This window comes from Larimichthys crocea, chromosome XXII (genome assembly GCF_000972845.2).
Source record: "Larimichthys crocea isolate SSNF chromosome XXII, L_crocea_2.0, whole genome shotgun sequence".
NCBI classification, from domain to species: Eukaryota; Metazoa; Chordata; class Actinopteri; family Sciaenidae; genus Larimichthys; species Larimichthys crocea.
The window spans coordinates 11709279-11781367 of NC_040032.1; the positions used below are offsets into that span (position 1 = coordinate 11709279).

At 41.9% G+C, this 72089-nt stretch overlaps 2 protein-coding genes across 5 annotated transcripts; one reads left to right on the forward strand and one right to left on the reverse strand.

Moving 5' to 3' along the window:
* Nucleotides 1-1132: 1132 nt before the first annotated feature.
* sptbn4a (spectrin, beta, non-erythrocytic 4a) lies at nucleotides 1133-47544 on the reverse strand. Of its 4 annotated transcripts, XM_027273831.1 has the most exons (23): nucleotides 47440-47544; nucleotides 45053-45210; nucleotides 38775-38869; nucleotides 37824-38041; nucleotides 22444-22598; nucleotides 13288-13551; nucleotides 11777-12010; nucleotides 11545-11634; nucleotides 11174-11452; nucleotides 10945-11075; nucleotides 10649-10853; nucleotides 9066-9311; nucleotides 8793-8927; nucleotides 8465-8706; nucleotides 7138-7276; nucleotides 6949-7033; nucleotides 6459-6670; nucleotides 4662-6082; nucleotides 4433-4493; nucleotides 4078-4346; nucleotides 3240-3410; nucleotides 3086-3128; nucleotides 1133-1929 (listed from the first exon to the last, which is right to left on the reverse strand). In XM_027273831.1, exons 5-23 carry the CDS (start codon nucleotides 22564-22566, stop codon nucleotides 1630-1632), a joined length of 4650 nt encoding a protein of 1549 aa, XP_027129632.1. In that variant the 5' UTR covers nucleotides 22567-22598; nucleotides 37824-38041; nucleotides 38775-38869; nucleotides 45053-45210; nucleotides 47440-47544; the 3' UTR covers nucleotides 1133-1629. The 4 variants fall into 4 exon arrangements, with proteins under 4 accessions (XP_027129632.1, XP_027129633.1, XP_027129634.1 ...); XM_027273832.1 differs by lacking the exons at nucleotides 45053-45210; nucleotides 47440-47544 and adding an exon at nucleotides 39167-39240; XM_027273833.1 differs by lacking the exons at nucleotides 45053-45210; nucleotides 47440-47544 and having other exon boundaries at nucleotides 38775-38933.
* bhlha9 (basic helix-loop-helix family, member a9) lies at nucleotides 34921-36723 on the forward strand. Its single transcript, XM_010746964.3, has one exon. It carries the CDS (start codon nucleotides 35309-35311, stop codon nucleotides 36179-36181), a length of 873 nt encoding a protein of 290 aa, XP_010745266.1. The 5' UTR covers nucleotides 34921-35308; the 3' UTR covers nucleotides 36182-36723.
* Nucleotides 47545-72089: the final 24545 nt, after the last annotated feature.

A 72089-nucleotide genomic window follows, 5' to 3' on the forward strand; every position in this document is an offset into this window, starting at 1 on the left:
AGCACAGGATTTATTGGTATACATACAAAGATAGGTATATACAATTCATGACTTGGATCATGACAGTTTTACATTTAACTTGTCTTTGATGGAGAGTTTCTTCTAATCGGTTTGAGCTTCAGATGAAAGACACAGGGTACAGAGAGCTTCTGTCTCGCTGAGAACTGCTTCGGGGGTTTGTTTGTTTTCTTTGTTTCCTTTCTTACAATTTTTGGGGGCACCACGAACACGGTGGCGATCGAACATTTCACAGCTGAAATCAGTACATTCAGTGGAAAATAAATCGCAGTAGTACAGTACAAACAGCAGAGGGGCCATTTGGCTTCTTAATTCATGTTACAGATCAAGGAGTAGTCACTTCTCTGGTATACAAAAAAAAAAAATCTTGTTTTTTTTTCTCATGCTTACTGTGGATAGAAGACAACCCTAACTCTGTCAAACTTACCTCTGGATTTTAGAGAAGTGGAGCATGATGGCAAAATCCACCTCCACCTCCACCTCCACCCTCACGCCCGCACTCACATTTAAATTATTGCAATTCCAAATACTGCCCAAATTATTTCAAGAACATAAAAATAAAAGGCAAGTTTAAACAGGTGCACTAATAGACTACTTCATGCAATGTTCTGATTTTTGTCATGTATACAAAGGCATCGTGTCACGTAGGCTTTTAGTGTCACTTTGAGCATCGCCACTTTGAACACACCTCGAGGTTGATGGATTAGAATTTGATGGAGAGCTTCTTTTTTTCTTGACATGGATCACCGTGGACAAATCATAATAATAATAATAATAATAATAAATAACAATAAGAAGAATCATAAAAAAAACAAAAAGAAACCGCAGAAATTGACACCAATGAAGTCAGGTCGGTAACACCAGCATTCCGTTATATTTAAGATGATTCAAAGCTAGCCGTGTGATGGGATTAAATGTCGTTTATGATTAGTATACAGATGTGTCAAGTGTCTAAGGTGCACAACTGCCTGGAGTAAGCTCACGTGGACGTGACAAATCATAGAGTTCACATTTGCAATTATTTCTTGTTTCCTTTTTCCCTTTTTCTCTCTTCGACAAAGAGAAGAAATAAAAAAGTATATTGCTTCAAAAAAACTGTTTTTTTTTTTTCCTCTTTTTTTTTTGTTGTTGTAATATTGTGAAACATTTCATTCACCACTTCTCGGGTTTTTTTGTCTAGCTAGACAGAGCATTACATTATCAGTCAAAGATACATACAGAAAGATGCTGTGAATCCAAGAGATTAAACGATCAACGATGGGACGTGACAGTGGCTAATTCCTGGGACCACTTATTGGAGTCTGTCTGTCTGTCTGTCTGTCTGTCTTGTGTCTGTCTGTCTGTCTGGGCCGACCTCCTATCTACCAAGCAGGTGGCACAATGCAAGCACTGATGTATTGCCTGGGTGAAGGGGAGGGGCTGAGAGATTAGTCTGTCACAGTAACAATAGTCAGTCCAAGGACCGTGACCTCAGTGTGTTCCAGCTCTGTGACTGAGGATCTGCAAACCTAGCTGCACATGCTCTCCATCCATCCCTCCTACCCACCGCCTCCTACGCCTTTAAGTCAGTGAGTAATGTTAAAACACAAAAAAAAGGAGGGGGGGCGCTCCTCATTTGCTCTTTCCAGACGTGCTGGAGCCCCCCGCCCCGCCCTCCATTTTGTCGGCGATTTCTGACGTGTCTAACTTCTCAGAGCCATCGCCTTTCTCTGACCTCTCCTTCTCGGACCTCTCCTCCCCTTCGGGGGGCTCGGACCTCTCTGACCTGGCATCCGCGTCCCCCTCCGACTTCTCCTTCCTCTCCGAGTGGTCGGGGTCCATGGACGAGGTTCCTGGCTTGTCCCACTTGACCATGGCCGCATGCTCAGCTATACAGGTGGTGATGTTTGAAGTCCAAGCCTTCAGGTCCTCCTACAGAGAGCAGGAAGGGAACACAAGGAGTCACTTTCTCTGGTTCTGGTTAGTCCCACTGGGTCCTGTTTAATCTCATCAGACACACACTTAGAGATAAATGGTGTACTCGCCCATCCCTAGGTGTACCTTTCCTTTATTACATCAGCAGTTTGTGTTTTTGGCTGCTCTCTTACTGTCTTAAAACGCCTCCCTTACTGAATGAGACGATTTTTAAACTTTACAGAGCAGCAGAGGTGGAAGAAGTACTCACGTCCTTTACTAAAGTAAAAGTACCAATACAACAAAGTAAAAATACTCCATTAGAATAAAAATCCTACATCCAAAATCCTACAGAAATATTAGAAACTTTTTGAGTTATTTAGATGAAAACATCTGGAATCTGCATCTACGCTGCTGGATGACATTTCAGTTGGACTGAGTTATCTCACACCGCCACATGGGGTCGCTAAAATGTGAAGTAGCTCAGTAGATTTTTTTTTTAAAAAAGCTGGAACTAAATTCAAGTTTTTTCATTTCATTGATTAAAAAGTATTTCATAAGTCTCTAGAACACCGTACAGGATCCATACAGCGATTGTACTGATGTAATTTATAGAAGCATCAAAGAAAAAATGTATATTTCCCTGTAACTGTCCTGATATCTGAAAACACTGACAGTATTCTATATTCTGCTCATACTTTGTGTTATTTTACTGATGCAACAGAGGAATACAAACACCACACCACTGCAGTTTAACAAACGTTAAATGTGTTCAGCATTTGGGGCAGCAGGGCGGTGTGTGTGTGTGTGTGTGTGTGTGTGTGGGATTAAGTCAAAATAAACTACAATGTGTGTTCACGGTTGTTCAGGAACATGTCACCGACATGGCTCACTGAGGAAGCAGCACTGCGCCTCAGAGGAATGAGATATTTCTGGCTTAGTATAAAAAGACAATAGTTCATAGAATAGGCTTTGTGTTGTATTTGTTGACAATGAGAACAGTAACGCAGACTCATCCTTTAATATCACTGATTACATGAACCTGTGGCAGACCTCAGTTATAGAAAGTTAGTGTGATGTGCTCAATAGAAGGTCTTAAAGTAAATGGCAGTGGATTATGTCTTAATATCGGCGAGTTCAAATAAATAAATGATGAATAAATAAATGTTCTCACCTCGTCTCTTGCATGGAATGCAAAGTTGTTTCCATCTTTTAATCTGTTGCAGAGAAAATCAACAGAGTTTGTCAGTTTCTCGAGCACCGCCATGTCTTTTGTACCACATGTCTAATAAATGACAATGATCTGATATATCTGAAATAGCTCATACCTAAGAATGAAGACGTTTTTCTTCTTCTTGTATCCCATTGTAGGATCAAATGTGCAGTTACTAAGGTCAACGGGAGGCTCGTCGTTGTACGTTACGGTCAGGTTCCTTGCATCCTTGTAGAAGGTCAGCATTCCCTCTTTCAGCACACAATATACGCTCACCCAGGACTTACTGTAAAAACATCAGATCCATTATTAGATCTTAACAGATTTAAATTAAACACATTTGTAGACATAACTTGAGCCACTTCACAAATAAGCATTACAGACAACAACCCTCTGGAGCACCTGAATGGGGAAATGTCACCACCTATAGGTCGGCTCTAACACCGTCAGGGGCGGCTGTTGTCTTTTCTGTGTGTTGTGTTTCATCCAGTCGTGTCACCTCAGTGAGCGAGCGGGCTAACTATGTCTATGGACTATGGACATGACACAGTTTTCCATGAGGGGTCAGTAACAGTAAGTGAATGAAACATGAAGAGATGTTTTTTTTAAAAACTGTGAAAAGTGCTGATGTAAATAGGAAAAAAATCCCCAGAGGAGAGCGTTCCCCTGACGCCCTCTAGGTTGGGGCTAAAAGTCTGAATGTTCACACATCTGGCTCCACCCCTGAAGGGCAACCGATGATTTCAAAAATAGCAAAAACTAGCTCCATGACTTGGCTGAAAACAGTGTCACAAGGCTGATCCCTGAAGGGACATTCGAGTATTACAGCAACAGTTACAAACACAAAACAGGCGTGTGGCTTCAGTAAAAAAAGGAACTGACATGAACGCATCATGAGGAAAAAGGTACGACGAGACTGATATTCCCTTCCACACGGTGGATGTGCTTTGTACCTGTTCGGGCTTCTCTGCTGATTTTCAAGGTCAGAGTTGGTGGCCTTTTTGCGGTAAAGGGGGCCTTCGTTTTGGGCAGTGTGTGAAGGTGGCTGAGGTGTTGTTGGGGCACCGGTAGCTGGAGCCGAGCGAGAACGCCGTGACTCCTCGGGCTCTTTCGGACGGGGCCTCCTCCTGGGTTTGGGACGGTCTCGCGCACGAGGGCGTCCATCAAAACGAGTCACGGGTGCTGAGAGGCTGCTAGTAGGCCGGTAAGGTTCTCCTCGTGCCTGAGGAAGCAGAGGAAAAAGAGGATATGACACCAGGACACAAAGAAAGATGAACATGCACACTGTTGTGATGCGAGCTAACTCACAGATGCTGCTTCTCTCTCCTGGACTTGTTCTACAATCTCTGCCATGGTAGATCTCTTGTCCCTGCAACGACAATAACCATGAGTCACCCAGACACAAAGAACACGATCGTTACGTGACTCTAAAAATCATTAGGATCGCGCTGGACAGTGCTGACTAGGCAAACTGTAAAGCCACATTTTGTTAAGATCATTTAAATTTCACCGTCACCAGCACAACTCACTCACATACCCTGAGCGTTTGTCAGAGCCGTCTTTAACAGAGCCCTCGGCGTCACTCGAGTCTTGCCTCTGCAGCCTCTGCTTGCTGCTCCCCTCCTGTTCGCTGGACGACTGCCTCTCCAGGCGCCTCCGATAGCGCTCCTGACGCACAATCAGCGGCAGCTCGTTCAGCCTGGCTTGGATCTCCTGTTCGCTGGAGGTCTGTCTACCCAGCTTGTACTCCCTCTCTCGCCTCAGGTGGTCCATCTGAGGGTCGGAGCGGCTGCCACGCGGATCCCTCTGGAGACGGCCGTGGAGGAGCTCCAGCCCCGACTCCGGCCCCATCATGTCTGCCATTGGGATGTCCCCAAACTGTTCCCGCTGCACTCTACTGGCTTCTAGAAGGGGGTTTACAGCTTTGTGGATGTGATTGATCCTGGGCTGCATGAAGTCAGCTTTCAGGTGCTGCCACGCGTATGCCATTTTAGGGTCCATGATGCCACCGCTCTGCGCGAGATAACCAGAACTACCCAGACTTCCACTGCTGAAGTGATTTTGTGCGAGATAGCCTGAGCTACCCATTCCCCCACTGCCCTGATAATTCTGCGCTAGGTATGCAGAACTCACCATGTTAGGCTGCTGTGCCAAATACCCAGAACTCCCCATATTAGGCTGTTGGGCCAAATACCCAGAACTCCCCATATTAGGCTGTTGTGCCAAATACCCAGAACTCCCCATATTGGTCTGCTGTGCCAAATACCCAGAGCTCCCCATATTAGGCGGTTGTGCCAAATATCCTGTACTCCCTAAATTAGGCTGTTGTGCCAAGTATCCAGAACTTCCCATATTTTGTGTTTGGGCCAAATATCCAGAACTTCCCATATTCTGTTGAGGCAGAAAGCCCGGGTTCCCCATACTTCCACTGCTTGGCTGCTGAGCTAGGTTACCTGAACTTCCTAACCTGCCACTGCTTAGATGGTTTTGCATACTACCCACACACCCGGTCGTCATTCCAAAGTACCCGGAGCTCTCAGCGCTGCCGGCAGTTTGATGGTTCATTCCGAGATAAGTCGAAGTGTCCGCTCCGCCGCTTTGGGTCAGCGCCGAGAAACCGGAGTCGCTTCCGCCTCCGGCCGCCGGGTTGTTCATCCCAAGGTACGGGGTGCTCACCAACTTCCCAGTGCTTTGCTGTTCCAGTCCGTGGTAGCCTGATCCGTTTATGACGGGGTTGTAGCTGGAGAGCGTCGAGGACAATCTCTGGGTCGTAGGGATGGCACCCAGATCCAGACTGGTCTGTAAAGGTTTGGGTTCGATATTCGCCTGTACCGTCTGCCTCAAGAAAGACGAGGTAGCACTGGTTGAGGGAACACTGGGAGTCAGACAAGATAATGGGAACATCCTTCGGCTGGAGAGCGGGGTTGTCTTTTTCTCCTCCTCTTTTTTCTTCTCAGCCTAAAGAGAGAGTTCACTAAATAACTAAGAGCGCTACACAGACCCAATTAAAAACCAGAAATCGCATGCAGGGCGGCTCAATAAAATGGAGGTACAACAAGTTGTCAAAGAATAATTTGCTCAAACCTGTTTGACTGTTTTATTGGCTACTCAACAATGGAGCATGAAAGGCAGATGGTGTGCAGTGAGTGAGGTTACACGGCATGCAGTTAACGTCATGGGACAGATTTAAGTCCATAACGATGCAAACTCATGGCATGCGCACATGCCTGCTAAGCAAACATCCCAAGGTCACTTTTTTTTTTTTTCTCCCTGTAGCAGCATTAAATTGTGACTCCACCAAACTGATTAAACATTTATCTACAGTCAAGCTTACTGCGGAAAGCTGGCGGAGAGAGCTGAAGCGTTCTTTCCAGGTTACAGCAGCCTTGCGGAAGGCCTCATGGCGAAGGATGAGCTGTTCAACCTCGTCTGTTTGGGGCTGGGCCGCTCCTCCCTCCGGCTCCTTGGAGGTGATCAGCGGCTCTTTGGCCTTCAGCCAGGCTTCCGCCTTTACCGTCTCCTGGGCAAATTGGAACCTTTCCTGCTCTGGAGGTGACAGCAGACCAGCAGCACAGTTACAATCGCACCACACTTCGAGGCAGACTCCTGTTTAAACACACGTGTGTGTGTGTGTGTACTATAATGATATTTATGCGTTTATCTCATCGTTTGAGTCGTGCACAGAGCGAGTGTGTAACAGTAGAATTCATACATGATTCATGATAACAGGACAAAGTGGAAAAACCGTTTAGAGTCGGAGCCCATTTGACATTTAACATAGTGATGTGCTAAGAGCTTCTTCTTCTGTCTAATGAGTTACTCACTGCGCTGTAACTTTTCCTGGTGTTTGTCCCATTTCTCAACAAGATCCTTCTGCTTAGCCAGAAGGCTGTCCAGCTTCTCTTTAATCTGTGGTGACAGACAGACGGCACTCATGACCACAACAACATACCGCCACGTCCTAATAATTGTATGGATTTCATGTGTTTTTTTTGTTTTGTTTATAGCCTGACCTCCTCCGATGCGGGGTTGCCTGCAGCTATCAGGATCTTGCCAAGATCTGCACACTGCTGTATGGTCTTGCTGCGGCCGTCTATTTTGGCTTTCAGCTCCTGATGTTGTTTCATCATCACCTCCAGAGCCGTCAAATCCCTGAGATGGGATAGATCAGATTATTTGGATTAGATTAAGCAACAAATGTTATTAGGGCAGTGTAAAATGTTAGCTGCATGAGTCACAAGGATACCAGTGCAGATAATGTAATACAGTACTAGTGCTGAAACAATAAGTCAATCAATGAATCGATCATCAGGATTTCTAGTCACTGGCGTGGCTCTAGGATTGGGCCAAAGTACTGGATGGATGAAATTTATTAAAGATACCCGCGATGCCCAGAGGATGAATAATAATGACTTTGGTGATCCCTTGACTTTTCCTGTAGCGCCAGCAGCAGCAGCAGCTCTTAGTTCTGATTTTTAAAGATTATTTATGGGATCTTTATCTCTGATATTGCACAGCAGAGACATTAAATGTTGGCACGCAACGAAGGCTGGGTTTGAACCAGGAGTGTTACGTGTACATGTGATGTGTCCGTGTCTGTTTTTATCATTTAAGCCATTTAATGAGCAAAAATTTTTAATGTTGACTGATTTCAGCTTCACAAACGTGAGCATTTATCGATTTCTATAGCCCTAAAATCAAAAGGGTTTTAAAATCTGCACAGCATCCAACACTCTCTAACTATTTACTGCTTTTCTCTGTTTTGTATCATCATAAAAATATTTAACTTTTGGATTGTTGATTCAACAAAACAAGACAAATGTCTTTTGTTTAACCATCAGTGCATAACCAGAAGATATTCAGCTTACTAGGACATATTATTATCAAAACATTGGCATTTTTTTGTGATCAGTCTGTCCAATCATCGTCCAACTGTCCTATCATCAGTCCCACAGTGTTGTGTGTTGAAGCGTGTGGACAGCTGCTGAAAGATTTCACGGCTGTATGTGCCGCGAGTTTAATGCGCAGTGGAAGTGGCCGGCTAAAATGACAAATAATGGCAGTGATTACGTTGTAAAATTTATAGCCCTCAGTTACATCACATGAGAAACTGAATAACAGATGTCACGTAGAATTAGGTCAAGGTTGCACAGCAGCCCAAATCGACACTACACGGTAATGAAATTCTGTCTACGGGGACCGCACAGGACCACAGAGACCAATCACTGAACCACAAAATGCAGCTGCTAACCCTGGACCATACACTGTACACAATGTTCAGCTCAGCACAAAAGAATGAAGACGGTGCACAGTTAAACAAGGATGTGGCAGATGTCCTACCTGGGCTCATCCCATCCTATCTGGCCCATGATGCCTTCCATCCACATCAGATTTTCACGCACTACCGAGAAGAACTGCACCTTGTCGGTTACCGAAGTCACCTGGACGCGACTGGCCTCGCAAGAGCTCAGCAGCTCCTTCCACGCCTCCATCACCTCCTGCTCTTTGACCATGATGGCTTCAGCTTTCTCACCAGCGTAGATGGTTCTCAACTGGGCAGCGTTCTCCTGCAGCTGCCTCACCTGGGACACCAGATGCAGGGAGTAAGTAATCAGAGTGGAATATAGTCTGTGTATGAGCGGGCAGGAAAAAAAATCACATCACTCGCCTGTGCGACTAGCAGTTGAAGGGCATGCTCGAAGGAGTGCATGAGTCTCTGCAGGGTAGCTGGATTGGTGATGTTGGCTTGGCACGCCCTCACCTCTGGCAGCTGCTTCATCTTCCCCGCGATCTGAGCCAAGACCTATAACACAGGACAGCACCGTCACGAGCGTTTCAAAAATAGAAGCCGCATGTCACGGCCAGACTGTCTACCTTTTAAGCGGCGATGAAGACGCGCGGTGCACCTGATACCATAGGCTGGTATTTGTTTTGACTGTACCTCTTTGCAGTCGGTGAAGAACTTGTGCAGCTGGTGCGACGCCGTCAGCATCTGCCTGCGGGTCTCCATCAGCTCCAGGAGGTCGGCCCACGACTCGTTCAGTCCGTCCTTCCACTCGGCGATGGTGGCCGCGTCGGAGTGGCCGCAGTCGATCATCTCGTTCACCATTTTGTTCACCTGCTCCATGCGCTGCTGGCCGACGCTGTTGGTTTCCGAGGCAAACTTGGTGAATCTCTCCTGAAGCACCTGGAACACATAAATCACACAACACTACAGGGACTGGACACATTAACATGAACTAATTCATCCTGATGCAACACAGTGACACGGCATTAATTCATGAAATAAATACTACCTCAGTGAGCCTCATAGTATGAACTATTTTTGGGATATTTTTGAGTTAACTGATGAATATGGTTCCAATACCTAAAATGTGTCTCAGTGGAGAGACTTGGAAAGTCTTGTCTTGTTCGGTTTAATGTATCTGTACGGTGATTGGTCAGCTGACCTACTTGGGCAGTAAAAGAAACGACCAGCAGCTGTATCAATTAAAAATAATAATAAATAAATTCAATATTGTATAAATAGTATAGATTTGATAACTACCTGTGGAAACAGGAGTAACAAGTTGACAGAATATTAACTGGCAAATTATTTTGATAATTCATTAATAGTTTGAGTCTCATTTCAAGCAAAATGACATTTAAATGTGAGTATTTTCTGTGTGTCTTTGTTTCTTCATCACAAAAAATGATGAAACATAAAAACAGTTTCAGCTAAAACATTTCTGTCTTCTTAGTTTTCATGACACATTCGTTCACCTCCATTCGTGGGTGATTTATATAATATAGCTGCAGACTTATTATTTAGTCGTGAGCCTTTAACCTTATACAAACAAATTATAAGATTTCATTTAGTTTAGAGACAGGCCTTACATTAGTTATCAAAGAGAGATCACATAAAATATCCTAAATGTGTGTGATCTACAGAAGTATTCGTCGTAATCTGAAGTTATGTCAAACAGCAGTATTTGGCTTGGCACGACTGTTGAGTGTTTACGGGATCAAATGACATAATCATGACCTCATAGGCATCCAGGAATTGAGTAAATTAAGCGAGTAATTAAGGAAGTGAGGGCTCCTTTTTCCAAGCATCGTGTGTGGGGGCACCCCACAGTGTCAGACTTTAAAAACTCCTCTCTATGTCTGCTCTGTTCTCTCAAATATTTGAATTATGAACTGGTTTTCTTTATATCAGCAACGTTCTTTGACGCCACAATCGATCGCTGCTGCTTTATTATTTCCACACATTAGAACAGGTGAGACGGATTTTCTCAAAATGACGCTGGAATGATGATAACGTCCTGCTCGGTAAATACAGAGACGTGAGAGTGGACGTGAGGAGACGAGAGGAACTGGAAAGCACCGACTGTCACAGAGGTTGATATAATTTTTGTGGCTGTAGTTTGTGTGTTTAGCTTCCAAGAGAGATGTCATGCTATTATATGATCATGGTTCATGGTGTTTTCTGTAAAAGTTTTAAATCTCCACACTACTGTAGAGACTGAAACCGCGTGGACTGACCGTGACATCCTCCAGGTCTTGGCCCAGCTCAGTGGAACTGGCCACCGCCTCGCGCTCGGTGATCCACTTCTCTAACTCCTCCACATCCTTGTTGAGCTGATAGAGCCAGTACTGCTGCTCCAGCTTGGTCTTCCTGTGCTCCACCATGTCCTTCAGAGACACATACAGCCGGTCTATGTGGGACTGCTGCTTGGTGATCTGCTCACTGTTGAACATTGAGAGAAAACTAAATATTTAAGCCACCAACAAGGAGAGCATGACACAGAATTGATGCGTGATGGTGGGTCGTGTCACACCTTTCTGGGTGTCCAACTTCCAGTAGATGCTGGCACTGCTGGGAGAGCATGCCTACTGTCTCTGCATATGTTTCCACTGTCTGCTCCAGAGCCAGGTGGGCCTTCAGCAACTGCAGGGTGCTTGCCTCGTCCTGAAAATGATCAGAATAACGTCAGGATGCAGGCTTGAAATGTTCACCCAGGATTCATGCCAACAAAAACCCCGTCTGACTACCGGGCTTGTCCGTACCGTGCCCTTTTCTTCATTGACCAGATGGAGCTTCTGACCAGACAGCCAGGACTCCACTTTAGCCGCCTCGCTGTAGTACTGCTGAGACTGCAGCGCGGCGTCCAGCATCACAGACCTCCTCTCCGTCTCCAGCTGCAAAACCTCCCACAGCTGGCGCACGTGCCCCGCCCCTTCGCGGACAAACTCCACCTCGGGAGTCCTCAGCGAGGCGATAATCCCCGCCCGGTCCAGAACCTCCTCGACACGCGCCCGCCGCCCTGTCAGCTCCCTCTGAAGCGTCTAAAGAACCAATCAGACGTAAGTTACCAGACTGAGCGGCGTCAGATCACACGTCATCTGATTCATGGCTAAACATCAACTTTAACACTCACCTGGTTCTTTTTTACATGCTGCTGTACACTCTGGAGGTTATTCCCATAATCCTTACAGGAGGCCAAGGGAAGCCTCTCCTGAATCCACAGCTAACAAGTAACCACATTTAGGTCATCACACAGTATCAAACATGGAAAGCATTGACATTTGTATGTATAAACTAACTCTGAGGGATGTGGAAATGGATTTTTAAAACAGTACATGAAGAAGATGAAAAGACGGAGAACTCACTATCTCATCCTCCAGGTCTTGGGCGACTTGGTGCATTTCTTTGGAAGCCAATAGGATGCGGCGTCTCTCCTTCAGGGGCTCAATGAGGCGGACGATGCGGGTCTCCACCACGCCCGACTGCTCGCCACCCTCCTTGTCAACTGCCATCAGCCCTCGCTGGGGTAGGCAGACCCCCTGCAAGCTCCCCAGCTCTCCCACATCCTTGTAAAAGTCCCCTATCTGAGACTCCATAGCCTGCAACCCGGAGGGAAGGGGTTAGGTCATGTTACAGCCGTATGAGAGATGGACAAACGCAGCACATCAGCTGTTTTCTAGCAGAACATTTCAGGGTTATGTAATGGGCTGCCTCACTTTAAGGAAAAAGGCTATGGTGCATTTTTTTTTTTTTTTTTAATGCCACTGAACGTCGTTTTTAAGAACATGCTACAGCCGCGGCCTCTGTGGATACATGTCCGAGCTGAGGAAAATTACATAAACAACAATGAGCTGAAGTATGCAGTCTGTCAAAAGCATTAGCTACATCACGGCAGATCAGAGAGTTTCAGTCATACAAACATTTCTCAGGAGCTGAGGGCTAAATGTCGAAGGGTGGAGTCAAAGAATCATGATGGAATGTAACTATAGTATATTTAATCACCTAGAGTAATCAATTACTGTACAGCTTTAAAGGTACTAGTACTTTACTTGAGTATTTTAGTGTCATGCAACTTGATGCTTCTTGTACTTTACTAAAGTTACTGGTCCAGTTTATTAAATATGATGCGTTCATAGATCAAACTACCTCTTAAAAAACAAATAAAGTTGTTGTGGATCTTAGCTTCACTTTCACAGCAATAAAATGTTTCTTACACATTACTGCATTAGAAATAAATTCCTAATCATTTTAAATACATGACTTTTACGTGTAATAAAGTATTTTCAACTGTACAGTGAAGATGCCGTGACTGTGTTATTGCACTGAAGTAAAAGGTGTCAATACTTCCTCCATCACTGCTGAAGCCCAGACAGTGAAAAAGATTTTAAAAAAACAAAAACTAGCTACCTGACCTTCCATATTTATACAAATCATACTTGACAATAAATGCTTAAAATTAAATCTGGGCTGCTATATTCAAAAAACCTCACACATCTGAGGTTTAAGAGTCAAAAGGTTTAAAGGTTTTATTTGACACATGATCACACATTATGTGCCGAAAGAATAAGAATAAGAGTTAAAGTAATAATTAGAAAAATAAAGTATAAATAAATAAATGTAATTTAAGTATTACAGTGGGCTGTCCACTATATAAAATGTGAAATGTATGGATGTCACAGTTTAAAGCAAACTATAGAATAAAAGACTATACAAGGTCGAAGACAAGTCACTTCATGACCAACTGATGGTGTAACTCCACCAATTTAATCATTTGGATTTGGTTGGAGATCAGCTCCATAGATCATTTGGGTCTCAGTAACACTAGATTATCAAGAGACGGTGCCAACATCTTCCCCCGTGGAGCCTTGAGACTTGCCTGGAATTTCTGGAGCTGCTCATTGAAGGTGGGCAGGTGGTGCGCCTGTTCCAGCTGGGGGGGCTGCTGCTCCAGGTGGGAGAGCTGGTTGTCGAGGTCCGAGTAGCTCTTCATGGCCGGCTCGGGCTTGTTGTTCTCGAAGAGCTGGCGGGCCTTGGCCTTGGTCGTGCTCTCCAGGTCGGACCAGCACTCTCTGATCTCCTCCAGCTTCTGCTGAACGACCGAACGCAGCTCTGGCTTCTCCTGGATCAGCTCCTGACCCTCCTGGAGACAGAAAGCGATAACCGTTAACGATTAATTGTCAATTAAGTCTATTTAAATGTTTATTTAAGCCGAGCCTGTTTCCACGTGTTAAACCCGTCCTGTTTGAAAATGACATTATGTGTCAGACTGTCATTTCTTGGATGAGTGACTTTTTGCTTCTCGCTCGCTCTCTGCTTTAATGTCAGCTTTTGCTTCGAGGGTTGGTTCTTATGGGCTGAGATTGTTGCTTCACTTGGTACCAGAAATCGGTGAAGTGCACAGCTGCTGCACAGACCTGTCCACCATTTTAGATATCAAGCACACAGAAAATCTATTTCTAAACAACTTGTAACCATTTAGCAATTGTGTTTACTAAAGGGAAAGGGTACTGTGTGTGTGTAAGCCTATGGATTTTGTTTTAATACACAGTATATGTTACATTATTTCAGAAAGCCACTTTTCACAATACTAAAAGTCTCAATTCTAAATTCACTTTTGTCCCCAAAATAGCTTGGGAAAACACAGCTCCATGCCAAGGCCGGAGCCCCCCGCTTGCAGAGAAGCAGGTGTATGGAGCAAAGTTTGGCCTCGGGCTGACCTAAAAATCATGCATGGCGAGTCTAATAAACCCCTGTTCTGTCCTTCGCCTTGTGCTCCTCCGCTCCTCTTCCCCTCCTCTAAAAATCTCGGGCTTTGTTCATGACGTGATCTGGATGTGGAGATGCGGTGAGATCAAAAAAAGCTTGTGGCCATTTTTTCCCCCCCTTTGTGTCAATGAAGCTCTTCCCTGAGATGCATTATTTGCAGTCTCCTCTCATACCTAAGAGGTGTTTTCCTTCTGTGATGAGATTTGGGATATTTTTTTGCATCTGGATCACAAAAAGCTCAGTTATGATGACTTAAAAGTGTCCGATAATGCTGCAAGATTTCAAGAAGCGAGCGTTTATGCTCTACACGCGACGGCGGGTGATGTATTCATTAGTTAATTAGCTCGTATTGGAAATAACAAGCTTGCATATGATGGATTTTATCTTCCAAATTCTGCTTCTCTCTATCTTTCACAGAGAGCTGGACCTATATCCTATGGCTTTCATAATGCAGTGCTGCATTCCTCCTCTTGGCACATGCTCTCTGCTTAACTGCTGCTAGCGCTCACTCTCTCACATCCCTCTCTCTCTCTCTCTCTCTGTCTCCTATCTTTCCTCAGCCTCGCTCTCCCTCTCATAATGCAGAGCCAGCAGAAAGCAGGTCTCTCTCTCTCTCTCTCTCTCTCTCTCTCTCTCTTGGCTTTACTGACACACAGAGTGAGGCAGAGGGAGAAGAAATCAGAGAGAGAGAGAGAGGGGGTGGAGAGAGGAGAGGAAAAAGGCAAGAGTAAAAGGAAGTAGCGAAGCAAAAGGAGGAAGAATCAAAGGTTTATGGAACAGGAATGAGGCTGCGGGTGTGCCTGTGCCGGGCTCTGCTACAGCCTGGGCACAGTTGGATCCAAAGGGCATCTGTGAAGTGAATTTTTTTTTTTTTGAGGCAATCGTGGCTGACATAGTGCGATATTTTTAATGGCTACCACGTATGAATCATGCTATTGTAGCGGCATTGTGTTGCCAAATTCTGCAGGCTTTCTTGTAACGCTGATGCAGCATAATGAAATAGTGGGTGGGATTAAAAGGGCTTGTTTTATACTACTGGCACAAACAACAATGTATTCACACCTACTGTATGCTCGAGAAGTAACACTAGTCATGCTCTTATCTGCATAACACACACACACACACACACAAGGAATGAAACATCCATATTTACTTAATCAAAGAGTCAGAGTGCTGCATTTTTCCACTACAACGACAATGCCAGCTTCCTTTTTTTTTGATGCCATGTTGTCACAATGCAACACTAACGCTACAGCAACGTCCAACCAGCTGACTGTCGACTCTGGGTGGACGTACTGTTATTTACAAGCCGTGACATACGCTAAAAATATTTCATTTTTATTATAAACTCAGTATATTATATCACATAACTCAGTGAATACTAATTCAGTAAATTTGTATATGACTACATGGAACATGCTTAATAAGATTGCTGTTTAATGTCATGAACCTCTCTGCTATATATCCAGTCCTTGAGGAGGCTTACCAGTAGTGCACGGACAGCATGATCTATCTACAGACATGCATCACGCATTAAAACACAGACATGTTGGGACTATAACAGGCTATAAAACCAAAAGTTATAATGTATTATTTTCATTAAGATTAAGGCAATTTATTTATCTGGACAAAATGTGTAAAGAGCATATGAGACATTAAATATAGAGGAGGATATAAAGATCATCGCAGCAAAGAAAAAGAAGCAGCAACATCTAGACTGAGTAGAAATAGTGTGTACTGCAGGTGAAACCAGCTGGAGAATAAGTTGATGTGTACTTCATTAAATATGTCAGACACTGATGGTTCACCTTTCCTGGAAAAGACTAAACTAAACCACTAAATGTCAGCGTTGTATGTTGTGTATGGTGAAGCCAAACGGTTGTTATTTGATGCATAAGAGGGTTTTTTGAAGGTACGACACTGTTCAAGAGCATGGAAACAATACAATGCTTACTGAAACAAAAAAACAAAACACAGGAGTGCTTTTATCAGTCATTTCCAGAAATCCAAATGTAACATCAAATGTTTTAACACGCCAGAGTTACCTGCAGCTTTGCTCTTTTTTTTTCTAATGCATTGCAAATATATTGAGCAGGGCCGTGACATCATAGAGGTAACGAGATAACTAATTTAAAAAGTGTTTATTTCATTACTCGAACCCAGGAAATGCAGATCTCACACCTACAGCCACATGGACACTAAAGAGACGTCAATACCGTCCAGTTGTCCAACATCAGTTCATAATCCTTTTGCAGGTAGTGATGGCAATGTTGGCAATAAGTTCACATGAGCATGTAGGTCTCAAACATGATGCAACACACTTGGTATTAGCTCATACTAGAACAATGTGTACAGCTTTTATGAATGAGGTATTGTTGTATGAACCGCAATCATGTATCATCATTGCTACTTCGTGTATTACAACTGTAGTCGCAAATACAATTGCAGGACAAAATGTAACATTTCTTATACTGATTGAATAATGCATATTATTATTTTTTATTATATTATTATTATTATTATTATTTTTCTATTTCTATTGCTATTGCTTGTCTTAATATCCAATGTTTTTCCTTGCCTCTGTAAAGCACTATGAATTGCCTTGTGTACGAATTGTGCTAGACAAATAAACTTGCCTTGCCTATTATAAATAACTACCTTCAGATCATATGTTTAATATTTAAATCATGGGACCTTTAGAAGTTCTTGATGTTGTATAGTGGAAGGTAAGCAAACTTGTGAAGTTAAAATTGCTTTCATGAAACAAAACGTGTAAATTGTGAAACAGACTCCAAGCTATGTCGATGTCAAGCTTCAGCAACTCAAGTTAGTTAGTTTTCTTATTGTCAATAAATTGCATGAAAGAGCCAAAATGATCCGACTAACAAGCAGCAGCTTATTCCTCTGTGTCACAGTTAGTTAGGAACTTTATTATAGTGGGAAATAAAACCGGATATTGGGATTGTCTTAAAAAAAAAAGTCACATATACAAACATAACATCAGAAAAACCTGTAAAAAACTGATTATTATTATTATTAGTTAGTTATTAAGAATGATAAAACCATAAAGCTTCATTAATGAGCTACATCATTGCACTAGTGCTCCTTCGTTAATGTGATTACAGGTGTGCGCTGTCCTGCGAAACACTCTCTGGAGTATGAAAAGTGAAGCTACACTGCAAATCTGTGACTCATTCGAAGGTCTGGCTTGTGAAGTTGTGAAAGTACAGCAGACATTTTGACTCGTCATTGTAGGAAAACACAGGTGTTGTTGTTAATGATGGTTACTGTGTGACAGTAAGCCAGCATGCACACAACACCAAAAGACCCTGAAACTAAAGCAGCTAATTTTATCATCCTCACCTGAAAAGAAGAAGGCCCACTGAGAGAAACAGGTGCATAGTTCTGGTTTATTGGGAGATATTATGTGACATATGAATTTAAAGCAACATGTGTAACTTTTCTACCATAAAATAACAGATGTGTCTCCGTCATTTCCACTCTGCGCCCTGCACCATGTAACTTTGTGCTCCGGATACGATCACCTGTGATAAATATGTAATGCTACTACAACTACTTCACTCATTTTCGTAAAAAACTGGATCATATCTTATGGAGAAAATGTTTTCTGGTTTTCTCTCTGTGATTCACAGAGTTTCCTGTTGGACAGTGAATTAATCTTAAACTAGAGATAGTTAGTTAATGTTAGTCAGCTCAGTTTTATTTGCCAGGCCTGTGAGCTCAGAACACCAGGAGAGTGTAAGCAACGTGAAAAACTCTCCTGTCAGTACAAACACTGATGGCTGAGTGTTGTGCCAGAACTGGAGCTGGACAAGCAGGCGATGTGAAAAAACAAACAAAGGGGATGTAAACAGAAGAAGAAGATGTGAAAAGGGTAGAGTGACAGAGCAAGAAGCTGCTGGAGAGTAAATCTAGGACTGACTTTTAGTGGCTGGTGAGAGCTCGGTGAAATAAAAGGCTGAAAGACACCAAGACGCCGAGCTGGACGGACTGCTGTTGGACTGGCTGCTATGTCTTGTGTTGATGTTTGAGCTTTTGATTCTAAGTAATATAATCATAACAAATACACGTGTCCATGATTATGAGTCGTATTGCAGCCTGAAACTGGGGAAGCTAAATCACAAAAATACCAATTTCTAGACAATGTTGCTTAAATAATACTGCAGAATATTGACAAATACGCTGAATGTTAAGCATTTATCCCTTGTCACATATAAAGAAGGAGATGAGGGTGATATGGATGAGGTGTCCGTGTCTAAATACTGTATGTAAGGGGTTCATTAGTGTGTCACTGATCTACTGTATGCGCTCCGGATAGACCGGCTCATAGTTCGTCTGTGTGTTTACCAAGCACTGACCCCTGGGCCCATGGTAAGGCTTGGCACAAGGTCAGCTGTGAGTCCTCTCACTGTAACAGAGAAGCACCCACAGATCCTCCACATACAGGAGCCGGCCTGCTTCATGTGCTGAGTAAGTACCGAGAAAGAACAGAGGTGAGCGCCGAGGCGGGAACCCGTCCAAAAAGAACGCCGAGTTCTGATCATGGCGGGACGTGGCGTCATCTATTCTCTCTGTCTCTCAGGTAACGGCAGAGAGAGTGATGGGGGGGTAGATTAAGTGATGTAAGCACGGCTATGGAGACATGAAGGGTCTCTGTAACCATCCGCACGAGGCTACGTACACGGGAACTTTGGGAAAACATGCCAGTCAGCACAGAGAGAGAGAGAGAGAGAGAGAACCTCTGTGGAGCAGCCATCTTCTGCGCTCAGTGTCAATCCTTTCCGTTGATTTATCTGGTATTTGGCATGAAAGGTTATACAAATACGCTGATGATTCAGAAGTCAAGCCGTATCCTGTTTCAGTCCGTTTTCATTTCAAGCTGAGATGTCATTCCAGGCAGAGGACCTCTCCATGCCTCTCCGAGTAGAGTCACGTGACGACAACCGAACATTAACTGTATTCTTTTTTTAAAATTCTGGAAACTTATTAAAATTTCATTGGGCGTGGATATAAAAAGGGAACTGGTTATGGGTTAGGAGGTGTCACGGTGGTCGAAGACGCATCCCCGTATTAACTGCACAGTCAATGGTTCAATCGATCTGGACCATTGTTGCCTGTTGTACCCTCCCCCCTCTCCCCACGCTTCCTGTCTGTATCTCTGCTGTGAACTATCCTGTGAAGGCAAAATACCGGTGTTGAAGAACACGTATACGATGCTGACATCAGGTCTTCTAACATCTAAGCACCATATGATTTCCTTGATTTGACTGTAGAGCGGTATCATTTTCTGCTAATGCCACCACTCGTCCATTTATAATTCCTCCAACGTTAAATTTCTTTGACCTACAGCGGGAGGGTAATTATACGCACATCACTGAGGTTCAAGGCCATCGGAGAACAGCATCAGTGGAGAAAGGGTAACGCCTGCAGTCCCGTTCCATACCACAAAAGTTTACTCGTGATAATAATGAGATAATGTTTCATCAGCCCACTTAGGTGGGACCATTATTAAATCACTTTAACCTCTAAACAGCAAACTGGACGCACAGCATTCATAAACTGAGACGCACAAACCGGAGATGATCCCAAAAAACGAATATACAACAACAAAGGACGCATCATACCACAGCTGCAACTAACAGATTTCATTATTGATTAATCTGCCATTATTTTCTTGCTTATTGTGATTCACTCCGTCTATAGAAGCAGGGATGATCAAGGTGGAGCTTCAAATTGCCTGAGTCCCAAACAAACCCAAAGATATTTAGTCTTTAACTGTTACGTCCGAGCTCGTGTGGGAAAAGGAAGTAGCATAAAACCAGATGTTCTCGGTTAAACAAACTTATTTATGAACTGAAATATGGGTTAATAAAATGGGTTAAATGATATGAAACAGAGAAATCCAGAGAATTGTTGGAAATTTGTGTGAATGACGACTTAGGCCTTCACGATTAATCGATTATCAAAACAGTTGTAGATTCATTTTCTGTCATTCCATAAGTTGACAGATCATTTCAGGTGTTTAGAAACCAAAACGGAAAAAAGATCTGACAAACCATATTTGGCGCAGGTCTTTTTTGGACGGGACATCCAGTGTTTCATAACTTTCAATTTAAACTTACAGTACGCACTAAAACAAATCGCTATTATTAACTTCAAATAAATAAAACATTAATGCCACAAAGAGTACCACGATGCACTCATAATGGACTATCAACAACATTAAATCTTTTAGTTCAGTTTGAGCTCCGCTGCTACATTTCATTATTAACTTTGCCATCTCAGGTGTTCCCACCATGAATAAACCATGAACCGGGCACCGTTTAACTGACAATATCCAAACAAACATAATATATCCTGCACGACTCCAGCCCATAGGATGCATCAGTGTTGAGGACACGGCTGCACAGATTCACTGACTAAACCTGGAAACTTATATAGCACAGAGAAAATAAATGAAGTCACCTGTGCTATCCGCTCACATTGATTGTCATCTTTGAGCTCTTTTGCATCGTGACTGAACTAAGTTGAGGTGTCTGCTGGCTTGATGGGAGGGTCTAGACTAACATGATGAACCTTAAAATATATTTCACACATCGACAACCAGGATGGCTCATGAGGATTTCCTCGTTAGGTAATATACAGTGTCTTCAAGGACCACGGTTATAATTAGTTACACACTGCTATCTTATGAATATTTAATAATACTGTATATACTACAAAAAAAAATAATGTGTAAAAATCTATACAGTCTAATGAATTTCTTAATGTATTCAATAAAAAATGAATAATTAAAACACTTAGGAATGTCAACAAAACCTCTCAGGATATTATCAGAGATGTAAATACATTTTAGCAAGGTCGAAATCTAATTCACCTCATCAACACTGCTATTCAGGCTTTTTTTTTTTGTGTGTCATTATATCTAAGTCATACCTTTTCTCCTCCTCGTGCAGCTACAGGACCGATACGAGACGCTCGTTCGCTTCGAAATTTCAATATCAAATAATCGAAAGCGCTGCTGACGGATCACAGTTTGCACAATAACCATGGTGCAGTGTTTGACCACTGGAATGGATGAAATGAAATTTCTGCTCATTAAGTCCCTAATCAGAAGTAATATATTTATAAAAAAAAAAAAAAGGAGGAGTTATAGGACTCCAGCTGCAAAAACGGTTTTCCTCGTGACATTTTGCTATAACGTTCATGTGACGCTCGAGGGGAGGAGGGGGGGCTGAATGCAAAAGAGCACTTCCTGGTTTAAACCAATCTGAATGACTTATTATACATCATTACACATTTACAGTGCACACCTAAAGTCAGCAGTTCTGTTTGAACAGTTTAAAAAGGATGCACAGCAGAAACTGAGAGCTAAATGCACCTCGTATTCTCGACATGTCTTCAGCAGCAGCAGCCAGACATGTGACAACATGTTGCGAATATTATTATATATATATATATATATATATATATATATATATAATATATATATATGTATAGGATGTGTTTTATGACTTGAACTGCCCAAATGCAATGTGCCATTAGCAGAAATGGAGACTCAATGACTGATTTGCATGTCAAGAGCCCACCTGAGCTTCGCTGAGGCAGAGGGCATGGAGAGCGAGAACACTGTGTGTGGAATGGGGATGTTGCTCTGTCAGTGTAGCAAAGCATGATGGGAATTCAGGGCACACAAAAAATAAATAAATAAATAAATAAATAAAAGGCGAACCTGAGAATGTTTTCATGATGCGAGCTGAAGCTCATGTCAGCTGTGTGTGCTCCTGACAGACGGAGGATGTTTGGCCTTCACTGCTGCAAAGGTTTACATGTCCTCTAATGATTCACTGTAACCTCCATAACCGAGCAATGAAATTCAGATGGCCTAACCTCAGGGAAAAGATCAAAGAGCCACGGGGATCATGCCACCTGTGAATCTGGAAACAATACAGCCACAACAGCAATATAACCTTGAGAATGTAATTCAGGATGTCCCCAAGCCAAGTGATGAAACGAAAGCTGAGGGATGACATCTCTCCTACTTTCACCTATTCAGTTTTCCTGCCACCACACCCACCATCAACACAGTTTCACAGTCATGTGCTCCCTTTGGCATGGCACCCTCCCTCCCTCCCTCCCCCCACCCCGGACTCACCTGCTCTGCCCATCTGACCTCCCCATCCAACCCTCCCTCCCCTTCCATCATCATCATCATCATCATCATGCCCTGGTCACCTCCACTCACCTGTTCTATCTTGGCCAGCCATTCTTTATTGCGGGCCAGCTCCGCCATAAAGGCCTGGTGCTTCAGCCACTTCCTGTGTAGCTTTTGAGCCTCATCCCGCGCCGTGTCTCGGGCCATAAGCATCTTCTCTTCCACCCGCTGTCCCAATCACTCAGCTAGGGGAGACAAAAATAGCCACCATCAGGAGCCCAACGCTCGAGCCAGCCCTTCTTCCCCCCTTTCCCACAGGACGTCCTGCCTGCCTCGACGCAAGAGCCACCCGCTCTGCTCTGCAGGGGCCTGGGTACCTGTGCTGTCACCACCCACCCCAACCCCCACCAGACACCCTTTTCTGGAGAAAAAAAAATAAAAAAATCAAGATAAGCACCTCAGCAGCAGTGGTAGCAATGGAAGCACTCAAGCCCTTCCTTTGGGTCGCCCCTGGGTCCTCATGCCCTACCGCTTCATGGGTCTTGCGGTCCTGATGCTGCAGTGCCTGCTAGCCAGTCTCAGAGAAGGCAAAAACAACCAGCGAAATAGAGGAAATGCGCCAATGACAACACTGGTAAAGAATGACACACACATCCAAGATTCCTCGCAGGTTGTTGGTTATCTTCAGCCTCCAAGTGTCGATTACAATCCAGCCCTCAGTGAAGGTGTAGATGTAGCATAGCCACAGAAGAATCTTTCAGCCGGGGCAAACCTGACCATCCACCACTCGCCAGTCCCGGTCAATCTGTAGTCCTGTCTAATGATGCTGTAGACAGGAGGAGGAGGAAGAGTTGGAGTGGGAGGAGCAGGGTGAATGGGATGCAGAGGCAGTGCAGAGGAGGCCGGATAACATAAGCTATCCGCTCTTGAAATGCATCGTACCCACCGCTGCAAAGATGCACACACAGGCTGCTGTGAGACAGCTACACTATTTTCTCTCCTCACTTCCCCTTCCTCGTGTCCCCGAACAGCTCAGCCGCGGTTGGTGCATGCTGCTGCTGCTGCAGTCCTTGCCTCTCAGCTACGCTCCTCTGTGTGTGTGTGTGTGTGTGTGTGTGTGCGTGTGTGTGTGCTGGCGTGAGTGTGTGTGAGTGTGTGTGCAATCACAATCAGCACTGCAGTGCCGGAGCAGAGAGGGAGAGAGAGAGAGAGAGAGAGGGAGAGAGGGGGGAGGCAGCGAGAGGAGAGGGAGACAGAAAGAGGAAATGGAGAAAGGGGTAGCGCCAGAGCTAAAAAAAAAAAAAAAAAAAGGGAGAGAGCAAGTCAAAAGAGGGGAAAGATGGTGTTAGTGGGGGGCTAGTGAAACAGAGAAAGGAAGAGGAGAGCCTGCGTCATCCCTCAGTGTCACCAGGGACATTTCTCTGCACTAGAAATGACTGCACTCGGAGCAGGAGCAGGATTTGGGAAAGAAGGAGGAGGAGGAGGAGGAGAGGGGGGGAGGAGGTGTCGTTTTAAAACAGCTGAATGAGAGGGAAGGAGGACGCATGCACACATGGTCCTCAGTGCAGCTGACTGATTCGGATCACTGTTCGCTCGCTCGCTCTCTCTCCCTCTTTAAGGAGACCTGCATGTGATTCTCCTGCTGCAAATGTGTCAGATTTGGGTGCACGCGTTTATTTATTTATTTTTATTATAGATAACGTTTAACGTTTATCAAAAAAATTAGCTCTGGTTGTGATTTTCAGTCTGTGTTTGTGCTGCTGCATCGAAAACATTTTTTATTTATATACTGATCTTTAAAAAAAAAAAAACATTTCTTTATCAAATTTAATTATCACAGCATCCAGAGGTGATTAAAGTTTCATGAGCAGAGGCTGAAGTCGAGCACTAACCTGAACCACCAAGTTTTGTTGTTCAAGCTGTATTTTTTTATTTTTTAGACTGTCTGCACTTTAGAATCAACAAATCCAACCTGTTTGGTTTGTAATTAAAATATATTAGAATACACAGTCAGCACAGCGTTAAACCGAAAGCCAATTCATTATTTTATGTGAATTTGATCATACAGTCACAGCAGGATGTCATTTTCACATGATCTAATAACCATAACTGAAAAACAAATATCATCATAAAATATTAATAATTTAGTTGATTTTATGTGTTTAAGTGCTGCCAATTAATCAAAGAGTGACTGCAGATTTTGTTTGTCTGTTTTAAAAATTCAAACACTCAAAAGATCAGAGTCTCTGAAATCAGATACTACAGTGCTCAGGCTCATATAAACGTACATGATCTGGGTGTAATCAAGAGACGACACACACGTGAGTAAGATAGTGAGAAAAGGTGACAGTCTGCAGCCATAGAAGGATTTCAAATGAGGTGTGAATGCACCCTGATCCAAAAAAATAAATAAATAAATGTTCAGGGTCACATTTCAAAATAATCTCTAAATGCCAAGATCAGGAATCCAGATGCGACTAAACATTTTCACTGGGTGCACCTGAAATTTAAAAGGTCTGATGAAATGACAGCTGCGTGGCCTCTCTCCACGGTGTAAGGCTACACCGAATAGTGCTGTGCAGCTTGTTTTTTTCCTCTTTTTGCATGTGTTTTCATTCTGCAGCGTGCAGGGTGTGAAGTCGGGATCTGAGCCCTAACCCAAGGACCGAGGCTGCAGCTCTATACACACACATATTTAGCAGCACATGCAGTGGACGGGATGAAGCGTGGCTGCATTCACTCACACACAATCCTGTGTTCTATCAATGAATGCTGCTTTGTCAAACATGCTATCATAGAGCGAACTGATAGCAGAGCCCCTACATGTAACCAATGTGCATGCACAGATTTTACTAGGTACCAAATATCGCCAGAACAACGGCAATGTGGCTCCGTCTTGCAGGATTTGGTGTGTTTGTGTTTGATTTGTGCTTTAGTTTGCAAACAACAAATTACAGGACCAGTGTGTAGAATTCAGTGACATCTAGTGGTGTAAGTTGCCGATTGCAACCCCTTTCCCTCACCCTCTCGATCCCAGCGTGAAGAAGAAACTACGCCGGATGCAAAATGTGCTGTGGTAAGATATAATAAAACTATACGTGTGATCCATTTCTCCCCTTAGATCTTACATACTGGATCTTTAACAAAAGAAGACTCAATCACATGAATCATTTGTTAAAATTGAAATCAATACAATAAAACTCAAAGAAGAGAAGATTTAAATATAAATAAAAATATTACATTTGGCATAGCTCTAATATTCTGTGCACCTGTGTTTAATTCATTTAAATTTGTTTGTTAAGAACGTTTTTAGGTTTAACTTTTTAAAATCTGAGGTTAGAAAATTTCTTGTTCAGTATCCTGGGATTTGAAAACTGGAGTACTCAAACCTGTGGCCTGTGAACACCTTTATGTCTCGGATCATTCTCTGCCATGTTTTCTGGTGTGTCATCAACTCAAATTACCTAACGCTAAATCAATAAATCAAAAACATCTCGTGGGTAAATGATGACGCTGTATCATGCTGAAATAAGTCTTCAATCATGCAGATCATAAATTGTAATGTTGACGATCGAACACTGTGGAAATTCACTTGTCACAGCCTCCACAGTCTCATACAGGAGGTGAGAGGAGTTGTTCATGATGGATGTCAGCTTTGTTTTCACCCTCCTCTCCCCCATGTCTATGGGGGGCGGTCCAGGACAGAGTTGGACCTCTTGACCAGTTTGAGTCTTTTTCTGTCTCTCTCAGTGCTTCAAAGCAGAGGGCTGCACAGAATAATGCAGCTACCACCTCAGTGTCATAGAGGGAGTCCCGTACACTCTGTCTCCTCAGTAAGTGGAGACGACTTTGACCCTTCTTGTACAGGATGTCTGTACGAGGGGTACTGTACAAATGGGCTTAGAAATACAAAGTATAGCAGCCTCACCACTAGTTGGCTGGACCTTGGGAACTGTGTCTGTGTTGCTCAGTGTTTGGACGTCTCCTTTCCTCTGTGCAATGTCCTGAAAGCATGGACCTCCAAACTTCCTTCCAATCCTACAAGTGTAAGTCCCAGCAGCAGCCAGTAGAGGTCGCAATTTCCATTACGCCTTACAACAGGAAGTGTCAGACACAACAAACATACTGATGCATGTTTGCCCTGATAACTTATAGTTTCATTTGTTTTGGAGACAACTTGTCAAAGTCAAGCGTTGGTTTGACTCGACACTAGCGCCAGACAAAAGACATGCACTACAGTCCTCAACCCAATGCTCGACAGTGCATATTGATGATCAGCATTTTTCAATATAAAAACAAAAAAACAGAGATATCACACACACACACAAAAAAAAGCAGGGAAATGACTCTGCAAGCCTGATCACCTTTGACAGTTTGTTCCAAAGTGGAGGTGCCCTGACACAAAGGATGACAGTCTGCGTCATGGATCATGGAGCGGGGTAAAAGGTCAGAAGTGTAAGGCTGGGCCGGTCCATGCCTGACCTTAAAGGTAATTAAAATGACGTTTTATTACGTTTGATGATGCAGATATACGCATTTCCGGAATATCCATAAGGTTATATGGATGTGTGTATATATATATAAGTCTGGCACCTTTCATAGATAAGAAACGCAGCTAAGAAATGACATGCAGTGAGTGCTTCAAATGAAATTAGACATGAACATAAACATGGTTCCAGCTTTGTGCAGGTAAAGACTCCTTTAATAATAATAATAATCTGTCTTCAGCTCTTCTTCAACAGAAACCAAACACAGCTTACTTCCACCACCTACAGGTGAGAGTGAGCCACCACACCGGGACAGGATTTTTCAACCTATCTTTAATTTCTATTGAAAATATATCAAAGTAATATAATATATAGTTTATATATATATAAGTATAAGTAAAACCCCCACAATTGATCCTGAACACCTTTTCTTCCAAAATCATTTTGTTGGTTGAATACATGGTGGTTGGTCTTCTGGGCCCCACCCACATTAAGATCAATGATTGATATTATTGATCTAACATGGCTGGACCCACTAATATGTTCAGTTAGCCCCTACTGGCACTGTGTAAAAGAGCGATGTGTGATGATAACCGTTATTAACGGATAAGCGTCTTCTGCACAACATCCGGGATGTCATGAAAACGTTTCTTTGGCCTCTCTTCTGTCATTTACAACATACAGTCAATGTGTTGCTTAACTGGGGCGATCTCAGGGTTTTGTGGCGGTCTGTGCAGAACCGACCGGACAGAATATTTGTATGCTGCTCGATCCTTTTATTTCATTATGTCCGTCAGTGATGACTGTCGAAATATGCTCAACTCTAGAGACACGAGGAGCAAAAAGCGACACAATAAACTACAGTTCAGCATCAAACAATGGTAATCTGTTTTAGAGAAATTACTTCACATTTTGTGGATCTTCTTCTTAAATCAGCTGCATTTATATAACTGTCCAAATGTGTCAGTGAGAGATCTTTTTGCCACTAGAGGGCAACCTTTCTACAAATGTTTCCTCTCCTTGCTACATGACAAATATAAATTAAAGACTTCAGCCGGGGCCAGATAGAGAGTCAACAATCATGTAGAGTTCTGTTGCTTTTATTTCTAAGTGAGTCCTCTACATCTTTTGGAGATGTGGTGGTCTCTCCTGTGTGTTGGGATATTAACTTTAGATCACTTATAACAATGTTTCTAATCAGGATCATGTATCAATGGAGAGATTTTCAGCAGGCTCTTCAAACAATGATATATAAAACTATAAAAGAACAAGTGTTGTCTTCCTAACTGGCACAATAACTGAGATTCTGAGTTTTCTGTAATGTGAAGATGGGAAATGAGATGGAGCCCCTGAGGGAACGTTTTCTGTGTCCACCTGAAAGTTTACCATGACAATGAGAAAGTACTGAGTACATGCAGTGGAGTTTACTTAGTGGAAAGTACTGTACAGGAGTTTGTTGAGCTATATTATGTGATAATGTCTTTTATATCATGACTTATGACGTCTTTAAAAAGTTTATGTGTCATTCGAAGTGTGGGGAATGGAGCTTTGACTGAATACATCTGGATTTTTTGAATCTTTCTAAAGCATGATAGATAAAAGATAAATATGAAATGTAGATTATTGTTTATGAACTGAATCAAGAAGATGGTTTATGTCGGGATGATTCATTTGATACTATCAGATATATTTCACTTTTTCAGGAAAGTGAAAATATCTGCCTCTGCTGCCATTCTTTCAAGTAAGACGAGCTTAATGGTCTTTTGCCAGCTCTAACAGCAGACACTACTGTCACGGTTCACACCGGGCGACTAGAAAGACGAGGAATAGAACCTAAATGTAGACAAAACAATGGTTTAATATAGAAAAAAAAGTTAATGTACAACATCTCACGGATTGTGCTGAAGGCACGATTCAAAAACAGGCTGTCCAAACAAGCCGACAAATCTGGAAAGGAGCAAGCTGAAACAGGCAAGGTTCAAGAAAACAAAAGCAGTAGTCCAAACAACACTGGAAAACAACTATGATTCGCTTGTACATGGGACGAAGACGAACTGGGACTAGAAATGGTTGAAAACTAAATCAGGCTGGAACAGACAATCAAAACTGGCTCGAAACACAACAACGCCAAAGTGATGTGTGATGAATAAAAGCATTACGGCTTCATAAAAGTGTCTTGGTAAACATCTTGACTAATCTGCGATGTGTCATAAACAACTTTCAACAAACTTTCTGTGGAACAAAAGTGAATAAAAAGACTTTAAATGCCTCGTTAGTCTTGTCAAACATCTATTATGGCTGGTAAATTGAAAACTACGGTACACGTCAACAAAACATAAAATACACACAACACTAGAGTTGTCACTTTGTTTCATTGTACCGAGATCACAGCTCATCGGCTGTTCATATAAAAAAAAAGACAACTGGTGATTTTAGTGTCCTCATAAATGATCCCTTAGCAACCAGACAATCAATACTGAAGTTACAGACATGAGGAGATTTACAGAACAAAACAAAAAAAACCATGACAGCTACATACTGTCTCATGCCCACGGGAAAGTTTCTGGTTCGTACCAGATTCTTAATTTTGTCCATGTCCCCTGAGGGGCTCTGTAAAATGTAGCACCATGTTGTAATCTCTCTTCATCGAGCATGGATGTGTACAGCAGAAATAAGCTTCATTTCTTTGATTAACACCTCTTATAGTCATTTATGCAATAATACTTGAAAGCTTACTCAGATGTTGGTCCAATCAGAAAACAATTGAAAGGAATTTAAGTAATTTATTTAAGGAATACCTGCAACGTGTGACAATTTTAATGCACCGCTGCCAACATGGATAGATCCAGTATGTTTTAACGAATGTGCCGTAGATTAATTTAAAGCAGAGGGTCGCATTTTTTAAAATACAATTACCATATGTGTACTGAAATAGATTTTTCTTGCTGTAATCATTCCTCCAGTGATTCTTTTTGGAAGTAAAAAAAATAACGTCAATGTGTTTTTAATGTATTCTTAAGATTTTTTTTTATTACTGAACAGAAGGAAAAAGGTCTTGGTGGAAAGATATCAGTCATCTTAGTCAGCTGGAGGGGGCGTGCCTGTGTTTGATTGATTGCCGCTTGCAGGTTGCCAGAGTGCCGGGTGCCTGTGTCATGATCATACAGCTTGTTGTTGGTGCTGTTGGACACTTACAGGTGACATTTACAGGTTTATATCAAGAACCCAAAAAAATACAATGTCCTTTTTTTTTGGTTCTGAGCACCATTGCTGTACAAAAAGAGACGGATGAAACACTGAAGCCGCATTAGGAAGGGATCGTTTAATGGCCAGGATGAAGAGGAGGAATGATTACAATTGTTCTAAATAACTTAGGATTAAAAAAGAATATTTAAAATATCCCCATGGGCTTCATTTGATGGAATGAGGTCAAAGTCAAATTTGACAGAGCGTATCTATTCTAATTACATCTTCAGACTTGTGGTGCATAGGGCAATCTCTTTCTAAGGAGAGAGAGAGGTTAATGGCCAGAGGCAAGACAAGGTTATGACCTCCAAAGGACTGACCCCGAAGAGCAAAGCTGCAATTATCAATGACCACGTAATGACCAAACTGCTATGTTTGATGGGAACTTTCCTTTGTTCTTAAACAAATACGCTCGTTTTCGTTCGGATTTTTGACGCCAGCGACTTCTTGATTCTGTCAAGTTAACGTCTAACAACGGCTAATTTAAACAGTACAGCCGGGAGCAGACGTTTCGCACACACATCCATTTAAAACAGAGCGTTGTAAACTTATTAGACTCATTTAACCGTAGTATTGCCGCGATGCTTTGATACCGCTCCTGCGGTCAGAGGGTACCACTTTAACTGCTGTGGGTTGTGTGGGAACTAGCCTACAGACAGTTAACCTTGACCACATGTTCCAACACTCCAAATGGACCCTGTAATGATAACCTAGTGTAATGACTGACTGGCTCTTTGGAAGGAATGCACGATGAACATACACCGCTGCTGTTTGTTTCTATATGCATTTTTTGTTTTTTAGTCACGTGCAGAAAATACATTTATCTCAGCGTGAGCACGCCACAGAATGAAATATGGCGTACAGTTTAACGTCCGTCCGCTGCCCGTCGTGATAAATACAGCTCTTTTTTAACAGCGCCTTCCGTTTCCAGCTCATATGATCCCACTACTGCATCCTATAAAAACATGATTCAAATTATGACCCAGGTATTTAGGGCAGAGGAGGAAGCATGTTGACATTCCAATGCGAGGAAACTGTTAGACATGTCGTGACATCAGTACTGACAGATTTGCATGGTTTTGTTACGAGGCATAAATCACCAAGAAGGGAGGTTATAGTAATGTTCTGTTTATGGCTAAATTAGAGAGTGCAGATTTTATTTTTTTCGTGACCCAAACATGAAGCGTGCTATTTACCCGGCGTATCTTTATTAACCGACTGGAACCAGAAAGTCACATCCATCACCCGTAAAGACGGGGTTAACGTTCAGCAAACATGTTGACTTAAGGCTAAATCAAATATGTACGTGACAATAAAAACCAGCTCGATTAATAAATAGCGAAGAGGTCAATGACTTAATCGGTAAAATGTTCAACTGCGTTTGCCTGTCAACTGTTTTTCAGCCAAATATATCCAGTTATGATTAACTGCTTAGTGAAAAAAGGATGACAACATCTATTGGCCTTGATCGCAGTATCCTTTTCTTTATTAGCACCCACCTATTTTACTAGTTCTTCCCCATAAATCACACTTTCAAGTTCTCGGAGTGGTAAACCACTGGAAACATCTCTTAATGTTTGAAAATAAACTCCAACACACCTCTATGATTAATAGCCAACACAGTGACAGATATTCTGTGAATAACACTTTCAACGGCGAGCTGCGCATGCTGAATTACCCGGGGCATTGTTACAACTCGACAACTGAGATTTTATAGCTGGCGTGCACAGTGAAAAAGGAGAACGGCAGCCAACTACACGTAATTGCCAGTAATTTCAGACGGAATGATTCACATTGGCTGTGTCACTGCGCTTGCTTGTTTTGTTTTTTAACATGTTGGACAAGATCTCTGATGCAGACACTCTCTCACCGTGCCACCAAAACTTAAAAGGGGGTGTTTCACTCAAGTATGTCTCTGCGGTACATGTTGACAGATGATAACAACAGCTCATACTAAAAACCCGACTGCGCCTCGGGTTTTCTTGTTTTTTTGTTTTTTTTTGCAAACGTTAAAATGATTCTTAAAGACTTCACGTCTCACTCTGTAGAGGAAAGTGTGACTCAGAGAGGCTGCATCATCTCCTTCGCTGCTGGTGGGTTTCTGATACGACCAGCCGTGACAAGCAGCGTTCGACGCAGACAGCAAAGAGCGTAAATGATAGATGGACAAAGCCAAGGTACAAGCCAAGAGTGCACCAGAGAAATCCTGGATTTCTACAGTCCTCAGTAAGCAGATCTGTACAGAGGTTATGCTGATTTTGCCATTTGATAAGTATGGTTTTGAAATACTTCTTAAACCGTGGAAGCAACACAGTATTTTTGCAATAAAAGAGATTAGAGTTTGGGAAATAAAATAACATGCCATGAAATGACCACAGATTGGTAGTATGCAGTTGATAACATTGATTTTTACACACATTAACTATCCTAAGGGATTGTGGTGTGACAAATAGGGATAACTTTTTTTTTTTTTTTTGGACTAGAAGCTTTTTATTGAGGTGAGAAAATTCCATGGCAGGCACCAAAAACATGCATTAACATACCACTGCAAAGCCAAGGTTAGCGAACCCAGGCCTTACTCACTTATTACCCCTAACTACCCCTTTGGAAATATACATCTATAACGTTTGGCACACAGACCTCTAATAACAAACGGCTAACAACCGGTCATTATGGGGGCTTGAGCAGGAGATTTACAAATCTTAGGTTCAGCGGTGTTGGACAGGTTCCCTTTGCTTGAAAATGGTTATTCCATCAAGGGCATGGCGAGCTGCGTGATAAAATCTTGTGATTTATTCCCGGCGGCTGATAATTACTGGTGTCTTGTCACCTGTCAAAAAATGAATGGACGGGGAGAGTCTGAGGCTGTAGTCTTCATGCTCTTTACGCCGCGGCAGTAAATCTGACATGTTTGTGAAGCCATAAATCGCAGCTCGTGATAAAGCATACACGGTTTGGAGCTGAGCGGCATTGGCCTGAACATTTCAAACAGTTTTTAGCTTTTTTTGGTTTGAGGAGGTATGCTGTAGATCAGCGGGGTTATTCAAAAGGTGTGGTAAATGCGGTCGGTCAAGTGTCTACTTTACAACTTCACAGAGGAAGAAGTATGAAAAGAAAGACAAATATGAGTGAAATGCTTGAACATCATTGTTGTAGTCGAACTGTTTGTCCACTATCTATTAACCAGCAGAAGACAATGCAGTGTTTAGTTTGCAATTTGCACAATGTTTTTTTATTTTTTTAAGCTGGAAAAAAACGTTTTTTTCATATGAAACTAGTAAGACTACTTGTGTCATCAGAGGTTTGTTGTATCAGGGATAAATATTCGATATGCAACACTGGAGTGTTTAAATGTCATATTCAGGTTTAATACTTGCGATTCTGCTTTTTTAACTAATGAAAACAGATATTTGTTGTTTGTAGAAGTGAACTGAGAAAACTTGTATGGAATGCTAAGGTTGACTTATGGATGGCTTTAGGGTCCAGCTCTTCAAGTTTCAAAGAAAAATAAATTAGCATTCTCTCCTTACTTAATTTACAAATGCACAGGGTTTATTGTAAGTGCAATAGAAAAACTCTGCAGATTTCTGAAGCAAAGCGAACACTGGGACTGCTATGTAACAAAAAAAAAAACTCTCAGTCCAGTCCGTGATGATCTCCCGGACACAACAGTAAAAAAACGTTCCCACCTCAGATCAATAGTTGTGCTTTTAAAGCTCAAACTCTGGGCTGTAATTGTTTTAAAAGGTTGGCGTCTCAGAGCCGCAACACGTACAATAAAAACGGAGAGGGGCAGGAAGGAAGCAATGCTTCTCAACGACCCCCAGTTCAGCGTCTGCGGGCCTACCCTTTAGTTACCTGACCCGTTGCACTTGGCCAGAAGCCTAGCTAAAAGGTCAGTGCAATCACCTTTCACTGTCCACCGCGATATCTGACATCTGAGATCTTTCACGCGGATTCACCTTTTTCCACTCTGCAGTTTTGTGTCATGAGGTGTAAATAAAACATAAAGGAGTCTGTATCCAGTAGTTCTTTGTTTAGAAAATGCCACAACCCATCACCTTACAAGGTATCGAATAAAAACTATTTTATCTTAGTCTTAATTCTATCAAAATGTAGCCACATCTTCACTAAGATCCAGAAAGATCGATAGCTTTACCAGCAGCAATTGTAGGTTCTAATTGTAAAATATTTGCCCTTGTTTTTTCCCTCTCTTTGAAGTCTAGGGCTTGCTCTGCTCTTGTCCTCAGGTGCTGCCCAGGCCTGATTTATGGGGATAGGGAAGCTACTCTAAATTACATGGCCCTTAAACCTTAGCAGAGAGAGACAGAGAGAGACAGAGAGAGAGAGGGAGAATCGCCACTCTAGAGACAGCTAATTGCAAGGACATATCTAGCCTACGGTAGATAAGAAGGTTCCTCTCTTCCCAGACCTGAGAAAAGGCGAAAATGTGCCTAACAGATTAGGCCACTTGGATAAATGTGCAATTTGTCACAAATGTCGCCGAGACTCGCAGAACACCTATTTAAATGAACACTTCATTGTGTGGATGGTAGAAAAGTAAAGAGGCACACATGGTCCTGTGCACTGAAAGACATCATCGTGACTCGTGAATCAGACTTGTAATGACAGGAAAGAGTGACTAGTAAACTCATGGAAAGTCTAAACACATTACGGAGCAACAACCAAATCAAATCCCCTATAAAGGTGTTAAAGGAAGTGTAGGGTTAATTGCTATCTCCAAATAATTAGTATGTTTTGCGTACATTTTACACTGACGTGACTGATGTGTTGAAACATTTCTGGAAGATCCTGTAAGGGATGTGAGGGAGAGTCAGAGTAGGAGGAGGAGGAGGTGACAGTGCCATTTGCCTGGAGGGTGCCCATAAACCCAGAGAGGGAGAGAGAGTGCACCATTCCTCACAGGTGACTGTACCATGTGACTTCAACAGCTTTAAAAAGCAGGCCAACCTGTCTTGTTCAGGTACAAGTAATCACAAGGCACCAGAGGAGTAAGAGGAGGAGAATACCTGGGCTGTCGGCACAGCAGTAAATACCGACAGCCCCACAAAACAAGCCGAGGAGCACTCAGGGAGCGTGTTCAGTAGCGGCAGCAGCCTGCAAACACAGCGATCGGCTCAGACAAAATTTGAAAGACTCTTCGGCACAACTACAAAACAAGTACGTACATTTTACTCAGAGTTGTCTTGGCTCTTGACACAATGAGCTGCAGCAGTGTCACGGGATCAGAGTTCTCTGAGGAAGAGCTGGAGCTCGGTGTGCTGGATCACGGGGAGGACGAGGGAAGTCCCAAGGCATCTTTCCAAGACAGCGAGAGCTCAACCAGCAGCCCGAGTGACCCGGAGGAAGGCCAGACCAAGAAGCGCAATCGACCCGTCCGCTCAAAAGCTCGAAGAATGGCCGCCAACGTCCGCGAGCGGAAGCGCATCATGGACTACAACCAGGCGTTCAACGCCCTGCGTGTTGCTCTGAACCACGACCTAAGTGGCAAACGACTCTCCAAGATAGCCACGCTGCAGAGAGCCATCAACCGCATCTCTGCTCTCTCAGTATTCCTGAACTCCAACCCGCCCAGCAAGCCCTGCGCCCACCGGGAGTGCAACAGGTCGTCTATGGGGTCAGTCGCGATGGCAACGTCTCGACTCGAGCAGACCAGGGTAACGGTTCCTCGTCTGGAGCACCAGAGTTACATCCCCTGGCATGCGTCCATCTCTCACCAGATGCAGCCACAGCAAGGGCCTCATGTGCACAGGCTGCCCACGGAGCCACACGTCTACATGGATAACACTGTGACATCTTGTCCTCCATCACCTCACTACCCGTGTTATCCCACTGAGGGACAGCTTTACGCCTCGCATGGACACTGCAGCAGCCCTCACGAGCATTCACCCAGTCCTCTACGGTACCCTCAGGTGGGTGAGGGGTTGGGGTGCCAACCGGGAGTGTGGGCCTCCTGCACTCAGAGATACGTGGACACTTTTGTGGAGCCTTCTCCAGCTCTGGGGCTCCCGTGGCAGGTGAGCTACCTGCAGGAGCCGGAGCACAACCTCCCTCTATGCTCTGACGTACTGTAAACAGGGTGCATCCACCACTGTGAGCCCTGAAGACTGCTGATAACACCAGTGGACCGCTGAATGACCTCAGGGAGAAAACCGTTTTTGTGTTTCTGTCGCTGCAATCAACTCAGTATTACAGTCAGACTTACTTTATAGTAATCTATGAAAACGTGCAATGGCAAATGAGACAACAGAATGTTGTATATACTGAAATATGCATTTTGATCTCACATTTCAAAAGAATGTTTCACTGCCTGCTGTAGATAACTCGCCCACAGAACTGTGTCGTCATCTTTTGGTCTTCTGCAAAAGCTGAATTGTTGGAGATGATGTTGCGTTATTAAATGTGTGATATTAAAAGGAAACACAAACACTTACAGCCGAGTGAGGCGAAGAAGCATTTAGTAAACTAACCGAGAAAGATGGGACAGCTTACACGTGTGCTATACTGTTATGTAACTTACTCTATGTTCTTTTTCAAGCAGTGGGCTTTTTCCATCTAAAGGAAATGTGACTAAAATTTGACCCATGAACATTTGTTCATGTATTTATTTTCTGTACTGCATTAAAAAAAAACATTGCTGTTTGTAAAGTTGTAAAGAATTTGTACATCAATTTTTTTTCAAAATTAAATGTTAAAATGATACGGTTCCTGCATATGCTTCCTTTCCTAGCTTTGGACTTTCATTCAGCACTATCACAACACTTTATTTACAAGTGGTGTAGGTCTGAGTGTGTGCATGTGTGAATGTCTTTAGGGTGTGTGTGTTTGATTATAGCCTAAGGTCGGTAGCCTCTACCACTCTGAGTCTGAGATGACAGAGGTCCTTGACTCAGTTGAAAAATGTCCTTACAAGTCCATTCTTGTCATTTTTCTGGGGGAGAAGAAAAGTCAAGGTGCTTTTTGCACGCTGCAAAATAAAAGCACGGGGCTGACAGGGAGAAGGGCACCGCTGACAGTGTTTCTGCAACACGAGACTAAAATAAGCGATAAAAAGTGCATGTATTATGCCTCATACAATACGTTCTCGCTTTCTGCATAGAAGTACAGTACAGTTCAGTTAAACTCTGCAACAACAGTGAGTGAGATAATTACTAGTAACTAGTAACAGGTCAGTTGTTTTTGCACAGATCAAGAGGAGTAAATTCTAACCACAATTTTGGCCCGAACAGCTCATGTAAGTCAACAACAGCTTTCCCTCCCCTGCTGAGCAGCATGTCATGGAAAACAGCTTTAATATTAGACTATAGGACGAGCCCACCGACAGATTTATGTGGGCTCAGGAAGGAAGACTGTGCCCCGTCATCAACATGGTGAAATCCCCTGTCAGGGCTGCACTGGCCCGCAGGTGGAATTGGGTGTGTGAGAGTTTTTTGAACATCCTGGAGGTCTCCCAACAAGAGCCTCGAGACGCTGCTGAAAAGAGTCGGCCCGGGGAGAACTACTGCAGGCTCGGCGGGGAAATAAATGATGTGGTACAACAACAATTAGTAGGCAGGAAGGAAAGGGAATACGGACAAAGAGATGAATGGAGAGGAGGAGTGAAATAATAGGAAGAGGAGGATATAAGTGGTGAGAACAAGGAGGAGAGTGACTACACTTTGAGCCCCGTAGTTTAGCTTCTTTACAGACGTGAATCACTACAAAATCTTGACTCACCAGTGAGAGACGAATGTGGCTGACAGCACTCAATGACAGCATGTCTCTCCCTCCTCCCTTTCTGGCACAAAAACAGATCCCAGCTCACTATAGTGCCAGTTTACATACTCCACAGGCAGGAGTGCCCTGGCATGGCAAACGGTTGCAGCTCGGTGGCAACTGTCCCTCGAATCTTTGTTATGTCATGCCCTCTTTGCTGTCCGCCTCTTTATCTGTCGCTGTCAAATAAAGGCAAAAAAATCATCTTTAAAATGGATTCGATAGATCGATAGATACTTTATTGATCCCGAGGGAAATTCAAGCATCCAGTAGCAGAATCAGACACAGTAAACAGATAGTAGGCATGCATTAAGATTAACTACATATACTACAATAAACATAGGCTAAAACTAACCTATACTACAGTAAACATGCGTTTAAACCTGTGCAAAGATGTTAAATATGTGTATAGTTATTTGACATGTGCAAAGAGGAAATTAACCGTGCAAACTGAGTCCAAAGTGACAACAACAGAGTGTCCAGTGGTCGGTGCAAGAGAGATTTTGTCATATTTTCACTATTAGCTCAGGGATTTGTTAAGAAAATAGTAAAACACATGGAAAATCTACAAAAACTCGCTCACTGAATACAGAAAATAAATCTGCACGTCTGTGTTCAGACATCTATAAATTAAGTAACTCAGGCTCTGGACATTTTTCACAATGTTTTGACATTTTTCAGACAAAAACACGAATCAATTAATCAAGATAATAACTGGCAGATTAATTGTGAATGACAGTAATCATTAGTTACAGCCCTGCTGTGAGTGTATTGAACAGTACATATGTAAGCTGTTTACTCAAAAAAATCAGTCTGTGAGAAAGTATTTTCTCGTGAGTGATTCAACTTTCTTCGTCTCTGTGCGGGAAAAGTGCTTTACCGGGTCAGATTTCATGCCGGATTGTGACTCACCTGAGGTTTTACCTCACTTCTCTGACATGTGCGCCTGTCAGTGATGCATCTTTCTTTCAGACTGTTCCGCCTCCTTGACACCCTCCGCAGCCGAGCTGATGGAAAAGAAAACAAGCAAACATGAGAGAAATGATGCCAAGGCATTAGGGGTGTGTTCGTGTGATATATGGGGATGAGTCAGCCTTCGAAAGGGAAGATGCATGTTGATGCACTACATACTGTGCCCACCCCCTCGCTCACCCCACACACACACACACACTCGACAACACACGCTGCTATGACATCATAGTTGAAGGTGAAGGAAGTGAAGGTGCCAGAGGACATGATGTGACAGACTTGTTTGTTCGTGTGACACGCACAAACAAATACATCACGCCTGAATAATCACTTACTGGCTGACATTAAATTAAGTCACATGCGTCATCCGGCGAGGTTTATTATGAAAAACGACGCTCACACAAAAGAATATATATTTTTAAAAATAAATACAATTTGAACTGAGGTCCATCCATCCATTTTTGTTGTGAGGGGTTGGAGCCAATCCCAGCTGACATTGGGCAAGAGGCGGGGTACAGTCCGGGCAGGCCTCCAGTTCATCACGGGGCTGATGCACAGAGACAAACAACCATTCACGCTCACACATTTAGACTCACCAGTTAAGCTTTAAACCTACCCGGAGAGAAATACGCAGACACGTGGAGAACGTGCAAACACAGAGCAGAGAGAAGTTTTCAAACCAGGAATCTTCTTGTTCACCGTGCACAATTTAAATCACACATCAGAAACGTTCAAGGCAATCAACTGTGTTCCACTGTCATACATTTCATAAGCCTTTATATGTGTAACACAAATATGTTAACTAAGTTTTAATTACAGCTCACTCAGAATCAATTCTTTAATCAACAGGAACATCTATAATCACCGGTAACACATATCTGTCAAAACCGGTATAGTATAAAGACTCCTCTGAGGATAATGATTTTTTTTAGTCCTAAGTATTAAACCAATCACACAAAGAAAGTTTTTCTCTGCGACTGTCGCCAAGTGTTTGCTCATGGTGGGAATTTTTGGGTCTCTGTAAATAATAAGATTTATAAGAGTAATATGGAGTGTCATGCGATAACTTCTGTTATGATTTGGTGCTATATGAATGAAACTGAGCATATAAATCAGCCAGTATAAGCAGTTACCAGTTGAATCAATGACAAGAGATACTTGATAAAAGTCACTTTGTTTCTGGAAAGACTTTCAGAGTCTCTTGGAGGAAAGTTAAATTAAAACGAAAACTGATTTGTTTACATTCTGGGCTGAATGTAAAAGTCACAGGCTGTAGAATAAATACTTGTTCTCTTTTATACTAGACTTTCATTATCTGTCAGTATCCTTGTTAAAATACAGAAAACTCTTTTCGTCTTTTCTTTTGACAAATGAGTCGAGACGCAGCTCGTCTTCCTGAGCACTTTCACTACTGAACACTAGATGGAGGCAAGACAATGAAGCTCTGCTATGTGTTGAGCCTGTGAAGAAATCAAGAGGCCTCAGCTCCACATATATTCAGCAAATAACTGGTGGCAAGAAGAAAATATTATAAATAACATACAGGAATATATATATATATATATATATATGTATGCGCACAGCATTAGTTTTATATAAGGATGCAAACAGACATATCCTGCAGAACAGCTTGTTCCCAAGAGCTTATTTGACGTTATAGTATCATGTCTGGGCAGGTAAAAACATTGCAGCCTTGTTATCCCCGTGGTGATACATAATATCATCCTGTGAATAAGAGACACGTTTTCCTCCAGAGCGTTCTCCTCTTACCGGAGCTGGACTTTGAAAGGCTGCAGCAGCATTTCTCTGAGGAGCATCTGCTGCTACTCCTTCGAGTACATCTAGAGAGTAGCACAGTCGAAATATCACAGTCGAGCTGCATGAATGATTACTGACCTGCCACCGTCACTGTCAGGAACATTATTCTCTGAAAAATTGAAATTTAGATTCAGTCTAATTATGCCAAGGAGCATCCCTGTCGGCAGGAGGAACGCTGATCTGTTCCTAGGTCCGATTTGTTTTGTTCTTAAGCAGAATTAGTTCATACAACATGTTGTCCAACCTGTTGTGAATGAGTGAAAAGGTGTGACCCAGTATTGTTTAAATATGTGGATAACAAGGCATGTTCTCAGTGAGTCTCTGCTGGAAGGCATCCATACTGATGCACTCAGCTGTTCACATGACAAGTGACAGAAATAGCCTCGTCGAGGTTGAAAAGAGAGAGAGAGAGAGAGAAGCTCCTTTGCCTCACCTCTGCACGATCACAGCATGAAGTGGGCGTGAATGACAGAAGTGATCGGACACAGCCTCGCGCTCGATCCGACATCAGAAAGGTGTGAGCTGTTTGATCATCCAACAAACAGTTCTGAAGAAGCACACTGACAGCTTCACTCCCATAAGCTCTGAAACTTAAGCCCATGTGATGCCACCGTGGACCAAACAGGTTCTTATTTAGACTCTTTGAGTCTGAACATATGGATTGATTACAGAGACCTTGAAGTGAAATCTTGACGTTGTAATCATCTCTTTACGATCCGCTCCACCGTAGCGCAGGCCAAATGAAGCAATCACAGATGAAAGGTAAAGTAAAGGAGTAGCTAACCCTAACCCCCGCGACCTGTAATGCCTCACAGTGACACAATTGCAGCGACTGTGCAGCGGACTGTGGCGGGAGAGCGCGAAGGTGACACATCTCCCAATCCACTGTGGATAACTTGCTTGGCTGACATTGAGGTTACAAACGGGGAGAAGCTGAGAATAGATGGTGGCAGTTACGGCTTGTGGGATAGCAGGGGCTCGCATTCAGCGCCAAGGTGAACAGGCGTCTTGGTTTTATGAATCTGAAATAGTGAAACCAATTTCGAAGGCAGTTTCTAGCTTTGATTTCGTTTCTGTCCCATGACCTGCTTCTTTGGCTTTTTCATTAAATGGAGGCTCTCTTCATTTGCTGGTACAAGTTGTTTATCTGCTTCTTCTTTAAGCCTTCTGTTGATGTGCAGCAGGAAATAACCAGGGGCTGGAAAATTTGATGACATTTACTTTTCTGGCTCTATTTATTCAGCGCTGGCTATGTATTTTTATACAGTATGTAAACAACTTTCTGTATTGTCTTTCACCCTGCCTCCCTTCCTTCTTTCTGCCTTCAGCCTGCCCATTGATTCCTCTTCGAATTCAGCTCTAAGAATCTCTTCCAATTAAGTCTGCATCCTAAATGCACCGAGAGAAAAAGTCTGAAAAAGATCTGGGTTGTCTTTCAGAGCTGGACTGGAACGTCTCAGATCTCCGTGTCAAGCCCTCTCAGCAAAAAAGCTTTAAGTGTATAAGAAATGTTATTCATAGCTGTCAGTAGTAATTGCTACACTGAATTTGAAACTAGTGTTGAAAATTCAGTAATCCAACACAACGCCTGAGCGGTCGTGAGACCTTCGACGCTCTGCAACTTCAGAAAACGGGAATGGAGGAAACATCTTCACTAATTTGACAACACACGAGCAGAAATGAGAGAAAATAATACCCAGGCAAGTCTGAACCAGCATAATGAAAACACATGAATACACATGAATACAGAAATGCTCTGCAAATACAAACAACATAATAGAATTTTAGTCCCAGGGAAACTTCTTTCTGTTTGTAACCAACCACAACCACCTTAATGTATCCTATCCTTCCCGTGGCGCCACATGGGTGGCAGCCAATAACAAAACCTCTGAGCACTTTTCTGTGTTTGTTTTTACACCATCATGAAGATTATTGATTTTTTTTCTCTTTTATGGACTAATTCATGATACATCGGTGTCTCTATGGAAAGACTTTGAGATCCAAGCCGAAGTGAGGCGTAGACGACGGGCATGCAGAGCTGGATCTGAGTGGCGGGAGCACAAAAGACGGTACAAAACATGTGTACTGTCTGTTATCATGGGGAATGTACGATATGATGGAAGAGTTAACAGCGCTAACCAGTTGACATAAGTCGTATAGAGAGTGTAGCGTCAGAGAAAAGTGGCCAAACGAAGTCTATGTTCAGTATTTGTAGTGTGTGTTTTATTGTGTTGTCTGTATTTTCATATATTATGCTGCATTTGGTCAAAAAACATGAAGATGTCTTCATTTTTCTTTTGTTACAGTGATTGATGTTTGTAGGAGTAATGTATTTTTATTTCACGTGCCGAGGTCCGGTCTTCTCAGAGTTGGGTTGGTTTGAATGCAGCCTGAAGCAGGTGGTAAATTTACACTAAGGCTAAGAGACTGACACAAGTCGACAAGTACCTTAAAAGGAAATTTCTAGATATTTATAGACAGCTATTTATAGATAGCTGTGAACCCATTTCCCCGGACTGGTTCTGCTGGTTTATGAATGGTTAAATATGGGCTAAGCTTTTGCTGGAACACACGTGATAAGTTAAATCCCACTTGTCCACAAAGTGAGGCTCCAGCGTGGGTTTCATCTCGGTTTGTCCATGCTGGCCTGTGCTTTGTTCATTAGTCTTTGATTTGTTCGTATCCCAGCTGGCTTGAGCTCTGTTCACTTGGCTTCAATTAGATTTAGTACACAGAGGCTGCTGACTCAACTACAAAGCCTGTGGTGTGTTTTTGTTTTGACATACAGTAATTATGTGTTGTTCAAATAAAGAATTAGTATTACATGATCATTACTGATGCTGGGCTGCTTTTATTTTGAGATAAGATAAGATGAGATGGACTTTAATGATCCCCAGCAGCTTGTACACACAAGGTGGATAAAACATTGCTCATAAATAATTAATACATATAAATATAACTTGCAATTCATTTAATGTTTTGTTTACATATTATATATGTGATTTATTTCATGAATATTTGTTTTATGCACTAGGTGGGAACTAATATTTGTTACCTGTAGTGCAGGAGACGCATTTAATTGCAGGAATTTACCTTAAAAACAGCAAGCAGAGGAAGTTTAATGCTCCGTTTAAGTGTTTCAAAGTGACTTTGTATTTCATATTATTTATTTTTTTGTGTGTGCAGCCAGCGAGGGGTGTGTATTATGTTTGCTTTGTCACGATAATTAGCCTCTAAAGTGTCTGCATTAAATAAATGTACCGGTATGTTTATTTTGTTTATTGTAACAGTTTAACGGTGGATTGATGATGAAGCGCAATTAAGAGAGGAAAGAATCCGTCTGTAAACGAAGAACTAGTGACGCTCATTTCCTGCAGGGAGTGAAAATGGAATGAAGGACCTGTGGTAGTGGCTCCTTCTTACATGGTGGGAGCAGCAGTCTGTTGGAGTTTAAAGGAGTTTTAGACATTTATTGTCTTTCTGTCTTTTTACAGCCACACTGCAAACGTTACCTCAAAGTTTTCTTCAACAATAACATCAAGGGGGTGGTCGGTAGCGTAGTGGGTTAAGCGGCCGCCCCGTGTGTGGAGGCTATAGTCCTCGCTGCAGCTGGCCCCGGTTCGAATCCCGCATCGGACGGCCATTTACTGCGTGTCACTCCCCCTCTCTCTGCTTATCTTAAAGAAAACCAAACAAACAATAACATCAAGCAAAATGACAATATTTCAAATATGGCTGGTGGAAATTTGTGCAAAAAACAAACAAACAAGCTCTTCTGTCTTGTGTAGCTTCTGCTGTGTCCAGGTTTTTGTACTTGTCCTGATGTTTTGTCTCATAGTGCCGTCTTAGGTTATATTCCTCAAGTACGGCCACATAAGCTCCACAAACAAGGCACACAGGTTTACCTCCTATGTCGGTAAACAGGTGCTCTGCCTCCCACCTGCTCAGAAAGTCCCTGATCTCCAAGTCAACTTTTCGTTTGACCATTTTTGGGTGATCTGAAATGTAATAATCTGACATTGCATCTGTCCCGCGGTCCTTGAGTTTAACATCTACAGAGTCTTTTTCTATCCCTCTCTGTGCTTCACCCTCCCCAGCAGACGACTCCACAGTCTAAGGCGGATGCCGCGAGTCCTGCACAGTCCAAACTACGTCAGTCTCCTCAAGCAAGTGGAGGTGACTTTGACCCTTCTTGCACAGGACGCCAGTGTCTAGTTTATTGTTAAAGTGAACACCCAGGTATCTGTCTGCTCCCACCATCTCGACATCCAAATTAATAATACAGACTTATTATTAAAAGTAATAGTGGTAATCTTTCCCACCAGACACATACATGAACAAACAAAGCAAGACACACAAACACAAACACAAAGAGCTTTTGTGTTGCATTTCCTCTGCCTCACCTCAGTGATGTCAAGATGGATGTCATTTCCGCAGGTACACGCCAACATCATTAGTCACGACGGCAGGCAGGATAGATGGGTAATGTCACGGTCGCAGATATTTCCCTCGCTCATGTTTCAGGCGCCGCCGAGGAAATATTTGATCTGTCCTTTAACATCTGTTTAAAAGAGAGGTGTGGATACATGGAGCTGTTTTAACATATATAAATGTGCACGGCAGGTTTTAGACTCGACTTAATGACGCGGCAAACTTCCATTTCACTCGCTGACCTCGCCCACCGACTGCTTGTACACATCTATGCGTCCCTTACCCACAATCCACTCCCTGTTATCTTAAAGGTCAATACATACAAGCCCACACTGAACTGATTTTGAGATGCTGGCATTTTCAATGATGTACTTTGATTTTACACAATTAACTAAAACACAATCATTTGCTGTGACAGATGTCGGGCCGTGTTATATTTGCACCCAGGATTGGATTTGTAGGAGGAATCTTGTTGCAAGAAAGTTACTTTTTACTTCTTCAATTCAAAGTTTGGCTCATTTATCGCCAAAGGTAAGACACTTTTCCAATATGTCCACTTTAAGGTAAACTCATTGGCATGCTGTGTAGCCGTGCATGCCGACATAAGAAGGGCACCGAGGCTAGATCACTTTAAGTTGGTAATTTAGTTAATAGAGTGGGTCTAAATAATTGTGAAAAGTAAATTGGTCTTTTAAAAGGTTATCTGTACCCTGACATAGGACCAGCTCTCAGGAATATAAAACGACACCATGTTAAGTGATTGGACAGGCTCATTTCAGCTGCTGCACCCTTAATTATTTAATTTTCACCTCCTCTTGGATTCCTCCTCTAATGGATTGATTTTTTCCAGGGAAAATGGTTTATAAAACCTCCGCGAGAGGGGTGGGTGGCACAGAAGTGTCAGAAGAGAGGAGAGCGAGCTGAGAACGAGTCGACAGTTTGAAGAAAAAGTGTCAGTAAAGAGGTGCAGGGTACAGAAGCCCTGAGCGGTCATGCATTCATACATTTTATTTCCTTGGTATCATTTTGAGCCACAAAGCCTCATTATCCTGAGATAATGGGATAATTTTAACTTTCTTTTCTCCAGATAACAGTACATAATAATTTTCTTGTGATATTGAGACTTTTTTTTACTGGATAAATTATTGAGATCTCGAGGTAACGGGACTTTGTTTTCTCAAGATAACGTGATCATTTTAATTAGATCTCAATGACGAGATTTTGTTTTCTGGAGATAACGGAATAATGTTCCCGCGATCTTGGGATAACAAGATCTCGTTGTCTTGAGATGGAGTAATTTTATCGAGATCTCAAGATGATGACACTTTTTTATCGACATTAAGAGGTTCATTTTTTTTGAGATCTCGAGATCAAGAGACTTAATTTTCTCAAGATAATGAGATAATCTTATTGACTTTGTTTTCACGAGATAACAAGAACATTTTCTTGCGATCTCAAGACAACAAGACTTTGTTTTCCAGTGATAACAGGATCATTTTTGGGGGAGATTTCGAGGTAACGGGACTTTTTTTTTCTCAAGATAACGTGATCATTTTAATTAGATCTCGATGACGAGATTTTGTGTTCCTGAGATAACGGAATAATGTTCCCGCGATCTTGGGATACCAAGATCTCGTCTTGAGATGGAGTAATTTTATCGAGATCCCAAGATGATGAGACATTAAGGGATGAATTTTCTTGAGATCTCAAGATCAAGACACTTCGAGATAATGAGATCATTGAGACTTCTCAAGACAAGACTTTGTTTTTCCAAGATGACGAGATAATTTTATCAAGATAACACATTTGATCCATTATCTCAAGATCTCGAATTAATTACGTCATTATCCCACGAAAACAAAGCCTCATTATCTTGAGATCTCAAGAAAAATTATCCTGTTGTCTCGAGAAAACAAATAAAATGAACTCTCACAGGAAAAGGGAGGAAATAAAAATGTATGAATGCTCGACCACTTAAGGCTTCCATAGCAGGGAGAGGCTGAGGACAATGTGTATAAATGAGCTGAATTTCGTGTTTGTGTCTCCCCAGGCTCCTCGGAGCAATTTACAGCCTCTTGTATTCGATAAGCTCACTCTAACCATTTATTTGTAACCATTTCATCACAGTCACAAGAAAGAGAATTAATATCAGTGATTGAACTTCAACATCCTGAGGTCAAATGAATATTGGACACGAGCTGCTGGCTTCCAGGGCAACATGGATTTTCATACACGTTTTTACAATCGCATTCAAATTAGCGTCCTCTGGGAGAGATAGCACAGGGCTCAGCTGTAATGAGAATACCAAAGAAGTTCTGTCATTAGTCATAGATAAAGATACATTATACGGCAGACTTACTTGGCCTCTGGGGCTTTACTGTATTTTTCTTTGACTGAGGTTTTCTTTCTTTCTTTCCCTCTATGCCGCTGAGACTCCCAATTTAATCAATTCCCTTTTCTGAGCCTGAGAAATAGAAAGAAAAGGCAATTACTGAAGGAGAAAATATGATAAGGGTAAAGAATTGAACCCCAGCTGTCAAAAAAAGATGGATTAGTTTTGTTCAGTTAGGTAAGTCAAACAGGCTTTATATTCACTGTGTGGTTAAGGAAAATGAAACCCAAACATCATAACGTCAAGCTTTGACTCGCATGCACAGAGCTGTACTCTGTACTCTCGCAACTCAATAATCGAATGTAAATTTACACACAGTGTGAAATCAAATAACACGTCGCGTTGAAAACAAAGAAAACAGCTTAATAATAGATGCCATGTTTTAATGTACACGACCCACTGTGGGCTTTAATTGTAGTTCGTGAAATGTATGATCATCAGCAAAAATCATAATACTTCAGACTGAAAATGTAATTTTCATTTAATGTGGAACAATTTTGAATAAGTCATTAGCTCTTTGCTTTTTACCTATTTCCCCTTCATTATCATTTAAATTAAATTTAATGCAACAAGGGTATAAGTATAAAATAGTTTATGATATATATATATATAATATATCTATCTATCTATATCTATATATCTATATATATAAAGTTTAAACTATTAAGCTTTCAATGTATTGAGAAGCAATAACTTATGACTGATTATTACTGGTATTTCCCAACGTTTGCTACGGTGCTAACGTTAGAAGGGACGTATTTAAGTTTGTCGGTGGCATAAAAATATTTATTACCTTTCAAATATACCTTGTTCTCTTTCTTTCTACTCTTAGCTTTATTTTTTGGGCTCGTTAATAATGCTCTTAGCTCTCAAATTTTTACGTTACCCATTTTTAACCACTGTTTACCTGAAAGTAAAATTTTTAGTTATTTAATGTAGCTGACAACGGTAGAAAAATATAGAAACCACTGAGCTTTAAAGCTATCATTGGACAATAACTTAATGTCTCATTAAAAACCGTTTGTACTGCGTCTGTTCCCGTTACTGTACTAACGTAACCCAACTAGCACGTTAGCTACAAGTGACACATTCAAGCCATTGTTGGTTGACACTAACACTGTTTTTTTTAGCTTGAATTATAAGTTATGAATTAAGAAAAAATAAATTAAAATTACCTTCTAGATACATGTTGTTTACTCCAAGGATAGATGACATATTTATTGTTGTTGTCCTTCAGAAAAGTAGCATTCATTGAGATGTTCATATATGGAACAACAACAGGTGTAACACATGTACGACAGGTATCTGTTGGGCTTCTTGTAGCACTACAATGTTCAGACAAAAAATTAGTTTAATTATAATTTCAAAGAAAATCAATAACTAACTATAATTAGAGCTGCTCTCACGGTAAACACATCCTGTCTGCTGCTCAGTTAAATCCATTTTAAACCTAAATCTACCAAAGACAGCGGTCTGAAACCATCCACGTTTTTAGAAGAAGCAGCATATGAATGTAAATATTACATATCTGAATACAGAGCATGTAACACGAATATGTTGCACAGCCTGCTGTGTCCCACCTGTGACGGTAAACCTGAATCTGCTTTAGACTGAATAAATTGCTGTCTCTCTACAGTACACTTGTTATTGTTCATGCATGATGCAGCTTTACTGAATCACGGCCTCATCAAGTATTCATGCTGTGCACCGTTTGGCTCATTATTAGCAATATTTTACTGTATGAAATATTTTCCATCACATAACGCTTGAATATGCAGATATTGTTCTGGATTTGTTGTGCATGGACGTGTAGTTATCATCTACAATAACTCTTTGAAATTATTATTTGTGCAAGTCAGGTGTAGAGGAAGTAAAACATGAAATGTAGGTTTCACTAGGAATGATATATGCAACGTGTACACACAAACACACACACACACACACAAAAATCCCTGCAAACTACATTACCGAGATACCAATCATAACTTCTTTTTGCCGGTGGTTCCTCTGAACATCTGAAAAGATTTTACAGTCGGATTTGCAGGAGCACAAATGATTTCATCAATAAAATGACATGGCATGAAATCCAATTTTTCCCAGCAGGATTATCCCACAGACAGGTCTGACAGGGCGCTTAATTTCTCAATTGTCAGTGTGGAAATCCTGCACAAAGCCATAATACATGTAAGATCTAATATGATCGTCAGCATCATGTAGTTAAAAGTGATATTTTTGGACACTTGGCGCGCTCACATTTCTCCTCGGACGTGCTCAAAGAAGGACACACTTACTTATCGACCCTCCTCTCAAACGTAGACCTGGATCTGTATTCTACAGAGCGGCTATGCATTCATACATTTTATTCCCTCTGTTTTCTTGAGTTAATCAGTTAATTCAATTTGTTTTCTCGAGATCTTGAGTTATTTTTGTCACTGTCTCGAAATAACAAATATCATCCCGGGGATAATTTTCTAGAGATTTCAGGATAACGACCATAATTAATCCCGAGATCTTCGAGATAATGAATCAAGTGTGATACGCCTGAGCTTTCCATCACACGTGACGTCATGCCATGCTGCCCTGATGGATGTGACATGCTGATCTATATACTGCTGCTCCTCTTGACATTGCTACATTGAACGATGTTTCAAGCAGTGATGTAATACGCTACTATCCTTTTTTATTCCTTTAGATCTCGTATTAATTATGTCGGTGTTGTAAGAGTAGTGTAGTTCCCTTGGGGAATAGAGCAGTGTGTCAGGTGTTGAGTGGTCAAGCAAGCGTGAATGTGTGTGTGTGTGTGGCAGAGCAACAGAGCAGAAGTTTGGATAGAAACGTATGGTGAATGTTGCAGTGCTCGATTAAATAAAAGGCTGCTGTGTCTCAAAGTCAACCTTGTGTCCCGTGTGTCATATCCCAAAGTCGGTACAAACTCCGGCCCAGGAGGACGCCTCCGGTCTCCGGGTCTGGCAGCTGAGCAGCAAAGGTTAACACCGAGCTGTTATTTCAAGATCTGGAGAAAACAAATGAAATGTAATCATTATGACAATAAAACAGATGAAATAAAATGTATAAATGCACAACCGCTTAAGTCTTCTATAGTACTGTAAGGCCAGTTTTAATACATATTGTTCTATTATGTATTTCTTGCCCTGTGCAGGGCTAGATCCATCTTCTAAATTTATCCTCAGTGGGAGAATATTTGACTAACTCTTCTTCCGCAGCATCCAAATAATGATTTGCAGTTTAACGCTGGAGTTGTGTGGGTTGGCTAATGACAAATTTTACATGCACAAAGAGCCCGGGGAATAGTATGTACTGATTTTCTGAGGCATTTTTGTTCACTGCATCATAACCTTTTGTTCTCTACATTTCAACACTGCTTTATGACAGACTGTTTTCCTCTACCAACTCTTATTAAAACTATTTTCAATGATTATAAATCAGCAGACAGCTTAGACGTTTTTCCGTGTATGTATCGGAGTGTTTGTGTTGATAGTCGGTTAATTAATCGGCCTTTTCTCGCTGCGACATTTCTGACTCGTCACGGTTCGGGAAAGCACAGCCACTAATTAACGTAATAACAATCCCGATTGTTCCGTTTCATTCAAGTGTCTCAGGAAGCCGCGACAGTGAGCCGCCGTGCAGGATAGCAGGCCTCTAGAACAAAAAAGCAGCTAAATGGAATTCAGCCATTCTTCATTTCAGTGTTTACACCTGCGTTTGTCAAAACGTCTGCCGTGACATTGTGCTCGGTGCGCAGGTGTTTCCTCCACATCGGAACCTGTTGACAGTCGGCTTGTCTCTACCCCGGAACAACGTTACACATTGTTCATCTCTTGGCCGATGCATCATGAAGGTCTGTTTATAGACCTTCTCTCACAACAGACGTCTTAACTTGTCAAACACAGCTGCAAGTTAACGTGATTAATGGCTGAATTCCATTCAGGTGTGCCACTTCCGAAGGAGCTGGTATTGTGTGCTGCTTTACTGGGACATTTAAATGGAACAGGGACGTTATTAATGTTATTAATTACACCTTTTCCTTCAAAACGTCCGGCGAAACAAACAAAACAGCCACTTCCGCGCAGCTTTCAGTCTACTTTGTTGGTCTTTTTTAGCTTCCATTAGGATGAAGTCGCATTAAATATTTAGTTATTTCTTCATCGTTTGATGCTCTCGGTAAGAAAGCAGCATTGTCGTACAGTATGTCACGTTACATTTCGCACTCTGTTGTTTCTGTGATTGTCAACATGCTGCAGAACTAATGTTTTTGCATCTGTAACGTCAAATTATTTTCTTAAGAAGGTTTACCTTTCCTGTTTTAGACAAATACAGGATCTACAGACTTGATGCGATACATTAACTCACACTCTACCTTTTACTTGACATCTTGTTGATTACTCCTTCTTCTCCTTTCGGCTTTTCCCTTCAGGGGTCGCCACAGCGAATCAGTTGCCTCCATCTAACCCTGTCTTCTGCATCCTCTTCTCTCACACCAACTACCTTCATGTCCTCTTTCACTGCATCCATAAACCTCCTCTTTGGTCTTCCTCTAGGCCTCCTGTCTGGCAGTTCAAAACTCAGCATCCTTCTACCAATATATTCACTATCTCTCCTCTGGACATGTCCGAACCATCTCAGTCTGGCTTCTCTGACTTTATCTCCAAAACCTCTAACATGTGCTGTCCCTCTGATGTACTCATTCCTGATACTATCCAGCTTAGTCACTCCCAAAGAGAACCACAGCATCATCATGTTGTTTACTATGTTTTATTAAATATATTGCATATTTAAAATTATTCTGCATATTATGTACTGCAAACTGTATGGCTCTTTTCATCTTAAAACATACCTATACATATTTATATTGTTTATACTTTTTTATACTTGATTTGTTTACATCTTCCTTATATTTTTATAGATTTTAATCTTTGTTATGCACCAAAACACCGGGACCATTCCCGTATGTAAACCTACTATTAAAAATAAACCTGAGCTACCCCTCACATCTGAATTGTAGATATTTTATAGAATTATTTTACTTAATAAACATTTGATTTATTGTACCTATTTTTACTGTGTATACACAAGTAATTTAGACTTACATAACATGCAAACATTAAATACATCCGTCATCATTATCACGGCTTGCTTGACTGTAATTAAAATGCTAGAACATTACTGCAGTGTTGGAGAGAGAATTCACCAAGAGGGCAATTAGCCTCATATATCATAGAGTTCTTATTACTGGCTGAAGTGAACAAAATAAAGGCAAATATTCACAACAGGGCAGAGGTCAGATTATGATTGCAAAACTGTTAATTAAGTCTTGAACTTGTAATATATTTGCATGACCTGCAGTGAGCCCCCGGTTATGTTTTTAAAGTGCTACAACGAGTTCAAACTATTTCAAATATAATATTGTGGTACTAAATACATAATATGAGTTTTATTAGTGCAAGTACAGTTTTAGGATGGTTTCTTGATGACAGAACAAAGTAAAGAAATGAAGTTAATGAAAGTTCCCGTGAACAGATCCCTATCTGTATGTTCTGTCTGAATAATGCTACACAAAGCACAACGCACTAATGAGGATGCTGAAACCACGCTAGATAATAGATTGTTCGTGACAATATACTGCATAACTGGCTCATTAAGACAAGGGCAATTTACTGTGTTATCAGGCACTGCAAGCTTCATCTGGCTTAAAATAGCACATTAACTCATGTTAGCAAAGCGACACTCTTTGATAAATGTCTGAAACGAGAGCGAGTTGAAACACTGCGGGACGGGACGGGATGAGAAAGGTCAACAGACAGAAAAACCCGTCAAACTACAGAAGCGCAGACATGATGGATCCATAATCAAAAAGGCTCTTAAATGATTGGCTGGACAGGGGGGCACTGGAATATGCCAGAGATTATACAGTCCGTTTGTGGTGGTAGGAGTGCTGTCAACAGACTCGACATTTAATAGCGGGAGACAAAGAATCCTCGTCACCGCTGACAGGATTTCACTTGTGTCGTTATACACTGTTATTAGACTAAAAGACTAAATATGTTTGCATCGAAGCAGCTGAGATGCCACAGATTCATCTGAAATGCAGAGAGTATTCTCAACCACTGACAGTATGAAGAATGGACAGCGTACGCGTGATGTCACCCAGAAGTTTCTGAATGAAATCTGTGGGTGCTGACCATCACCGATTTGTTGGTCCTCGGCAAATCGGCAAAGACGTCGATCAGTGGTGCTCATACAAGCCATCTCTCATTTACCAGTCAATCAAAGCGGCCACACTGTTAATTAGTCTGTTGATTAGTCAGTGCAGTTGTAATGAACAAGAAAGTTCACTATAGAGAACCAGGCTTTAAACATTTCTGCTGTGACATTGGACATTAACATGGGGACTGTTTGAGGAACTGCAGTTTGTGGTACCCACATAGGACACGAAGGTTGCTGCTTGTTCTGAACAGTAAGAAGTGCAGAGTGTGCCTTTGGTATCAACGTCTGCATATATTAGAATCGTATGACAAGAATCGTGTGTCTAGAGCTGAAAACATTAAAGCATTTCCTGTTGCCTCCTGTTGCGTTTTCAGTTGCAGATGAACAAAGTTGCCCAGTTCAACTTTGAAGAGATTCATCTTGCGGTTAATCCAATAAATGAAATGTCAGGTATCGAGTACGCACGCTGCCGTTGTAATGAGTGATTTGTCTGATGAGCGACGAGATCAATCCAGTGAGCGGAGCGGCACGGCGGAGGCGGTGACATTCTTAAATTAATTATATTCGTGCGTCAGAAAACAAGTCGGACAAGTTAATTATGCAAAACATTAATTAGACTTTGAAACAACAATCAGTGCGGGTCAGATTTCATCAGGTGGACGCTGACACGGCTATGCGGCAGCAGTTTAATCTGCACTCAGCGGCGGCTTTTTGTTCCAAATGACAGTGGAAGTGTTCACCTTGTGGCTTTACTCTGCCGTATGCAGTTTGTTTACGTTCACAATCCTCCGGCAAACCAGAGCGGTGTTTATGAAGGCGGCTCACTGAATGAGCCTCACAAACAGATCCTGGATTAAACTCTTCCACAAAGCCACATACAGTATGAGTCAAGCCAAGAACTCATTCATGGTTTAAAGCCGGCTCTCGATATTGTTATATTAAGAAGAGGGGACATATTTATGTCTATTATTATACTATTTTCAAGTGTCACTCGTGGTGAACACATATTGAATTATTACACGGCTTTGTTGATTATTCAGTTCTGTTTTCAGTTCAGTTATGGCATTATCTGAGGAGCAGAACATTGACCCCTGCTATGGATACAGCACTTATCATAGATTCTGGATGGTCACGGAGAACAATGAACAAGGTCAACAACAAAAGACATAGCAGCCAGCTAATTTCACTCACTAGTCCAGCAGCAGTCAGCCCAGCTCGGCGTCTGTCTTTCAGAGTTTTATTTCACCAAGCTCTCTCCAATGACTAAAAGTCAGTCCCAGATTTACTCTACACTTCTTGCTCAGTCACTCTCTCCTATTTTCTTCTTAGCTTCCTCTGCCAACGTCTTCTTTTGTCTTATGTCCATAGAGGCTGCTGAGCCCAATTACATTGCCCACTTGTTGTTTTCTGACATAACACTGGTTCTGTTCCCCGACAGCGTTCGCCTTGAAAGACCTCTTCTTCTTCTTCTTGGTGGTCCAAAACGCCTGTGGTACAAACACTAACACTCCCCCGATGCTCTGAATTCACAGTCAGGGCAGCTCAGCTAACAAACTGAGCTTATATTAGCTAACAGCAGCTTGCACTTTACTTTAGTGTCCATCAGGAAAACTCAGAGCTGATAGGGGACATCACAGGCAAAGTAGAAAACATCCATCTATTAACCGCTTATCCTCATCATGGCTGACTTTGGGCGAGAGACGGGGTACGCCCTGGACAACTATTGATGCTCACATTCACAACTACGGCCAATTAACAATCACCAATTAACCTATCGAGTGTTAATTGGTGGGAACTCTATTCATAAAAAGGCCCCAACCCGGGATTCCAGCCAAAATATGATTTTTAACCAAAATCAGTGAAATAGTTGGTGTGTGACTTTGTGCCATAAAGCTCGATGGTACCTAGAGCACAGGTACTTAGATGCACAGTGGGAATGGCTGAGGCATCATTCGTCAGATTATAAGTCAGTGTAGCATCAAAAAAGATTTAAAATTTGCTATTTAATGGTAGAAAAGTTACACAATGGAGCTCCACTTGTGCAAGTTTGGAACAAATTGATGAGGAAATATATGTTCATCATTTCAAACTCTCCCTTGGTTTTTGTTTGGCACTCCAATCGTGAGGCATGGCTGGCTATGAAAGTCATTATCTGTCTGTTTATCCAATAAAGGATTGGACTTCTGGGTTGTTTCCTATTGTTTGCTCAGATTATATTCCTACTCCAATAAATTGCACTGCAGTACTCCAAGAGGAGGAATGAGACTCATATTTTCGGGCATCTCTATTTGATGAAGTGTTTCAAATAAACAAATCCACAAGTGCGTTATTTGAGCAAAGCCAACAGCTGCGCGCAGATAATTCATAATGTAGAGCTTGAGGTGAACCAGAAAAAATGCAGTTTTGATTTAGTAATTACTTTCCCCCCCATCTTCCCCTTAGACAACAATTAACAATAATAATTAATAAATAATTACTCATGACTTTCAAATGAGAGTGTGTCTTCTAGCTAGGAAAGAGATTAAATTTTCATTTTAAATGTGGCAACAGCTTCAAAAGTTTGAGAGCTATGGTTCGAGGTGCGGTTCCCCCAAAGTCCCGCAGATGTGCTGACTGCAGACTAAGTGGCCATCCTTAAAGTCAAACCCCAAGGAGCCTTCCTGTTTCAAGGATGTTATTCAAAGTGGCACAGACAGCACCCACAGGGGTGAAAAGGGAGTTGTTGTCATTTTGGACAGCTAGAAGTCAGCCTTCGAGCAAAAAAGCCTATAAATCTGAACAGCTGCCAGAGGGTGAAGTTGGCCTCCATCAGCCCCCCCCCCAACATTCAGCCGTGCAGTGGTGGAGGAAAAGTGACAGCGGAGCAGTCGATCTTAGGAGGAGCTGCAGTGGAATAACAGCAGGGAAAAGGGGATTGGTGCTCCTTCAGAGATGAATGGAGCCCCCAAAGGCCTGTAGTAACGAGAGGGTCCTCCAACTTCCATTATATCTGCTTATTATACGGAGAGGGGGAAAAAACTGCAGGCTAATGTGGCACGTAGTAATAGCCAGGAAGAGCAGACGAGAGTCACTGCAGTCAATGGGCCGCAAGGAATTATAGCCGGCATGCTAAAGTCCGTGCACACTGGTTTCCTGTCCATCAACAAAATATCAACGAGTAAATCTAATGCTATTATGCTACTATGCATGTTACTTTACTAAGATTTAGGGGACTCTTTACAGAATATGGAAGAAATATTAGAATAACTACGGTTTCATCAGTGTAAAATGACCTGAAAATGTGATTTGTGTGTGAAATAATGAGCCTTTATAGATGCAGGTTTGCCATGTTTCTACTGTAGCCAAGAACAAACTAACTCTAGATAGGCCATATCGTGTTTTTGCACATTTGACGTTTCTCCTTTATGCAACAAAAAGGAGAGCTAGATGACACTAAATCATACACACTGGTCCTTTAACCAAACGACAAATGTTGTTGTCAAAGAACAAAATTTAAGTAAAGCAAATTAAGTATACATGAAAGTATAACTCATCAATTCAACAAAAGAAAACAAATATCTATATTATCTATTATTACAAACTTGGTTTGACCAATACTGACTGATTATCTTCTATTATTAAAGCAGCTTACAAAGTGAAACGGTCTGTTGAATCCATTAGTCTTGGATGGCTACAGCGTTCTTTCACTGCCAAGAGAAAGTCCAGAGGGCACGCCTGTAGCTCACCCAGTAGAGTTTGCCTCGTGCACTGAGGCTGAGACCAGCCTGCAGCTCTTTGGCTCCATATCATCTTCTCTCTCTCTCTCTAACCTCTTTTCCAGTCTGATTTAAAATGTCACTGATTAATAAAGGCTTAAAAAATCATTTAAAAAGGAGGAAGTGCATCCATGTTAAAGAAGTTTGATTTATATTGTTATTAGTTTTATCCAATCGACGGACAAACGAAGTGGATTTGATGTGCAGATTAAGATTACATGAAATGTTTTCAAATACATCAGCCCCAAATCTCTAGAACTGATAATGTACTGTAACAGATCAGTAAACATGGTGTAATGTAAGCCCTGTGTATTATTTTCATTTGTAAGATTTTATATCTGACACAGTTTAATCGTTTTGTAGGGTTGTGTTGAAGAGATGTCATGATTTGATTCTGATCTTCCCTTCAGTCCCAAAATCGAGTCGCATCGTCAGCTTTGCACACACGAAACATTCGCAACGTGTTGCTGGTTTCCGTGAAATTTGGGATATTTATAATCCTCGCCAGATGATAAATCTCAATTGTCTTCACCGTGACACTCCATCTGATACATGAGGCCAAGATATCTACTACACATGAAAATATCAATCTCTAATAAAGATATATGGCGCTGAAATTTGCTGAGCACAGCCCTATTGATTATTTTGACCTCACGGTCGTTCCTGCAGCACCACCATCAGATTAAAGTTATTTGATGTATGCAGACGTCACAAAACGAATGGAACAAAGTGCTTTACATAAAAACAGACGAGAAAAAGTAGAGGGGTAAACAAAAGCTGTTCTGATGAGGCTTTGTTATGTTCTGGAGTGTAATGTAACACCGCAGCCTGTCAGAGCGGCTAGAGTGTCACACACCAACACCAACTATCTCAATGATCGAACTGGATCATATTTTACGGAGGAAATGTTTCCTGCACCTGAGTTTTCTGATGGACAGTAACTGTTGCTGCTGTTAGCTCAGTTCGTTAGTCAGGCACAGGTGTTTTGGACCACCAGGAAGAAGAAGAAGAAGGAGGTTTTCAGGCCTGGGGCGCGGAGAAATACTGATGGAGCCAGATGATTGGAGCCAGTGTCGTGCCAGAACCGGAGCTGGGCCAGATGATTGGAGCCAGTGTCGTGCCAGAACCGGAGCTGGGCAAGTGGGCATTGTAACAGAGGTGAAAAGAGCAAGAAGCCATCGGACAAGAGTAAATCTGGGACTGACTTTTAGTGGTTGGTGAGAGCTTGGTGAAATAAAAAGCTGACTGCTGTTGGACTAGTCGGTAATATTAGCTGGCTGGATCTTGTTGTTGCATTTGTCTCCTGTTGACTCTATAACGTGTACAGCTGTCCATATTTAGCACAGTTGCATTGCTTTTAATGTTTTATAATACAGATTCTTGCCTGACGTCTTCGTCATCAACCAGAATCATAACTGAGTTGACTGAATATTGATCAGTAATGAGTTGAACACAATGCAGTGTAAACAGTGTATATCAGATTAGAATGAATCTATATCTCAGCTAAGGTCACATATACCCTTGATTTACTCTTCAAACTGGTATTTAATTAGTTTGTTTATAACATCTTCTATATCATGTCATCCTTTTACATTATTAGAAAGAAATTCAGATATGCTTTAACCTTCTCGTGGCACCACATCAGGATGTGGCGTCGGTGGCCTCGACTGAAATATTTTCTCGAGGCGCCGCTGATTGCAGTCAGCGAGCAACGTGACAGCGTGTTATCACAAGAGGTCTAGGTACATAATTAGTACAAGTGTGGAGGCTTGAGTGAGGCTTAACAAGCTAACATTATATAAAGGAAGGAGTGGAAAGTCGGAGACTTTGAAGTTTCTAGAACGGTGTGTGATTTTTAAACCATTTAGCACAGTTAAAAAGACGTAAATCGAGTGGACGTCGGCGTGATTTGATGAGTTTTAATTTGATGATCGAGCACTCATAGACACTGTGACATAATTTCCCATAAGTGCGACGGATTTGGAAACATTTCAGGTTTTTACTCGCTGACTGATGCCACAGATTAAGATGCATTTAAGGTTGATACGGAGCGTCACTGTGTCCAAAGCGCATCTGTTGTGCATTGTTTGCTGATAAGGCTGAGTCAGCTTTCACTGCACAATAGCAGAGGTCTTTGTTTGTTTGATCATGTAAATGTGCTACAGTGGCGTGCAGCCTAAAGGCACAAAGGATTCTCATATAAATATATATTTTTTTAAATAAAATGTGACTTTCTTACAGTGGTATTCATTAAAATTGCATTAGATGTATTTGTTATTGTTATTATTTATAGCAGCAGATGTCACACTTGGTTTCCTTTACATCCTTACATCTCCTCACAGTGTGTTGTGGTTAACTATTCAAGTGCTTTTACAGAAAGATATTTCAGTCCGGGCATCATACAGATCATAATATGTAGTTTTTACCTGCACTGTTTGGAGTACGCACGGTGTATATGTAGACAAAAAGAGCATTTCTGTGCTAATTGTTTGGCTTTTTTTGTTTCAAATTAAGAGCACAAAACAGGCTGTAAGTGCAAACATTACCAAGATTAAACGGCGGGCATGATCAGGCAAGCCAAATCAAAAACAGCAGAAATAAAGAGCGAGCAGCACCTTCACGTATAATTAAGCACATTGATCACATGGCGAAAAGTACTTGTGATTGATTTGGCGGTGGAAGAAATGGAGAATGTTGCCTAGAGACAGGGCAGTTAATTAATGGCAAACATGAGCCCACACAAAGGTCGTATATTTCTGTGTGCTACATAATACAGGAGGAGTGCGTCTGATTTCCTGTATGATTTTTTTTTATCTTGTTTTTTTTTTCACTAATGAAAAACGTGAAACAGCCAGCGGGAGCGGTCAGCGGCTTGTTTTTATTCTGGACATTCATGCTGCAGATTCACCGCAGGAGGTCTCCTTGTTTATATAATGCTGCGTAAAAAGACTCAAAATGTCTGACTGGGTTATCTTTTGTACTCTTTCTCTGTGCAACAAAGACTTGTGTGGCTAAAAAAAGATTACTGTAAAGCATCATTCTTGTGCATGTCCTATTTTCAGAAACACAGCAGGCCGACGTTTCAGGCGGCTTTTGATTGACTTCCACAAAGCGATGTATTGATTTTACACAGATGTGTTTTTCTCTTTTTTTATCACCATGTGCTTGTCAAATGGATTTACTGGGAGACTCATTGGAGGCTCCGGCTCCTCGGAATATATTAAGTGTTTTAGACACAATAATCGTAGGTTACACTAATTATGTTGTTCTCCTCCAAGGAAACATCCTGAAACGCCTTTATCTGTTATGAGGTACTATTTTAAGAGGAGGTGGCTGAATGGGAGAGATTGGGGTAAAGGAATGATGGCATGTGGCCTGCATCAAAGTGAATGTCAAATTCACAGAGCGTATGGAAGAAATACAGTTTTAATAAACTCCCACATAATCAGACGTATTTTTATTAAATACCGACTGGGACCTATTGAAGTTATTTACGAGTGGGAGGCAATACTAAAACAGAATAGAGTTTGTGTGCTGAGGGTTTGGAGAGTGAGCTCTGCCTCTGCACCGCCTGCATATATACTTATCCTGATGAGCGGGCTAAGAGACTGAGATGACTGTGGGCCAATGGAGATTGCTGTCTGAGAGCTTATCCATTAGTTGACATTTAGTTCAGCCCGAACAACAGCCCTCATTAGAGGATAGGTTTTCAAAATTGAACGCTCCGCTCGAAAATTGGGCTCCCTTTTGTTAGCGGATCTAGTGATTCTTATCATGGAGCAGAGGCAGGCAGAGTGCGCGGCACATTCAGGGAATGGACCTTGCAGCTAATCTATTTAATTTGCTACTAATGCACATAATGACCAGCGCACTTATGCTTTCGCTGGCACACAGCGGCATTGATGGAACCTTTTCCATGACAGTCGGGACATTTTTTGTTTTATATAGCACCAGGGAATTGACCATCAGTATATATATATATATATATATAAAAAAAGACCACACTTCAAGCTGTGCTATTGTGTCTATAAATATAGGATGTTTGTTTGTGCCTCTGTTGAAAAGCTTTCCATGTAAGCATCATGTTATTGCCTCTGCTCCCTGTTGGTCGCAGTCGATGCAGTTCAGTCTGCTCACGAAAGCTTTGACAGGGAATATTTGCAAGCCTTTAATTGCATTTGGTGGCTAAAAAAAAACTGTCAGTTTTATGTTCATGATTTGTTTGGAATAAATAAAAGAGCCGCTCTGTGTTTCTGCACAAGCAATAAAAAAATTCACACCTCCAAAAAAAAAAAAATCTAATTAGGGCTGTAACTAACACTAATAACTAAAACTTTTTTTTGGACCGGAGAAAGTTTAACATTTTTGCTTAGAAAATCAGTAAAAGCAATCAATCGCTCATAAAAATAGATTTTTTTTGTCACATTACCATAACATTAAATATTTAAGAATGGGAAAATGAACAATTAACAAGATTCACTGGCTGTGACGACCAAATAAAATAATCCTCTCTATTAAATTAGTGTGAATAGGTTCAGAGGGGAAATAATCAGAAAACTAAAATCCTCTAGGATTTATGAACTGAAAACACAGACATTATAAAACATGGATATATACAGTAGTATCTGTGACATTACATATGGGTTTCTGAAGAGCCTCTGCTGCCTCCCGGTTAATCTAAGAATGGGCAAAGAAGTAGATTGTTGGTGGACCTGAGGCGGGCTGGTGCTCAAACAAGCCACCTGTAACAGCATCCAACTGTCAATCAAAGTGGCCACACTCTTAACCCTGCATAACTTTAAGCCTTAATATAACCTGAACAGGTGAGTTGTATATAAATTCACCCTCAGTACAGTTGTCATGAACGGGGAAATTAGCTACAGAGACCAAAACTGTTTTTTGTACCAGGCTGTAAACATGTTTATTTCTGCTGTGAAGTTTTTAACATGGGGACTTATGGAGACTGACTCACTTCTGGAGCCAGCCTCAAGTGGACGTTTGAGGAACTGCAAGTTTTTGGCACTTCGGCATCGGCTTCACTTCCCACCCACAGAGAAGGCTGCCGCTTGTTCTGACCAGTAGTGAGTCCAAGCCTGCATTAACATACACAGTTTATTAGAACTGCATGAGGCTACATACGTTCCTATTGGCAGAAAACCTCCCAGCATAGGATATGTTTAAGTTGGTGAATCGTTCCCCGGCTCCTCCAGCCTGCATGTCAAACTGTCCCTGGGCAAGATACTGAACCCCAAATTGCTCCTGAAAGGTTTCCCCATCAGTGTGTGAATGTGTGTGCATGATTCGCTGCTTTCTGATGAGCGGCTGGCACCTCGCACGTCAGCCAGTCAAGCCATTAGCGTATGAATGTGTGAATGCGATGCGTCGTGTAAAAGAGCCTTGAGTGGTCGGAGCACTAGAAAGGTGCTGTATAAGTACAGTTCATTTACCATTTTCTGTGACTTACGTGTTATGTGAGGTGTTTCATGAATAGAGGCTGCTCTGGCGGAATAATTGTCTCCTGGACCTTTTTTATTTCCGAGAACGTCTATAGGAAGGGGCTACAATGAAACACAGGCTCTTTGTGCTCTCCGCTGCTGCAGTTAACTGAAAACAGGACCCTGTAGGATGCTTTGAAAATACAATCTGCCGTCGTAGCTTTAGAGTGATCACACCCTCAAAGAACTGTGATAAAAAATGCTGCACAGATCATTTAAGCCATCATAATGGGAATGATTATCTGTTTACCTCAACAGTTAGGCAGACAGCAGGGACAGGGACATAAACCCATTTGAATAGCTTCAATCTGGAGTTTCACAGATGCTCTTTTTATCCTATTTCAAACTGTAGGGTTTAAATCCAGCATTGATGCACGTTTTAAATGAATAAGACACTTTTTCATTAGCACTCAACAAACTGGACCTTATGGGCTCTTTACTGAAAGAGAACGTTTAAAAGAAAAGCGGCTATAATCTATTTGTGGTTGATTTCATCTCTTTGTTTCTTGGACGTATGCTCAGTGACTTTGGCTTTCCTTTTCTTTAACAATGTCACAGAACACCATTACAAAAAGACTGGGGCCACCTCAGACATCAGCTCCAAGACCATTTGCTTCCCAGTGGATTGTAGTCACTTAGCTCACCATTTATCACTTCAGAAATTAGCTTGGCCTCCTGTCATTACATTGAACTCCTGAAAGGTAATCAATCTGTAGGCGATGCCCGAGGAAAGGGAGAGCTGAGTGATTGATGCAGGAATGAAACAAGACATTACAAAAGGTGGAATTGGAGGAGTGCAAATAAACATGTGAGCCAAAGAAGGTGTTCTGTGGGAGGCTGCAAAAGCAAGAGCTCTGGATTCATTCACTTCTTAATGGGATGAGAAACATTTCTCGTCTCGGGTCTGCACGTAGGAACAAAGAGAATACAGTACTTACTGACTTGTAGGACAATACAGAAGGCAGGCTGAGACTGAGAGAGATAAACCCACTGTGTGATTTGGACTTGAAACCACCCAAACATATATGCACACAGTCTGTGCAGCTCCATCTCCAAAAACTGCTCCTCTGAGACCGGAGACTTGTCTTTGAAGCTGGCAGGTGGAACGGCAGCTGAGCCGAGCCGAGCGTTGCATTCACTGCCATCACTTCATGGCAGGGAGTTGTTGATGTAGGCGAGCAGACTGAATCAGAGTGGAAGAAAATGAATGTTAAAGCACAAGTTGAACAAAAGTAGAAAGCTTTCACGATGCTGCAGAAGTGGGCGGGTGTTGGGTTTTAGTCTAGTTTGCTAAAAAAACTTTTCAGCACCCACATTTCCATCATGGCTCAAGAGCAGTCATCCTCCAAATTGCCCCTCTCCGGGATCTGCTATTACCACCAGCAATCAGGCTTTGTTTGCCCACATCACAACATTAACAACTGCAAACTGGAAAAATTACATCCTGGAATTGAAAATAAAGTTTCACTGAACTTCTTGTTTTTTGTATCAACACATCAGCTGGACCTCCTTCCTGAAGAGAGGCTAGATAGTGTCCTTGAGGAAGGCACTAAGCCCTATAGAGGTGTGTGAAACCTGGGCAGCTTTACTGGTTGAGTCCTCCTGAACAGCCGTGCACTGCAGACACGTGCGGAAAATGATAAACTGCTCTACCGCAGTGAAATATCTCTTTAAAAGGTACCTGGGAGAGCAGATGAGATAAGTTTTCCCGCAGTCTTTGTATTCCGATGAGTGAGTGTGACGTTGGTGAAGGGATGACCTTTGATGGTGCCAGGAGGAACAGTGGATGGTGAGTCATTATACCCTTGAATGACAAGTAATGCACAGCGTTTGCACAGGCGGATTCAGCCCAAGGTTGAAGAAAACGCCGGATGAATAGATGAAAGGACTGTCTGTGAATTACAGCAGGGCCTTTTCTTAAGATTGTGCCTACAGTAACAATAATGTCTCCGGCATAATTTGAAATTGAATTTCTCAGCCTCCGTACAGGCTCTAATGAATCATGCATCAGCTTTGATGTGATAACTGCAACAGCACAGCAAACCTGGCCCCAGAAGCACCTCAGTTGCAACCGGTTTGTCTCCGCGAAACGGCGATGGAGAAAGTGCTTAAATAGCAAGCACCTTCCTTCTATACACGTCCCTCTGCCTGCGCACTGGAGCTTGACTGATTAATTGAAATGTCTATTGGAGTAAAAAGCTGCTGTAGCCCAAGATCATAGGCTGATTTAGCGACAGCTATAAAATCCAGCCTGAGCCATAAAAATAGACGGGGGGAAAAAATAGACTTTTGTGTTCACCACTCCTTCACGTGGCTTTTTCCCGCTCAACATGCTCTCCTCAAGTTTTTTCCATCTCTCTATTTACATGTTTTTTTGTCTTTCAAAGAAGAAAACCAAAATACTCCTGCTCCGTGATATTTCCAGGCTTTCGAAAGGGGTCCCAAAGTTTCCAAAATTTGGGGTCTTGGGTACTTAGTTACACTATTTCCATTAATATTAAGCCTTACACACGGATATCTGCAAATGAATCCTGGTTCTGTAACCAAGGGAACAAGATTTTGGTTTCCATTTGTAAGTTTCCAAATAGTATTTTCTGAGTGGGCTTTGCTTGCATGAAGGTAACTTCATGTGGAGCGCAGAAGAGGCCGAAAGCATTAGCTGGAATGTAACACACTGATTATAAGCCCATAAACATGTATCTGCATTCATACGCAGATATTTGTTTATTGAGATTAGCTGAAACGTCTCTCTCATTCTTCTCACGTATCGAGCTGTTAATCGGGCTGCAGACAAAGTCTCCAGATATCCATTATTTCATGGATATCCGCTGGCTAAATCATCATCAGGACGATAGCCTGATGGGTTCCCAGATTGATGACGCCCGTGCTTTCATACATACAAAAGCAAAGTGTTCCAATTCGATGCTGAAGCAAAAGTTCCCGAACATTTTCAGACCAAAAGGTGAAGACAAGAGAAAGAGAGTCTGAACAATACGTTAAAACAACATCTAATCATCTGCTTGCAAAGCCCAGGGTATCAATCAGTTTGCATTGTGGTCTGGACGGATGCTCAGAAATAAGTCTCTCTGTGGCCCGCAGCATTCCAGTAATGATTCATTGAATCTGCCGTATAGCACGGCGGTGTTTTTGACCCCAAGGTATGAATCAGACTTCTGATTTAGATGACCCCACTAACCCCTCACACACTCAGGCCGTGGCCCCATCAGGTATTTCATCTGGTATTCATGACAGGAAACAGATAGCGGATAAAAATAGACAGGCTCATATCACGCATGAGCTCCACACAGAGGTGTGAAAAGCGATTCGCGGGGAATGAGGGGAATAATGACAAATAACGGTGAAAGCGACGTGAGAATGGAGCACGTTTTGAGACAAACCATCGAGGGAAATTCAGCATGTGATTTTCATGGGCACAATATTCTAAGTCTATCATGAGACTGCTCTGAGTTTATATTTAAAAAAAAAAAATGCGGATGTTCAGGAAATTAGACGTTGGGACAAATATCCGCTCTCGCACTTATCTGGGTGGACGCCAGCTCTTTAGTTTCAAAGCGGCATGAAATGAAACTCCGCTTTGCTGCTGCTGAATTAGGCTTTCTGCTTTGAAGATTTTATGAAACTCCAAACTAAGACTGCACCTGTTAAGTATTGCTCTGAAACATTTTCAGCCTTTGAGCACCGCGGCTGTCTGACTTCGACCACAAGCTCATTAAAGCGGCGTAATAGCATGTTGGGGGAGGAGAAGGTTGAGTCCGATTACATTTTACCGACTGATCACATTCTAGCTACTCGTGGGTCGTCTAATTAGCTGACACTGATGATATATATCAGGATGGTACCTCCTTGACGCTTCTTACCTCGACAGCACTCGAACTGAGCCGTTTCTTTTCATCTTTTGATCTATTTTTCTATGAGAGGAATAAAATCTCCTGAGAGATTAACAAACGAAAGAAGACTTCGACGATGGACTCCTAAACTTCAGCCTGCACGCACAAGTATGACATCATGTTACTCATCCAAACAGCTTTACACAATAATTATTAAATTATATAACATTCGGGAGTTAAAGAATGACGCTTCCCGCAGAGCATTACTAATTTTTCCATCAGAAGTCGTATTAAGCTCACTGCAAGAGGGATTGGAATTAATCACAGTGTATTTCTGGCAAACAAACATGTCAGATGGAACAGATACAGTCCAAAAAACACGAGGAGCCACTGTGTTCTCCGCGTTTTCTCACACCTAACAATCACTTGAAATTGTTTATCTGCAGAAAGCAGACGCCAAATCCGGCATTTCTGTCCAAGTAGTGACACCGCTTTTCAATTATGATAAATATATTTATGAAGAACGATGAAACCACGAGAGGAGAAGCAGTCGGCGGACGTCAAGAGCCGTGTAACCTCAACAGAAAAAACAGAGAAACACAGTTTGTTTGTCACATATCTCAGGTCACATTTCAACCGAGCGTACTTACTATAGCTGACACTGTGAGTCTTATAAATAATAAATCGTGTATAGAGCTATAGTTTGAATTTTTAAAATTCTGCAGCTTCTGTGAGACTAAACACGCTGAGATAGATCTGTACTCTATCACTAGCCCACACTGCTGCAGCTACCTAATGTAAATCAGAGGTTACCATCTGTACAGGTTTAAATTTTACAACCCCAAATCCAAAAAAGCATGAAAAACATAAATGAAAACTGAATGCAATGATTTGAAAGTCCTTTTTGACATATATACGATTGAATACAGTACAAAGATACTTAACGTTCTGATAAACTATTAATATAAACAAAAATTTGGAATATGTACATTCTGTTTTGTATATTTTACACAGAGTCAAACCTTTTTTTGGCATCAGTGTTGTAAGTAAAGTCTTTCTATCATCTGACTGAAGATATTAGAAGTGCACTTGATGAGTTTAAAGGAGAATATTGAAATGCTTTTTAAAGTTTGGAACTGTATCAAAGTATTTCTATTTGCTGAAACAATTTCAGTCCATTACACCAGCAGGATCCCCGAAGATACGCCTACACACACAAACACACAGTAGAACAATCCAAGAGTTTCACATCTTACAAACCAGTAAGAACAAAACACACGTGACAGATGCATGTCGTGTAGATCGATTGTTTCAATTGTTTTGCACCATTTCCTCTCAGTGAGGACGATAAGCGTCATGATGGATATAAAGTTACAGTGTTGATCAAGCCTGCAGAGAAACAAAAGCACCTTAATGATCACTCAGTCGGACTTTACGCTCCTTGTGGTAGAGGAGAATAAAAAACAAGTTAATATGCACCGATATCAAAAAATATGATCTATGTTCTGAAGAAAGCAACAAAATATAAGAAGTAACAAGACACAGTGGGCTGACTTTAGGATGCCAACATGCTAATGGTGACAATGATGAAACAGGGATGTTTAGCTGCTTTAATGTTTACTATGTTTATCATTGCAGTTAAGAACGTTAAGGTTTGTTAATTAGCTCTAAACACGAAGCACAGCTGCGGCTAATGGACAAAATATATAGGACACGGACGAGGCAGCAGATCGCATCCATTACCAACCTGCAGATGATACATGGACCACGGAAGCTGGCCATGCTGGGCTGTTTCTCCACCCCATCTATGCACGGCTACATGTTTATAAATGATTCAAATGAATGCCTCACTGTACTAGAGGCAATGTGATGCGGCAGAGCAACCATGTGGGTGTCTTTACCTTTTCCCATCAATAAAATAAATCGATTTATACCCACGATCCTTCCTGCAGTTAAAAACATCCAGGTAATTAATTCAGCACCAGTTAATATAGCCTAACCGTGCAAACGGTGAAGCTGCCACACAGCCACATGGAGTCTGTGCAGCGATCCGTCTGTTGCACGTTGCATCCATGTCCCGTGTACATTTTTGCAAGTATTTAGCCATAAACCAAAGTAAGGAGGTCACTAAAGTAATTAGAATTAGAATTAATTAAATAAATAGTTGAGGCATTGCTCTTAAAACTATAAACGTGAGCCTTGTGGCACTCAAGGATCATCAAGCTCAGGCCGTCACGGACATCCATATGCTGCTAGCACAGCTAAAAATACACTGAAGGATAAATAAATAAAAAGCAAAACTTCTGATAGCTGCAGTCCTTTACAACATCGTGACGCAGCAGCCTTCAGGATTTGACTCCGGCGTCATTAATAAGTCAAGATTGAAATCACACCGAGGATTCGCAGCAGTCAAACTCTCGAACAAAGTCGACATTTGTAGAAAATCCAGTTCTACAACAGGTTTTTGGGGCATATCAGAACTCAGAAGACAATGGGGTTCTTTTATTTACCTTGAACGCTTCACACAAATGGATTTACATAAATACAAACGCAGGGTCTGCGTTATCTGTCCTCTCACTCACATGGGGCCCCTAAGAGGCTCCCAGGTTGGAATGAATGCCGCGTGAACGTGTCTGAGAAGATGAAAAGGTTAAGGAAGACACAGCAGCTGAAGTGATACGCATAGCGGAAAGCAGCGCTCACGCAGTGGGAGTCCTGAAGATGAATAAAGAGCAGACACTTCATGTATAAGTCATGCGGTATGACGAGTAAACACTGGAGGCTATCGCTGCTGCGGCTCGGGAGAGCTTGAGAGACGGGTTAGAAGGAAAGCGAGGCAAGGATGAAAGAGCAAAGGCCTTACAGAGAGGGATATGTAACCTCATGCTTCAAAAAATGTCCTTCAGCATTCTTCCCGAGAGGTCAAGGCGTGACTCTGAAAACCAAACAGGTCCCTCTGTCATCGCTGCAAAAAGAAGACTGCTGAAGTGTTCAGGGAGAACGCTGCGCCATACAGAAGAAATATTCCAATTTTATATGCCTTCATGAACTTAAAGTGTTATATACTGCGACAACTATGTTGCAAAATGGTGCTAAAGTGCTACTGCTCGCTCATAATTATTCAATACACTGTAAAATCTTGTAGGGTTTCTCTGAGAATTGCTGCCTTCAGGGATAATAAAGTTAATCAAACTCAAAATTAAAAAATGCTCCGGCTCGTGAGGCATGCACACTTTTTGTTTATTTTTTACCCTTGGTGTTTGAGATTTATTACAAACTTAGTTTGGTTTGTTGTCTCTGAAGACTATTACTATCTGAGACTATTCCTATACTGAAGCTAGCTCTGGAAACCATCCCCACAACTCAAGGGATATTTTGGGTAGTTTAATGTAATGCTGATACAAAGCGCAGTGTCGAACCGAAGCAAAGCTTAAAGCTTAATAAGACAAAGTATCTGCAGCCATCTCTCTACAGTATCTCTGTGAGGCTGTACTGCTGCTACACTTCGAGCACTGTGTTTATAATCTTAAAATGGACATAACAAAAATGAAAAACTGACTATAGAGACAGTAGGATTCATCCTCTGGGATCCATGAATAGATACTGAGATGCTTCACTGGATAAATAAAAAATCTGACCTTTTGTTGGCGTACAGGAGAAATCAGCGGCCAAATTAGGATTAATGGTCTCAGCATGATGAACATCTGTACCAAATTTCAAGGTTTTCAATATAAACCTTGTATGATGTGAAAGGATCACCAAAATCAGAACAATTTAACCTTTGGAAACCATGAACATCGGTACAAAATGTCCAACATGCATACTTGTTGATATATTCCACTCCGGAGAAATTGCTGAAGTCAAACGGCAATGGTGAGGTCAGGAGTTCAGAAAGTGTTCAGGAGCCTCAGGAGCCTCTGATGTCTTATGCTGTATTATTTATTGACGCTTGGCCAAGGAGAATTAGAGACACTCTCAAAGTTCATCAGAAGTGCCTGAGTCGGTCTCACATTCTGCCCAACTCATCCTGGTGGATCGACTTTAAACCCCAAGATAACAGCACAAATACTACACGCTCAGAATTAGTCACAGAGAATGTCTTTACCCATGGAGGTGTTATTGTCAGCATATTCTAGTCTGGAGAGACAGATTGGACCGTCAACGGCAAGTTATCTATTATGTCTAAGAAGGCAGCAACGGGTCTCTGTGACCCTGGCCACCACAGTGTTGAGATAGACTGGCACCTGCTGTTCCCAACCAAAGCAACAACTAATACTGCTCAGGACCTCAAGACCCACACGTGACCTTGTGTAACCCCAGAATAGAAAAATCCAGAACACGGACCAAAGTGGTTAACCTACCAACCAACCAAGAATGTGAGTTCTGTCAGGGTAAACTCAAGTAATGGGGAAAACCCCAGAAGATCAGCAAAGTTATTTTATCCTGAAGAGAACATGAGTATGTTGTGCACATTCACACTTCTTTGCCTGGTTTAAAACATTATTAAAACGTAACTGAAGACAATTCTGAGAAATTCAAATGTCCTGTCATCATTAGAGCTGTTTAACTCAGAGTATTAAAAACTGCAGTCAGGTCAGATGAATCATCTTTACTCAGACACTGTCTCATTTCTTTTAGACTTTTTTCTTTTTTTGGTAAGGTTCTTGTGTTTCCCCTCGAGTTAAGACATTTTAAGACCTGTGGATCCTTCTATTAAGATGATGAAAGGAGTTTGTAGAAGCGGTCATACGTCTGGTATTCTTTTGGTATGAGTACAGAGCAGAAGATCTCATGTCAGAGAGGCATCACAGAGTACCTCTTAACATCAATCAATATCAATCCTATCTGTATATCAGCATAATTACACAGTATGTCCTGGTGATTTATTAGTCCAAACATGTTGGACATGAACGCTTGTCACTGCTGAGGAGAAAATGTTTTTCCAGCACGAACACAAGGGCAGACGAATGAGTCACAAGGGCATGGCAAGGTTGTACAAGCACGCCTCTGCACTTTTAATGACATGTTTATCCAGCATGGTCATATGAGTGAGGTATTATTTTGGTGTGAGTACAGAAACTCTGATATGAATAAATGTTAACGCTGGTCATATCCAGACTACTTCTTAATACAGCTGTGGGCAGAGAGACGGCACCGTAGCTCATGACTGTCTGGTCATGCCTTCTGAATTTTAATGTATCCATTATATCTGTATATCAGCACAATTGCATGTTTGCCAATTATTACAAACATGTTTGACATGAACGTTTGAAAAATCTCTCACTGCTGTGAAG

Excerpts from the sequence above, each read along its gene's own strand:
- sptbn4a (XM_027273831.1), bottom strand. The coding sequence starts at position 22,566 with ATGCTTATGGCCCGAGACACGGCGCGGGATGAGGCTCAAAAGCTACAC. Across the intron at positions 12,011-13,287 it reads AGCAGCTCCAGAAATTCCAG|GCTATGGAGTCTCAGATAGG; the intron begins GCAAGTCTCAAG and ends TCCGGGTTGCAG. Across the intron at positions 1,930-3,085 it reads CATTCCATGCAAGAGACGAG|GAGGACCTGAAGGCTTGGAC; the intron begins GTGAGAACATTT and ends TGCTCTCTGTAG.
- bhlha9 (XM_010746964.3), top strand. The coding sequence starts at position 35,309 with ATGAGCTGCAGCAGTGTCACGGGATCAGAGTTCTCTGAGGAAGAGCTG.